General features: G+C 41.5%; 8 protein-coding genes and 1 pseudogene across 13 annotated transcripts in view; 5 read left to right on the top strand and 4 right to left on the bottom strand.

Moving 5' to 3' along the window:
• The first annotated feature begins 4000 nt into the window (after positions 1 to 4000).
• On the top strand, positions 4001 to 7509 carry LOC104450666 (nucleolar GTP-binding protein 1). The gene is made up of 3 exons (XM_010065330.3): positions 4001 to 4187; positions 4685 to 6710; positions 7135 to 7509. Exon 2 carries the CDS (start codon positions 4697 to 4699, stop codon positions 6701 to 6703), a length of 2007 nt encoding a protein of 668 aa, XP_010063632.2. The 5' UTR covers positions 4001 to 4187; positions 4685 to 4696; the 3' UTR covers positions 6704 to 6710; positions 7135 to 7509.
• A 2480-nt stretch (positions 7510 to 9989) lies between these two features.
• Positions 9990 to 14552, top strand: LOC104450665 (DNA-dependent metalloprotease WSS1). 3 transcript variants are annotated; one of them, XM_010065328.3, is made up of 5 exons: positions 9990 to 10147; positions 11474 to 11674; positions 11786 to 11981; positions 12934 to 13404; positions 13994 to 14552. In XM_010065328.3, exons 2-5 carry the CDS (start codon positions 11520 to 11522, stop codon positions 14180 to 14182), a joined length of 1011 nt encoding a protein of 336 aa, XP_010063630.1. In that variant the 5' UTR covers positions 9990 to 10147; positions 11474 to 11519; the 3' UTR covers positions 14183 to 14552. The 3 variants fall into 3 exon arrangements, with proteins under 3 accessions (XP_010063630.1, XP_010063629.2, XP_018732249.1); XM_010065327.3 differs by having other exon boundaries at positions 9999 to 10147; positions 11507 to 11674; XM_018876704.2 differs by having other exon boundaries at positions 10000 to 10147; positions 11503 to 11674.
• A 709-nt stretch (positions 14553 to 15261) lies between these two features.
• LOC104452262 lies at positions 15262 to 16135 on the top strand (annotated as a pseudogene).
• A 10135-nt stretch (positions 16136 to 26270) lies between these two features.
• On the top strand, positions 26271 to 29006 carry LOC104450664 (mitogen-activated protein kinase kinase 5-like). Its single transcript, XM_010065326.3, is given in 3 exon segments — positions 26271 to 26673; positions 26676 to 26748; positions 26751 to 29006. Coding segments are annotated over 3 exon segments (1137 nt in total). The 5' UTR covers positions 26271 to 26640; the 3' UTR covers positions 27782 to 29006.
• Positions 29007 to 42660: 13654 nt separating this feature from the next.
• On the top strand, positions 42661 to 45126 carry LOC120294643. The gene is made up of 2 exons (XM_039314969.1): positions 42661 to 43233; positions 44601 to 45126. The coding sequence occupies exons 1-2, from the start codon at positions 43152 to 43154 to the stop codon at positions 44801 to 44803; spliced, it is 285 nt and encodes a 94-aa protein (XP_039170903.1). The 5' UTR covers positions 42661 to 43151; the 3' UTR covers positions 44804 to 45126.
• Positions 45127 to 47532: 2406 nt separating this feature from the next.
• On the bottom strand, positions 47533 to 48656 carry LOC104450661. The gene is made up of 2 exons (XM_039314675.1): positions 48423 to 48656; positions 47533 to 48372 (listed from the first exon to the last, which is right to left on the bottom strand). The coding sequence occupies exons 1-2, from the start codon at positions 48654 to 48656 to the stop codon at positions 47533 to 47535; spliced, it is 1074 nt and encodes a 357-aa protein (XP_039170609.1).
• Positions 48657 to 50842: 2186 nt separating this feature from the next.
• Positions 50843 to 58031, bottom strand: LOC104450660 (putative glucose-6-phosphate 1-epimerase). 2 transcript variants are annotated; one of them, XR_001988580.2, is made up of 10 exons: positions 57737 to 58031; positions 57187 to 57261; positions 54972 to 55028; positions 54729 to 54889; positions 54336 to 54476; positions 53377 to 53479; positions 53174 to 53273; positions 51521 to 51768; positions 51355 to 51397; positions 50843 to 51253 (listed from the first exon to the last, which is right to left on the bottom strand). XR_001988580.2 is itself a non-coding variant. In XM_010065323.3 (9 exons), exons 1-8 carry the CDS (start codon positions 57836 to 57838, stop codon positions 51554 to 51556), a joined length of 954 nt encoding a protein of 317 aa, XP_010063625.1. In that variant the 5' UTR covers positions 57839 to 58029; the 3' UTR covers positions 50843 to 51253; positions 51521 to 51553. The 2 variants fall into 2 exon arrangements, 1 of the variants encoding a protein (XP_010063625.1); XM_010065323.3 differs by lacking the exon at positions 51355 to 51397 and having other exon boundaries at positions 57737 to 58029.
• Positions 58032 to 59151: 1120 nt separating this feature from the next.
• LOC104450659 (serine/threonine-protein kinase BLUS1) lies at positions 59152 to 67226 on the bottom strand. 3 transcript variants are annotated; one of them, XM_039315598.1, is made up of 21 exons: positions 66773 to 67226; positions 65700 to 65954; positions 64482 to 64606; positions 64240 to 64284; positions 64061 to 64142; positions 63894 to 63962; positions 63645 to 63815; positions 63460 to 63525; positions 62883 to 62951; positions 62651 to 62788; positions 62503 to 62567; positions 62179 to 62418; positions 61937 to 62043; positions 61726 to 61823; positions 61603 to 61644; positions 60693 to 60824; positions 60564 to 60612; positions 60425 to 60486; positions 59754 to 59815; positions 59614 to 59674; positions 59152 to 59539 (listed from the first exon to the last, which is right to left on the bottom strand). In XM_039315598.1, exons 1-21 carry the CDS (start codon positions 66935 to 66937, stop codon positions 59534 to 59536), a joined length of 2109 nt encoding a protein of 702 aa, XP_039171532.1. In that variant the 5' UTR covers positions 66938 to 67226; the 3' UTR covers positions 59152 to 59533. The 3 variants fall into 3 exon arrangements, with proteins under 3 accessions (XP_039171532.1, XP_039171533.1, XP_039171534.1); XM_039315599.1 differs by having other exon boundaries at positions 61726 to 61820; XM_039315600.1 differs by lacking the exons at positions 65700 to 65954; positions 66773 to 67226 and adding an exon at positions 65034 to 65226.
• Positions 67227 to 69037: 1811 nt separating this feature from the next.
• Positions 69038 to 69312, bottom strand: part of LOC104450658 (probable serine incorporator) — a 4211-nt gene continuing 3936 nt past the window's right edge. The window contains exon 7 of the mRNA XM_010065321.3: positions 69038 to 69312. This exon is cut by the window's right edge and continues 306 nt beyond it. The gene's annotated coding sequence lies outside the window, so the exon portion shown is untranslated.

The following is a 69312-nucleotide window of genomic DNA, read 5'->3' as shown; positions in this document are numbered from 1 at the left end:
TATCAACCGGGTGACTAAATCGAAACTATTGTATAGAGAGGACATAAGATCTCATAAGGTTAAGATGAGATCTATCTAGATCCCACATGTTCATGCTATTTTTGTAATTAACAGACTATATAGGGTCAATTCAATTGCAATATGATCAACTCTACTTTTGGATGCTTTTACAAAAGTATCACTGAGATCTCTATCAATATTCATATCTATGGTTGGTGTCCCTACCTACAATTTGTCATTCTGTTTAAAGCTTCTATAGCACGCATTAACCTAGAAACACAAGCAAAATTTATCTTAGTGTGGGATCAAATTCAATTCACATCCGTAGTCAAAAAGGTCGGCTAGTGATTTGTTTGTTGGGATAATTACATTTAACTTTAAACTTGTCAGTTTTGTGTTTTTAAATTCTAAATTTTTCATTTTTTGCATTAAAGTTATAATTTTTTTAAACTTTTTATCTAATTGAATACATGCTCATTGCTCACAGTGCATCGAGATTGTAATTTTTAGGATTTAAATCAATGAAATTAAGGTTTGAGCACTTAATGTACGAACTAGGAAGTTGACAGATTTTAGGACTCACCTTATAATTATCCCATTATTTCTCTAAGTGTGGTAGAATTGACGTCGCCTTTCTTTTCTTACGGATGATTTAAAAAACCTTTGACAAGGTGCTTTGTGTCCATCAAGATTGATGTTTAAAATTCGTGGAGTTAACCTCTCTCTCTCTCTCTCTCTTTTTAACCCAAGAGGACGAATTACACAAATTCAATATCGGGTTTTAGGTTCGGGGCGACGAGAAGGCAAAAGCCAAGTCACTTTTCTCTTAACTAGCACTTTTCCAATAAAGTGAAAGCATCCATTAGGGTGATCGAACCCCTAAAGCATGATTCAGAAAGATCGAAACGGGGAACGGAGCTTCTTGGTTCTACTCGAGAACTGGGGCTTTTTAAAGCAACTACAACAATAAAGAATGAAATCAAACAAGGATTCCTGCTTTTTGAAAGACACTATAGGCATTGGGAGCGAGTCAAACACTTTAGACCCAATTGTCACAAGGAGTCGACAAGTTTTTCTCGTCTTCTTCGACCTTCAGCCACCCTCACCTCCTCTTTTTTGTTGATTTTATTTGTATTTTATCGTTCTTTTCTTCTTCTTTTTCGGCTCATAATCAGATATGAGAACTATCATTTCTCAATGTAGATTTTAGAATTTAACAAATATGCTTTTGAGGATTTAATACAAATCATCTACCGTGACATCTTGCTAAATCACAAAGATTTGCTTTTCTAGATATTTAACTTGTTGATAGACTTAGTATGGGAACGGTGTAGAAAAAGCTAAATATGAGCACGTGTAACTAACTAGCAATGCTTTAGTTATTGGAAAACGAATTTATAAAGTGTGCTCAATGCTCATCAATAAGGAAGATTTGAACTCTGGTGGTCGTTTTTTTGCTTAACAAATCCCGGAAAAAAGTGTGTATTTAACTCTATTGGTGCTTAGTTGTTCCTCTTTATTTTTTGGATTTAGCTTTATATCGCAGTATTATGAAATTTACTCTATTTTGATTTGTTTTGTAGTGAAACTTATGCACTTTTTTTTTTTCTTGCAATAAATTCATGTACTTATCACATATTCTTTTGAGTAATTGACACAATTCTCTCTTATTTTTAAAAAAAAGAAAAAAAAAAGAAAAGACACTGGAAAGCAAAAGCTATGTCGCTTTAAGAATCACATTCTTGAGAAACTTCTCCGAAATGGAGGGAGGCCAATGAGTCCTCCTGATTTATTATTATTATTATTATTAAATGCGTGCATTATTTTCTTTTTTAAATCCATCATGCGGGGCGCTTCATGATCACGACGCACTACTCCAGATAAAAGTAAAATACAAAAGAAACAAAAAAAATCTTGCGATCTTTATTGCACCGTGGCCCCATTAAAAGAAAGTGGTACCTTTGATTGTCCATTTTTTAAGTAAATTCCACGTGGAATTGAGTCAATTGACAGGTGACTGGACCCCTTTCCATTTTCTTTCGGTGGTCCATTGACATTTCGAACCGCGAAAGAGACATTTCGGACTTCCTAGGATATTTCTTCTGCGTATTTATTATATACATATATACATATATATATATATATATATTAACTTTAGTCACTCGCACACTTATCATGATGAGAATTAAATTATTTGATTATTCATAGATAAGGTGTCTACCAGGTTTGATGTGGATTAGCTTTTGTTGTGGTTAATAAATAATATCCTCCTTCTACTAATTTAAGTAAAGCCATAATTTCTTTAAGTAAAACATGATTTGGGGTACGAGGATTGAATCAACGTCACTTGGCGAGCTCAAAATCTTTTTTTTCTTAGGGTGACCTTCAGCGTTTAGGGTCGATTCATTGGATAATGCCCATGAAAACATGACTCGATAGACTCGTCAATTTGTTGGGACTTGTTCTATATCAAGATTTTTTCTATGAATAGATGTGATTTTATTTTCTACTCTTCATCTAATTTCTTAGCCCGCCATTATAGGCAACGTTCCGATTCAGATGGCTGAAGAAAGGTATTGAATGCCCTTCGTTTCTGCGGATGCAATAACTGGGAGGGTTGCCATTACTTTCTTCCCTTCGTGGATGTAAGAATACGAGGTTCTGCCATTAAATCCCATTATACTCCCCAACTCCTTTTTAATTATGTTTGATTGGTGTTATTCCAAACATACACTTTTTGCAAATATTAGAAAAAGAGCACCCTGTTTTACACTCCTATATGACTCTAATTTTCATCAAAAAGATAGAATTGCCTTTCATAATTCACATTCAATTGAAAGAAGTGGCCTCAAACTTATTTACTTTCCTTCTTTAATTAGTTATTCTGTTTCTACGAAGGATTTTGTTGCCGTAATTAATAATATCACTCGCTTTGTTATTATTTATAAGTGAAATCCAATGTATTAAGGGCACTGCGGTTTCTTTTTATTATTTGATTTTATGTCTTTGAAAATTAGTTTGTTGAAAAGAGAAATTCCAACGAAACATGATTCTTTTTTATGTCGTTGAACAAATCCACGAATTAATTGTCAAACAAAAGCTAGAAAAAATTAGCATAGACACTTGTTCAACACAATTACTTATTTATAAACTTTCAATTGTGCTATGCGTATCACCATCAGACCATATATTTTTTTTTATCAATTGTCTTTGTATACATAAATATTTAATAGGACAATCGAATGAAATAAATAAAAAAATCCTCTTTAAAGGTTTTCCAAATTAAAATCGCAAGTTACATTCTCACTTTAAAAGATGATATTTAATTAAAACAAAAAAAAAACATAAAATAAGAATTTTTTAATGCCAATGAAATGTCATTAATTTGGATCAACAAAAATTAACATCATTCGTAAAGCTTTTATAAAAAAATTTAAGATAAGAAAGGGTCTAATGATGATTTGAATGACGAAAGTAAAAGTTAACGAAGATGTGAATGTATTAAAAACAATTAAATTTATGTTAAAAGATTTCCAAGATTTTACCTTAAAATAAATCCATATATTTTAGGTTTATCGGAAATTTCTTTTTCCAATCAAAATTATCTCAACGGAAGTGAAAATAATAAAGAAAAACATCACGCTTCTAATATACAAGGGATACCCAGAAAAAAACAAAACAAAACTTGCGAAATACTTAATTACGATGATTAGATCCAAAAAAAAGAAAAAAAAGAAATTAAATAGATTTGGAATCACCACTTTAAATTGCAATGGAGTGATCAAGGACAATATTATAAATAAAAATTAGGTAGATTTAGTCATTTATATAATACAATATATTTTTCTGAGGAAATAGGGCCGACCTTGAAGAAAGAATGTGGGAAATCCTTCTTAATGAGCCGGGTTAGACAGAGAGGCCCAACTTCGAATCAGCCCACAAACTCTCTCCAGCCTTAAACCAGATGAATCTCCAAACCCTAACAAAACCCCCCCTTGGGTCGCCACTTCTCTACCACCGACTTCATTTCTCTGCCCTCGCGCCGTACCTGCTGCGAAGCGGCACAACGCATCCACCGCGGTGGCCGACCACGAAGCAACAACCTCCTCCTCCTCGCGCCCGGAGGGCGGCGTTGCGACCCGAAGTGCGATCCGGCGGGGTTCGGCGGCGGCGAAATTCCCGTCCAGGTGAGCTGAACTCGGTCCGCGTCGCTCCTTTGTCTCGCGGTCTGTTAGGATTACTGCGAACTCGTTTAGCTGAAGGGTTCGTGGGCCGCCGGACTTTGTATCGACAGCGTCGTTTACTTCGGTTTCGTACGCATGTCGTGTGGCATCACCGGGGGTTGTGTTTGAGAGGTTTCGCATGCACGAGAATTCGTTTGCTCTTCGTACTATGCGGCGATTGCCGACGTAGGTGTTGTATTTGATGTTGGCTGAGTTCCATGGCTCCGCATCAATCCTTATTCGTTAGGTAGTCTATATAGTAGAAGATATTCAGCAGGTAAAAACTAGAATTTGATCGGTTTTGGGATGCCGTATAGTAGTTCGAGCTGTTTTTTTTTTTTTTTTTTTTTGGGATTTTAGAGGATCCAAGTTGGGTTGGTCAGTGGGAGTCGGCTTAAATTTTCTCGTCTGTGAAGTGCGCGCGCGACATATCTGATGCCAGCGTATATGCTTTTCTGCAGAGGTTATAAAAGATGGTTCAATACAATTTCAAGAAGATCACGGTGGTGCCTAGTGCGACTGATTTCATCAATATCATCCTTTCTCGCACCCAGCGGCAGACGCCTACTGTTGTCCACAAGGGGTATGCTATATCGCGGCTCCGTCAGTTTTACATGCGTAAGGTGAAGTACACTCAACAGAATTTTCACGACAAGCTCTCGACCATCATTGAGGAGTTCCCTCGGCTGGATGACATCCATCCTTTCTATGGTGATCTTCTTCACGTGCTTTACAACAAGGATCATTACAAGCTCGCTCTGGGGGCAATCAATACTGCAAGGAATCAAATTGGAAAGGTTGCTAAAGACTATGTGAAGCTACTGAAGTATGGAGACTCGCTCTATCGCTGCAAGTCTCTGAAGGTTGCTGCTCTTGGACGAATGTGCACCCTGGTTAAGAAGCTTAGTGGCAGTTTGGCTTACTTGGAACAGATTAGGCAACACATGGCCAGGCTACCTTCAATTGACCCGAATACTCGCACGCTCTTGATTTGTGGGTACCCTAATGTTGGCAAGAGCTCTTTCATGAACAAAATTACAAGGGCTGATGTTGATGTGCAGCCATATGCTTTCACAACAAAATCACTCTTTGTTGGTCATACTGACTATAAATATCTCAGATATCAAGTCATTGACACTCCTGGGATTCTGGACCGTCCCTTTGAAGACCGTAACATAATTGAGATGTGCAGCATAACTGCTTTGGCCCATCTACGTTCCGCTGTCTTGTTTTTCTTGGATATATCGGGGTCTTGTGGTTACAGCATTGTGCAGCAAGCAGCTCTTTTTCATAGCATCAAATCTCTGTTTATGAACAAGCCCTTGATGATAGTCTGCAACAAGACTGATCTGCAACCACTGGAGGGTCTCTCAGAAGGGGACATGAAATTGGTTATGGAGATGAAAGCTGAAGCTATGAAAACGGTAATAGGTCAAGGAGGTGAAGCCACAGATGACGAGGGAGTGTTGCTGACTATGAGTACTTTGACAGAGGACGGAGTAATGGCTGTAAAGAATGCAGCTTGCGGGAGGTTGTTGAATCAGAGAGTGGAAATAAAGATGAAATCAAAGAAGATAAATGATTGTTTGAACAGATTTCATGTTGCAATACCAAAGCCACGTGACCAAAAAGAACGACCGGCATGCATACCTCAGGCAGTATTGGAGGCTAGAGCTCAGCAAGCAGCAGAAAAGGAGAAGAGGAAAACTGAAAGGGATTTGGAGGATGAGAATGGTGGTGCAGGTGTATACTCTGCTAGTTTGAAGAAGAACTACATCTTAGCTAATGAAGAGTGGAAAGAAGACATATTGCCAGAAATTCTTGATGGGCATAATGTGGCTGACTTTATAGATCCTGATATTCTAATGAGGCTTGAAGAGCTGGAAAGAGAGGAAGGAATGCGCCAGGTTGAGGATGATGAAGATTTTGAGATGGATGGGAAAGACTTGACACCAGAAGAGCAAGAAGCATTGGCTGCGATCAGAAAGAAGAAAAGCATGCTCATACAGCAGCACAGGGTGAAGAAAAGCACAGCAGAGAGTAGGCCAACTGTCCCAAGAAAGTTTGACAAGAGCCGTGAATTCACAACCAAAAGGATGGGCAGGCAGCTATCATCTTTGGGACTGGACCCCAGCTTGGCAATTGAGCGGGCCCGCAGCAGATCAAGGGGCCGGAAAAGGGAGAGGTCACCTGAGAGGGGTGATGCTATGGATGTGGATACAGATGAGTCCAATAAGAAGTTGCGAACAAGGTCTAGATCCCGGTCTAGGTCAATGTCCAGACCACCTACTGAATTTGTTCCTGGAGCAGGTTTCAAGGACTCCGAACAAAAGGTCAAAGCTATAAAACTTGCAAAGAAATCTGTCAAAAAGAGAAACAAGAATGCTCGTCGGGGAGAGGCAGACAGGGTTATTCCTACCCTCAAACCGAAGCACTTATTCTCTGGCAAGCGCTCAATTGGAAAAACCGACAGGCGATAAATCTCAGGTACATTATCTTAATTTGCATTTTTTCAGAGTTTGGGTCTCAGGTAGAATTAAGCTTTCAGAATGCATTTTGGAGGATTATTAATCTATTTCTATATGTCATGACCCTTGCTTTCATGTAATTATCAAATGGATAGTTGATTTTTATAGAGATGGTAAATGTACCAAGTCTTGTTTAATAAGTGACACTGCAATCTTGGATCTGATGAATAAATAAGCAAATTGAATTGTTACTGCAGCCACTTGTTTAAGCATTCAATGTAATTTTTCAAAGTCATTCAGTAAATGAAAATAGTACGAAGACTCAGTATGCCTAGCTTTCATCTTTTTAGGTTGGTGGCTAACGTTCCTTGGCAGTTTACTTTGTTCCCTCAAATTTTGAATGTGGATTTGGATGCTGACCAATATGCAATTTTGTCTTTCAGGGAGGTTCTCATTTTCATCTCCTGCAAAGTTTTGATCAGCATCTGTTGTCAGTTGCTTTCTTGTTCCTGCCGGTGTGAGGTTTGTGCCCTATGAGTTGCAGATCGACATCTTAGACGTGGTTCCAAAGGGTCCTTAGCAGGAACGGATGTTTATGCCGTTGCTTCTATTGTAGGTTATCTTGATTCCAAATTTGTTTTCTATGTTTGTCCAAGAGTTCTGAACCTTGTTATACATTATTATGTTCCCTTGCTTTGCTTTATGAGGAAACCTGAGGAAAATTTGAGCACTCTGCGCGTGATCTTTTCTACAAAGTGCAATTGGCACCATTTTGCTTTATCGGAAAAATGCAGGGTCATCTCTAACCCTTGCTGTCACTGTTATTGTGTCAACTCTCTATGTTGAGCAGAAGCGCGATCTCTCATCGTCCATGAAGTGTCAATTTGATGATGTTGGCAGGGATTATTTGAGAAAGTGTAATGCTCTTCATTGATTTCAAAAGACCCATCAAGCTTCCGACTTCTTGTGGGCTGGAAAATAACGAGCGTCATGGAATTTGGATGGAGGGACATAGACACCATGTCTAGATTGTAGCCCTCAAGAATCACGAGGACTTCACTTTCCATATTTTACATTCTGCTTTGCGATCTACCAATTATTTCTATTTACCTCCTCAAACTTTAACTTGGAGCAAATTGCGCTATGTAATATTGTGAAATTCAACATGGGACTTTTTAAATTTTAACGCTCGACCCCCGCGAACTCTGAATTTCGACGATCGTCCCTTTGGAAGTTCCGGTTGTGAAAACCTGGAGGCACAACGCTAATAGGATGTCAAGATAAACCAGAGGTTAATTATAGATTGAACTGCCTTCATCGCCCTTCTTCCGCATGCCTTCATCGTAACTTTCTCGTCCCTTTTTTTCCATAAGAGTTTAGTCTTCTTTTCCCTTGTTTTTTTATTTTTCATCATCCCAGCAAGTTTCAGTGCTCCTCATTCTTCATTACCAAATCCATCATCAACCCACCACAGGCTTTTAACCACCCATCTTAAGTTCTGGTCTTTCAGGTGCTTTTCTCTTCCTCCACTTTGCGTTACATAAATGCTATGACTTCACTCATTGTGCTTTTTAGGATCAGATTCATGGCCGCCCTTATGAGTATTTCTTCAAAGGAAGCAATCAGAAGGATAGCCAGCAATCTAGGGGCGGTTTCTGATCTGAAGGTGGAATTCTAAGAGCTCTTCAGCTGTCAAAATTGGTAGAGCAAAATTGTTGGCATCTCTTAAGCCAGAACCATTCTAAGTAACGAAGGGAAGAAACTATGGGTGGATTGCAAATGTGAAAGGTTCCCTCGCTTTTATTACTCGTGGAAACATTGAGCATCATGCCGAATCCTGCGAGGAAGTCCCTTATGGAAGAGAATAGACTGTCCGTTGATAGTGAGAGATCCTTTGGGCAATGGCCCCTTTTCTGGAAGGTCTTTTTTGTGAAAAGCAGAGCGAGAAGTAATGCTGAGAATGGAATATTAGAAACTCCTATCAATACGAAACAAATTAGGTCGGTTGATCCTGCAAAAACTCACTGCTGTCAAAAGCAAGCTGAAGTTTAAAGAGATGGAAAAGAAAGTTCCTGACAAAGGAAAACGCCCGATCCATCGACCCTCCTTTTCTGACTATGATGGACCCAGGACGCATTAGATTCTAGTCAGGAGCTCGGAAGAAAAGCAGAAAAGGAATAAACCCCTAGTCAACGATAAAAGGAATAGACGCCCGAATAACTTTTGTTATTAGTCGTGCCAATTCAAATATTAGAGAATTCACTGGTGTAGGTTTTGATGGCTAGTCCTACCAATTCATAAACTTTTTTTTTTTTTTTGGTTTGTGATAATCCATCAGGGTACCACCGAAGATTTTGCATTGAAATTGTATTGAGCATGTATTAGGAGTGATTAGTTATAGGGTGGATCGGTTCATATTTATGAACCAGAAATGGTATATGATAAGATTTCTTCTCAATCTGTGAAAGCAATGGTATCTTTTTTTCTTTTAATGTTTTTACAATAGAAAAATAAAAGAATGAACTTGACTCACAAGAAATCGGGAATTGGACCAATTCCCATAAAAACCATCTAGAATAGGCTTGTTCGATCTTATTTCTAGATTGGATAGAGACTAATGTGCATTCCTACAATCCATGCAAAATGAGCCTCGGTGACTCAAGAGAGGTCCATTATGCCTTTTTTTCATGGAGACAAAAAGTAAAGATCCAATGGTGCCAAGATTGAAGCATGGGTTAAATTTTAAAAAATGCTTTGTTATTTATCCTACAGGCTTCATCTTTTTTTTTTTTTTTAATATTTTTACGGGGATTTGATAGTATTGTAAAATGAACGGGTATCAATTACAGTTTTTAGATGAAAACAACTGAGAATGTAATATCACACTGAGACGCAGATTATCAAATTATTGAATTCAGATCACTAATTATCGATATTATACGCCTTGCATGATTAATAAAAAGATTGTTTTAAGACCACATGCAAGTATCGGCCTATAGAAATGTCAAAAACTTACGTTCTTCTTAATGTTAGGATCACCAAGAGGTTGTTTGGTGTGCATTAAAATTATGTGCTGGATAACATATAGGAGTTGATAACGGAATGGAAATCAAATCCTCTCATACGACGATGAAGAACTGAAGAGACATAACGAAAATAAGATAACCAGGATAATCAATGGGTTATTATTATTATTATTATTATTATTATTATTATTATTATTATTACTCTTTTTTTCTGCGTGTGAAAAATGCTGCCGTCCAATCAGAAAGAATTGGAAGACGTCAGTAAACCAGACCAGAGTTCAGCGGTCACCAGAGACGCATCCGAAAAATGGGATTTCTTCCCGAAGAAGAAAAGAAAAAGAACCACATAATCAAAACAGAGGGACGAACCATGATCGCTGTCCGATTGGCTTCGTTTCCCTCTCTCCAAGCCTATCAGCACTCGGTGGAGGTACCTCTTTCTCTCTCTCCCTCTCTCTGCATGCGAATAGCGGAAATTCTTGTCGATGCTTGACGGTGCTAGTCAACGTGCAACTGCTGGTTCCGTTTCAGAAGGCGTTAATGCGTTCAAAAGATTCATGGGATTCGTCGAATTTTGGGTTTTTGGTTCGTCATTTGCGATTTGGAGGATACCCACCTTGGAAAGCCCTCTCCTTTAGCATGGTGTTGGGTAATCGACACTGCTTGCTAATTTTTTTGGGATAATTTTCCGTGAAACGGCACGTAGAAACTCCGGTAGCGGAGGTGTGTTAGTATCAAGACGATCGGGAGGAGTCGGACGACTCTCGGAGTAGCGACATCAAAGCTCCGGTGGAGGTGTTGCATATGGTAATTCGTTTGTTATGTGGTCGTGGTGTCGTAATGCCCACTACACCGAGAAAAAGCTCGGTGCTTTATATAATGGGAACTTAATTAGAGCTGGGAAAGCTTTCGAGTTTGCTGATAACGGTGATGAGAGAAAGATGCTGTGAACATACGTAAGAGTCTGAGGAAAAATTTCGAGTTGGTGTCCTGTGAGGGGTATGTTTGTGCATGCGCCAATGCAAATGTGCTCGTATAAGGCCATTAGTAATTTGATAATTGACATGTTTTTGTTGATAATATGAGCTATAGGCACAGTTGTTCCATGGCACTGTGCACCATTTCTCTGGTGGCACCGACTTAAAATGTGGTAAACATGTTCTTTGTGTTGATAGTAAGTCATCACTTTTCACATTAATTCACCAACACGAAGAATGTATTTACCACTTTTGATGGGCGTATATTGCTTCCTCATGCTGCGCATAAAGGCATTATTGATGTGCCCAGTATCGGTGATTGGCTGTCAGTCTATTCGCACATTTATGATGGCATGGTGAAAAGAACTCTTGAAGCCCATGTGTGTGGAACTTTTGGTTTTCATAGATTTTAGCCCTCGTTACATGGGATCGGATATATATAAATATATACAACTGATATCATAAATCTTAATAATTTGTTTTGAATGAAGTGGGCTGAGAGTTTTGCAATGCTTATTCTCGCTCCTTTCCTTTTTCTGCTTTAATTATTTTGCTTACGTGTTAATGTTATTGAAGTACCCGGCTCACGGAAAAGAAAGATGGACTTACTAAATCTAGTGGCAGCAGAGTTTAAGAACTTTCTGGCTATATTAATTCTGTAATCTGCTTGAATTTGCATATTGTATTCCATTTGGAAACTGTTATTTTCTTCTTGTATGGTCAGTCTCCGGCTTATGGTAGGAATAAATTTTAAAACTCTTCTCTGTCAATTTTTGCAGTGCATGATCTTTCCATTTACTTTGTGAAGATAGATTTTGCTCCATCATGGATCTTAACGATCTTAACAAGGTTTGGGAAATCAAGCCTCTGAAGAAGATTGGAGAAGAAGATGCTAGAGAAGTTCTTGAGAAAGTTGCAAAACAAGTTCAGCCAATAATGCGAAAACGTAAATGGAAAGTGGAGATTCTTTCAGAATTTTGGTGTGCTGGTTTTTCATTGTGTCCTTGTACTCTATTTCTCTAATATATTTATGTAAGATTGCTTTCTGGTTAAATTACTCTTGATCCTCTTGGTAAACTTTGAATTTTCAGTCCTCCCAATCCATCTCTTCTGGGGCTGAACATAGGTGGAGGAGCAGAGATTAAACTCCGGCTGAGAAGACCAAACAATGAGTGGGATTTCTTCCCTTATGAGCAGATTCTTGATACAATGCTGCATGAGCTATGTCATATCGAATATGGTCCACATAATGCTGACTTCTACAATCTTTTGGACAAAATCAGAAAGGTAACCGTTACATGCCCCAAAAATTGTATGGGATGAATGGTGGTAGTGTGTTACTACCAAGCAATGGCCACTCATATATTGTACAATGGGGAGTTAGCATGGTATTTGCTGCATTTTCTTTGAGTTTGATGGATCTGCATGTGTATGATTTACAATTGGCATAACTCCACTCTCGTTTCTCTTTTGTTAGCAAATGTAACTGCATTCAACCATCCAAAACATAGTTTTTCTTTGAGCTGGTTGAATGCCTGCATTTAAAATCAAAGAGTGAGCATTACCAGACCTCAGAAGGCATATTGGCAACTAAAAAGGGGTCCACAAATATGGTGAGTCTAGAAGGCCAAGCTGTCATGGAATGAGCTGCCCCATTTACTTCCCTAGGCATCCACTTGTTTTAGCATTCAGGAATTTAGGAATTTGGTGAAGCATCCCTGATTCATGTGCATGTGCAAAAATGTGCCAATCCTTGTTTTTCTCACATGATATAGGATCCACCAGTGCTTGCAGTTACCCTTTGTTATATCACCCTAGGACAAGCATTGGCCAATCCTAGTGCAAGCGGTAACTTTTGGCCTCTGCCTGGATGGGTATTAAGCTTTTGGCCTTCTTGATAGAGGCATGGATTAGGTGGTGCTGGTTGTTTCTTGCCAGGACAACTAGCTTTCCTTTATGAGAATTACCATCAATACAAGAATAGCATAAACTGAGAGGAGAAAAAATTGACACCAAGGCTTTGTCGGGTGTTCATTTGTCATTCCACCTCTCTTAATCTTTCCACCTTTGAGATGCTTCATGTAGTCCTAACATACGATTTTGTGATTATCTTTAGGAGAGATAGATTTGATAGATGTACTGAGATAGATTTGATAGATGTGCTGTCACTTTATTGTTAGAATACTTTAACAACATATGTTTGTCCTGTCATTCCCTGACTACTGATTTTCCTTTGCAGGAGTGTGAGGAGCTGATGGCTAAAGGAATTACAGGAACTGGTCAAGGTTTTGATCTTCCAGGGAGACGTTTAGGTGGGTTCTCCCGTCAGCCTCCACCATCATCATTACATCAAACTGTTCTAGCCGCTGCAGAAAACAGAGCGAGACGTGGAGCTCTACTGCCATCAGGGCCTAGGCGTATAGGGGGTGATAGTGATATTAGGAATGCTCTTAGCCCCATACAAGCTGCTGCAATGGCAGCAGAAAGGAGATTGCATGATGATCTGTGGTGTGGATCCAAATCTGCAGAGGTACAGGATGGATTCCAAGGAAGAGTTGGACCTTCCTTGGAACTTCCTGAGAAGTCAAAAGCATCCACATCATTTGCTGGCATCTCTGCAACAACTTCACCTGTCAATTTCACTTCCTCTTTGGAAGCAGTGGATGATGGAGCGAAGTGGCAGTGCAATACTTGCACTTTATTAAATCAGGTAAAGTGTTCTCCCTTACAGTATTTGCAATTGTACATCACAATACCATGCAGGCTTAGAAAGTCTGAAGTGCCATCATTTCCAAGTTAGTCCCTTGACTCCTGTCTCAGGCACCTAAGATTGATTAGGTGCCTTGTCACTCATGAAAACCATGAATAATTTTGGTTGACGAAAATTGTCTTTGCATATATATAAGTCACTTCACTTCCTTCAGATTGTTATTTCTGGCTTGGCTTAGGAGGTGCTATGTTGAATTCTTATTATACTTAAATGATTGATTTATCAGGATGCTCACTCTAGAAAATGGTTGTTTGTTCTCACTGTAACGGAAAATGGAGGGGAGTCTAGCTCAGCCCCCCTCACTATTTCTTCATTATTTTTATTTTGATTCCTGTAATTGCATTTGTGGATCCTGGATGAGTTGTCTGATATGGCATCAACACATTATTTGCTCATCTTTAGGTGGGCTGCCGTATGTGGGATAGCGATGCAACTATTTTCATGCTTGGATTGGCGCATTGCAAATCTTTCAGCCGTCGTGCTACATTTATACTTTTCTCTATCCTTATGATAACCCTTTCTTTTGCAGCCTCTGGCATTATCATGCGAAGCTTGTGGATCCCAAAGACACATCGCGATTGCAACATCAAACAGATGGTCATGTAAATTTTGTACACTTGATAACAGCGTTAAGCAAGATAGATGCCTAGCTTGTGGAGAGTGGAGATATTCATATGGTCCACCTGCCTCTAGCCGCGGACCTTATGTTGGCACCTGAGAAAGAGAAGTCACTTATCTGCAATGCAATCAGTGCCAGATTGTGAAGAAGATTCTGTGACTTGCACTGCAACTGTTCAGTCTGATGATAACAGTGTCATATAATTACATGAAACTTATGATATGCCGACTTATGATACTTGCTTATCGGTCGCTACTTTTGGTTGTTTCCGTAATGTGCTTGACGGATTATCAAAGATAGAACAGAAATAGAAAGTTAGATTCTCTCAAAGAAGGTCATGTGCTTGAGTAGCTTGTAGACGTGGAGAGAACTTTTAAGGTTTTCGTATGGTGATGCAGTGCTGTGTTTTCAGCCAAGTGAGACCTAATTTGGCAGTATAGAAAGATTGGCTTTATGTATTGTATTCTAAGAGAAGGTCAAAAGATAAGACCCGGCATGCAATGTTGAGCATGGGAAGCACTAGACTTTTCCAAAGGGCGATGTTTTTCTTGCACAGTAACCAAGATCATGTAAGTTTTGACCAGAAATGATCAACTTTCAGCCATTAGCTTATCTAGAAAGATGGTTAGAAAACCGAGACATTCAATTTTAAGCATACGTATTTCACTGAGTCAGCAGTAAACCACAAGGTTTGGTCAAGAAGTTGGAAGAAACCGCACTGCGTGACCTGGAAAAAAAAAACGCGTTTTGATAACTTGTTCTTGGAAAGTATACTTATCAATGTCAAATGACGAATCAAGAGTGTGCTAAAAAAAACATGTGATGAGATGAGGATTGGAGCTGCCTTGGTTGATCGGTGTGTTGTTTTCTCGCTCTCGAGTCTCAGGGCATGAAGAAGGTTGCCCGGAAATTTTGTGACTGAGACACACCGCCAAGAGCTTGGTGGACTCGGAATAACCCAAGAAGCATTCAACTGCAATGGTTAAAAGACTTCAAAACCCCAAAAAAAAACAGTACTTGGTGAGCCTAGTAAACCAAAGAAGCATTCAAGAACTTGGTCCCTCAGCGCGACCCTGCCCTCCCGCCCTCCAACTTGGCGCCGTCCATGAGCTGCCGCCACGGCAGCAACAACAGCACCGGCTACTGCGTCGGCAATGTCTTCCCTCCGGAGACAGCAGTGCAGTAGCAGCACCACCACCACCACCAGATGCACTTCTCTGAGCTGGAGCGGGTGGGTCGAATCGGGAGTGGGAGCGGCGGGACGGTGTACAAGGTAATCCACTGGCCAACGGGGCGGGTCTACGCACTTAAGGTCATATACGGCAACCACAATGAGGTGGCGCACCGCCAGACGTGCCGGGAGATCAAGATCCTCCGGGACATGGACAACCCGACCGTGGTGAAGTGCCACGAGATAGGCGACCACGACGGGGAGATCCAGGTGCTGCCGGAGTTCATGGATGGCGGGTCGCTGGAGGGCATCCACATCGGCAATGAAAGCCACCTCAGCCACCTGAGCCACCGGATCCTAAGCGGCGTCGCTTACCTTCGCCGCCGCAAAATCATCCACCACGACATCAAGCCCTCGAACCTCCTCGTGAACTCGAGCAAAGAGGTCGAGATCGCAGACTTCGGCGTGAGCCGCTTCTCCTATATTATGGACCCCAACTCCTTGGTCAGCACCATCGCCTCCATGAGCCCCTAGCGCATCACCGCCGACCTCAACCACGGCAACTACAACGGCTATGCCGGCGACATCTGGAGCTTCAGCGTCAGCATCCTCCAGTTCTACCACGGTCACTTACCCTTCACAGTCAGCCACCAGGGCGACTTGGCCAGCCTCATGAGCGCCATTGCATGTCGGACCCCCCCGAGGCCCCCGCCTCCGCTTCCCAGGAGTTCTGCGACTTTGTCGTTTGCTGCCTGTAGAGTGAGCCGGCCCGGCGGTGGGCCGCCAACTGGCTTCTCAGGCACCGTTTAATTTTGACCTACAGTCAAGGGCCGCATCACCAAGTTCCACCTCCATTTTCATTGTCCAGGTTTGATTGGTAACTATTCTGTTTGTGGAGTAATTTCTATACATAAATGATTCTTTTTTATTTTGTTTATTAGATGACTTTCTAAATATTTGAAGGCATTTGGTAATTTGTCTAAAATTTATATTTCCAAATAGAAATGCATTTGGTAAGTCTTTAAATTCATTTATGAATTAGAATTTTTTATTTTTAAAATAATTTTATTATATTTTTCTCTTTTCTTTTTTCTTTTTATTTCTCCTTCTTCCTCTTTGGCCGGTTGCCACCAGACGAGGGTTGGTGACCTCGTCGGGGTGAAGCGAGCCCTCGGCAAGGCGGAGCCTCCCCAGTGGTTGGACAAGGCTCGGCTGAGCCTTTTTGGGAATGCTCAGTCGGAAGGGACATCTTTTTCGGTTTTAAGAAAAGAAAAATCTTATCTACCGAATCATTGTAGATTTCAATTGGAATTAGGAATTCCGTGTACAAATACAAGCGGTCCTTAACTACTTACATATATATTATATCGGATCATATATGTATTAACATTAGGCATTACAATAAATAATACAATAAATAAAAAGAATAAAGAAGGAGGATTTAAAATGCGAGATCTAAAAACATATCTTTCCGTGGCACCGGTACTAAGTACTCTATGGTTTTGGGTGAGCTTAGCCTTGTCCAGTTGCCTACAGCTGGCCAAAAAGTAAGAAGGGGAAAAAATAAAAGAAAAAAAGAAAAAAAGGAAAGTGGACTTGATTTTGGAGTTATCCCCGAGAATAAAAAAAAAAGAAATCCGTTTGATAATGTTAATTAGGCCATGTTTGGTGGCCAAATTATGATTCTTTGTCCTTAGAATTAGTTTGGGCCTAGAATCGCGTATGGTAAAATTTTTATTCTCGGAAACAGATTGGGAATAGAATTAAGAACACAAAAAAAGTTGATTCTTGTTTTGAGAACAAATTTGAGAATCAAAACTAACAACTCTTCTTCTTCCCTTCGGCCATCTCGCGACCGCCGTCTACCACCACCCGCCACCGTCCACCGCTGGTTTGGTGAGCTCGCCGGAGGCAAGGCCAGCCACCGGCGAGGCCGAAACTTGCTGGGGCTAGGCAAGCCTCGCGACGCCCAGCCCTGCCGGTGGCCAAGCAAGCCTTGCCCAGCCCCGATGAGGCTCACCTGGCCACTGACGAGGCTCGCCCAGCCCCACCGGTGGCAGGCGAGCCTCGCCCGGCCCGACGAGGCGGGCGGCCATCGTGAGGCTTGGCCGATGAGGGTCGGCCTTGCTGAGGGTCGGCGACGCTTCGATGAGGTATCCAGGCCCCAAGAAGAAGAAGAAGAATAGGAGAAAAAGGAAAAAAAAAAAAAAAAAAAGGAAAAAAGTAAAAAAGTAAAAAAAATTATTTAAAAATTAAAAGAAATTGATTTGGAATAGAATTAATGAGCACGGTACCAAATGCAATTCTATTCCAGAATCAGAAATTTTGGACGGTTACCAAACGGCTTAAAATGCTTAGAATCAATTCCCGGGAACAGAATTAAAAAGAATAATTTCTGATCAGAATCTACTCCCGAAAACAGAATTGTTACCAAACGCGCCCTTAATTTTTCTATTCCTCGGAATAAAAAAGTAGCTAGGAATGGAATTAGAACAAAAATAAGAAATAGAAAAGGTAACTTCTTGTTTCCATAAACAATTTCTAGAAATAAGTCATTTTTTATTTTCTCTTTTTCTTTTCTTCTTCCTTGCTGCTCCTTGTGGGCTACTGTCCATTGGTTGCCATCATGGGTTGCTCACAGCTATTGTCGATCGCCAATCGCCGTCAATTGTAACCGCCCGCCACTACCATCAATTGTTGCTGTCGCTGTTGATCGCCCGCCATTGATGTCCCCCCTGCCAAAGACGAGGGCCAGTGGGGCGACGGTGGGTGGTCGACGATAGTGAGCAATCGACGACGATAGCAACGGTCAATAGTGGTAGGTGATTGGCGGCGATGGGCAGTCAATAGTTGACAGCGGTCAAACGCGTTCCTATTCTTTTTGTGAATCATACTAAATGTATTTCTATTATTTTTCTATTCCAATAATATAAATTTTATATAATTACTAGGCATGTCATTTTACTCGAAATTATTCCATGGAGTAAAAATAAAAAATAAGTATTTATAAAAAGAAATTATTTTTGGGAACAAAAATGTTACTATTCTCACCCCTTACCAAAAAGGTCGCTGGTTCTTTCCATCTTTTCTTGGTTGTATTCTCTATCTCTCTTGCCTTAGTCGCTTATTAATGGTTCTTGGGTTCTTTTCACTACGTAGACTGGGTTGAGAGTCGTTGGAGAGAGAGAAAAAAGGTTGGGCCTGGGCGTAGATGGCGATGGCCGGGCTCCTCCGAAAGTGGGTCCATTTTAGACAAGTGTCAATCAACTAGAAGACAAAAAGACGGCCTACGTGGCAGTCCAGGATCGCGAAGATCTTCGGAAACTTACGCTATCAATGTCTCTTCTTGATCTTGACGTCCTCCTTTCATGATAAATGCGCGCAGCAATGCTTACCACCAAAGGAGAATCCGTTGTACCTATCTTTATTCTTTTCCTGTCGTCGCCAACAGCCAAGCGCCAAGCCTCGACCGTGCTTAGTGCGAAGGGGAAAAAAATAGCAAAAATGTTGGGCTTTTTACCATGCAATGATTTGTGCTTCTTAGATGTTAGTTAAGTTGGAAGGCATGGGGCTTCTTTATTCTAGGTGGGGGGTTACAGGTGTTTCTTTGGCTATTCTTGGTTACATTCTGTGGTGAGATGTGTTTCTGAAGGTGGGCTTTACATCTTGTCCGCTATTTCAGCTAGTGGACATTTTCAAGAGTGGGTAAAGATTAGATATGGCTTTGGACACTATTATCTTTTTCGGTTCTTTCTTTCCTCTGAGGCTGTGTGCCCCATCATCATCATGAACGCATCACATAACGCTTAAATGGGAAAAAAGGGAGAAGTTATCAGAGATTCTCTTCAATCCATAAATGGGTTTTATTCTTCCTGGTGGGTAGTGCAATGAGGGTCTTCTCCATCTTTACTTTTTTCTTATTCTTTTACTTCGATGCTCTCTGTGGCACCATAAGTACACAGGAGGCCAAAGTTTTGGTGCTCTGCGTCTAAACCAAAGATATGTTGCTTGCTCTAGCAGCTTGAGCCTTGATACGAATACCTTGTAGAAGATGTGGCACGGGAACGATGGCAATGAGCTAAGTACTTGAACTTGGGTGAAATCATGGGGAAACCATCAGAGGTTTTTGAGGGATGTTTTTGAGTTGTATCATGTGGAAGGATGGATGCTGCCCTGAACTGTTGTAAATATTTTTTTGAAATAGCTTTTTAGGCTCATAAAGATTGCTCAAGTGAATCCTCTTGGAAATGATTCTCTCTGGCAGCAAATAATTCGCCTTACTGGGCGACTCTATTCAACTATATGCTTTAGGCAGAATAATGCAATTCTGATCTCAAGCAAGAACATCTGGGTTTTAATATCTGTCACTGTTTGAAGAAAGGGTGCACACGAAGACAAATGAAAAGCAGGTGACAATTCAACAGGCAATGCTATCCTATGAAATGCCATTTCAAGTGAAATAGTGGAGCCTGGCTCTTATTATTTAGAGACATGGAGACTGCTTGTGACTGAACGACTGTATGTCCATTTGTTCTACTCAAAACTCATATTTTTTGTAAATTAGTTGAGGAAACAAGATCAAATGATGGATCAGTGTACCAGCATTCGGTTATTATGCCCAGGAACATGCGTGATCCTTTTCACATGAGGTACCCCCAAGCTGGAAAAAAAAAAAATATGCCGGTTCATCTTTAATGACAATCTTTGTGATGAGCAACAAGGCTAGAAAATGTCCCCGTTGCCTTTATTATCACCCTGCTGCTGCAACTGAAATGCAGAATGACAGTGCAGAACTTCACCAACAAGGTTGGGGTTTCTCTTAAAGTGCCTGACATTTCGAACTTTTCTGGGAAGGCAAATTAAAGAGGCAAACCAATAGCGTTAGGCCAATAAGTCCGTATCTCTCACTGATTCCGTTCTGTAGCGACCATAACCTGAAAGAATGTTTCAGGATAGAATAACTGAGCCAATTTAGTTTACTTTCCAGATTTACATTATCGCAGCCAGGTTGTTTTTTTCTTGAGTCTGGTGCGCTTGAATGAAGTAGCTGACATTTTTGCTAGAAGGATTGCTGAGCTGCTTTTCCTTCTTCTCAAATTGCCATCTACCATCTCTTGAGTACTTAAACCGGTCAATGCCAAATGAGCAAGTATTCACTGAATATGCGCTACAAACTGCTTGCTTCGATTCTAGTTTCAGTTTGGGGTAATGTATGATATGTCTGTGTAAAGCCCTTATCTTCCAAGCATCTTTTGTCATGATTTTCTTACTACAGTTTGTGCATGATATAATCGGTACGTGTTTCACATTGGGTATGTATTTTGGTGAAATGGGCCACTATGGTATCCAAGCATCGATTATAACCACAGGGAGTGGGATGTGCACTGGACTTCTCATGCTAAGCCCACATGGATACAGTAGCTATTTTGTCGGTGCATACAGGCGATACGTTTTCTTATGCTTATCACACAAAAGAAAGGGGGAGAAAAAAAGGGTTTCTTCAAGTCTTTCAGCCTGTCTAGCCACCTTTCTACTTGTGTCTATCCTTATGATACCATTTCTCTTGCAGCCTCTTTCATTATCATGTGAAGCTTGTGGATCCAGAACGCACAACGCAATTGCAACATCGAGCGTTCAGTCATCTGAATTTTGTACACTTGACAACAGTTTTATGCAAGACAGATGCCTAGCTTGTGGAGAAAGGAGATATTCAAATGGTCCGCCTACCTCTAGCCACGGATCTTACGTTAGCACGTGAGAAAGAGAAGTCACTTCTCTGCAATAGAATCAGTGCTACTTTGTGAAGAAAGATGCACAACTTGTACTACAACTGCGCTGTATCATGATGATAGTGGCTTGTAATTACATGAAACTTCTGATGCGCTAATGTAAGATCCTTGCTTGTTAGTCAGTACTTTTGCTTGTTTACGTAATGCGCTTGACAAAATCTCAGAGATAGATTGTGACATGGGAAAATTTTCGCTTGGTTTAATGACCGCCGTGTCTCAGATAGATTCTCACAAAGAAATAGAAAGTGACATTCTCTGATGAAGGGATTATACTAAAGCAAAAGTCAATTGCTTGAGCAGCTTCTAGATGCTGAGAGAACTTTGAAGGTGTCAAGTGGGGATGCCAAAAGTGATGTGATCAATTTCCAGCGAAGACCGACCTAATTAGCAGTACAAATCAATTGGCCTAAGGTATTGTATTCTGAGAGAATGCCAAAACACAAGACCCCGCGTACAGTATTGAGCATAGGGAAAGCCTGGACTTGTCTAAAATCCGGTGTTTTACTCATACAGTAACCAAGAACAAGCAAGTTTTGACCAGAAATAATCAACTTTCAGCCATAGCTTATCCAGGAATGATGATTAGAGAACCGAGTTCATTCAATTCCAAGCTCTCTCGGTTTACTGGATCAACACTGAACCACAAGGTTTGGCCAAGAAGATGGAAGAATTGGACTGCGTGGACTTGGGAAAAACACTGAAACACGTTTTGATTAACTTGTTCTTGGAGAGAATAATCATCCATTTTGAATGACAAATATATATAAATATATATATATGTAAGAACATGTGATGAAATGAGGGTTGGAGCTGCTTTGCTTGACGGGTGTCTTGTTCTCGCTCTCTCTAGTCTCAGGGCACGAAGGTGCCAGGAAATAGGATAACGCAGTGGACACACCACCAAAAAGGGTGTGAGAAGCTACCAGGAACTCGGTGTAGACTCAGTAAACCCAAGAAGCATTCAAATTCAACGGTTAAAGACTGCGAAACACTTGAAAAAAGAAAAACAGAGGCAGCGACAGTAATCTTTGGACTCGGTAGTAGTCCACCGCCATTGTGCATGCAAATTATCTTATGTTATAAACTGACCATCGTAACGTATCAAATCAAAACAGATCAACTAAAGTAAAAGAAAAGAGGAAGAGAGAGACAGAGACAGAGACAGTGGACGTGTCGATTTGACAAGTGTCAGAAGCCTGTGCCGTGATGCACTCCCTTTTTGACAGGGCAAGTTGGAGTGGGACACTTCCGTTAAGTGGCATGGGGATTGATTGACAATGGAGTTTTTCCATGAGATGGACCGTGGTGGGACTCCTCTCTTTTCTTTTCTTTTTTTCAATTGGATTTTCTGGGTTCAATGTTCATGCACCTCCCTGTCATCTGCAAAGCAAGTCTTCTGATCCAATTCAAGCCCAGCTCACTAGAGGAGAATCAGTGTGTTGCAGCTTGGGACAGCTAGGGTTTCTTTTCTTTGGAGACAAGGTCAAATTTTAAATTTTTCCATCGAATATGTTCAGTTATAGTACATGTCTAAGGGGAACCTCATCTTGTAACCTTATCCCATCATTCCTCAACCCCTCATCATTTTAGGATGTAGCAGCTCGAATTTATAAATAAAGACTAAGATAGGAAGAAGGTCTCATCACCAGGTGTACCACGGTGACATCACATCGCGTATCTAATCAAGTAATTTTCTTCGTAAAGTACGTTAGAAAATCATAGCAAATGAGATGATTTAATTCCTTGACTTATGATGTACCCCATTAGCATGTCTCATTATATCATCACGCAAAATTTGTTTTTCTTTTCTAAAAAAAAGTCGTGACTAGAGAATGTTAAGAGTTTTGTTAACGAGTAATTTCAAAACACTAGTCAAATTAATTAAAAGTAAAAATAACACTTTTTAGCACACTTTGAAAATGGAAGAATTCCTAGTCTTATTGAAATCACTTGAATTTCAAATGGTAACTTTTAAATTCTCGAAACCCATTTAATAATACTTAACAAGTAATCAAAGACAACATTTTATACTTGCCCCGAAATAGTTCGACGAGACTTATGTAAGGGATTAATATGGGGTCTCAAACGAATGCTTCCCAATAATGAACTACATATAAGTTCATTAAGAGTGTATTTGATAACCATTCTTTTCCTATAAATAATTTTTACTCAGATTTTTTTTTTTAATTATATTCCTTAGATAAGTTTCTAAACTTTCGAATACCTTTGATAATTACACAAAATTTATATTCTTGGATAGAAAGAGAACATGAATGTGTTTAGTGCGGTCCTTAATTTTTTTTTAATAACATAGAATTTCTTTTAATCTTTCAATAATTATTTTGAGATTTTTTTTCTCTATTTTTCTTCCTTCTCTAGCTGACCATCGGGCCTCAACGATACAACTAACCAAAGATAAGAGTCAGACTAGCCTTGGGGAGCCTTGCCCAACAATGTTGAGACTCCATTGAGGTCACCGACTCTTGTCTCTAGCTAGTCGCTGGTTATCGGTCATCGCTGACCTAGCGACTAGCTAGAAGAGAAAGAAGAAGAAGAAAAGATAGAAAGGAAATGATTTGGTTTCAAAAATTATTTTCGAGAACAAATAAGTAATTTTTTTTTCTATCTTTTTGCTTCTCTTATAAATCTATTCCCTGATTGTTGGTCCGAGAAATGAAAAATTTCTTAATATTACCGAATGAATTTCTATTTTTCATTTATTTAGAAAAATGAATGAACAGAAATAGTCAAGAATTGATAGTCACTAAACAGGACCCAAGAAGATCCAACCAAAAGCTCAAATGGGCAGTAAAATCCTCTGCTGAAAAGCCGAATCGTCATCGCAAGCATCGGGAGTCTGCCCCATCACAGCCGTTACCACTCACTTGCCATCATCAGGCAAAAGAGGACCGAGTAAAACTGAAGACTGGGTTCGCTCAATAAAATAACATTCGATGCAAAGTTAATGCGATTCCCTCGCAGGGGGGAAATCTCCACCACCAGAAGACTCCTTGCGAAAAAGAAATGAAAACATGTTGAACCAGAATTTGACTGTGTAACTGAAGTGGTCTGCAAAATCCTCCCCCAGTTGCAATTTGGAATCAGACTTAAAGTAGAGCTCCCAAATAGATTCGATCTTCACCATTTATTTGCTTATAATTCAACTGTAAGCTGTCAAATAATGGAGAAGACTTCCTACATGAAGTCACTGAAGATTGAAGCTGTTCAAAGCAACGTAAAGGAGAAATTATCTCTTCACTCTTCTTTTAAGTGAGAGATGATGATAGAGATCTTACTACTTATTAAACGCAACAGGGATTAGGGCAAGTTTGTTTCACGGAAAAGATATGGTGTTGCAAAACATCTTTAAAGGATCTTATTTTTAGGAAAAAGAGTTTATTTATATTTTATTTTGTTTTTATTTTGCCAGTAATATAAAGATCAATTCTCGACATATGGTACTATAATATTATGAAACACATTCGAGAAAAAGCCTCGAGCACAATTCCAAGTCCAGAAATAGGTCCCACATTTGTAGGCCTAGCCTTATTGGACCCGGGCATGTCTGCCACCCCCAAGTAGGGTCGCTGGGGTCATGGCATAGGCATCGAGGACCCAAGTAGGGCCTCAGTGGAGCTGGGCAAGGGAGTTTGAGCCAACTACTGAGAACCTAGGACTGGCATTAGGACACATGACTTGGGTGTGGGGAACTTAGGCCAACCTCAAGGGACCTAGGCGGGGTGTGGGGCCCAATTAGTAGGGTTTCAAGCTTAAGCATCAAGGTGGTGCTACCTTTGGGGACCTAAGCTCGAGGAATAAGGTCTTCAATCTGATTGCTAGGGTCCAATTGTATTTGGCAGAGCTACTTTGAATTTAGGGATCGATTATGTTTATTCATGTCATTAAACAATTTGGCAAGATATAAAAATGGATTATTAAATCATGTTAATTCGCTTTTATTCATTGGTATGATAATAAAAATTGGATGATTAAAATGATTTTCCATTCAATCAACTCAATGACATCTATAGATCTCTGTCACTTTCTCAATCCAAGTATATGGCAAAATCAGGAAAATCTGGAAAATATATTCTCAAACCTTAAAAATGCATCATGTTTCTAGAACAATGTAGTCATAATATAGGGTGTTGCTACCAATATTGATAAGCAATTGTGCCACCATCGATAATAAGTTTCATTTATTATAATTATGAATGTCCATCTCTAGAATGAGCATTAAGAAATTGTATCGTGTCTCCATATTCGCTTTACTCACCCATCGCGATCCATCCATTCTTACCTTTTATAAATTGATGTTTGCAAAATCCATTCAAAGCATTCGTAATCGGTCACAAAGCCATAAGCGAAAACATCATGGGTCGACTATTTTTCTGCATTGACATTTGGGATTAGATGGAGACAAGGGCAAAATTATGTAGCATGAGCTGACTTTCCACCCAAAACTTGAAGGAGGTTGGACATGAAAAGGATTGCCAATTTTTTTTCTTTTTCCCTCTGGGGGGTCTGAGTCCAAGAAACTTGCAGATCCAAAATAGAGAAGCAGCAGTTCTATTTTCCAAAAAGAAAAAAAATAGTAATAAAAGTAACTAATTCCTTTTAATGTACCAGAAAATAAAAATAAAAAACAAAAATAAAATGGACATAAAACAAAGGCTCGTGAAATACGAGGATGCAATTGCGAGGTTCTTTTAAAAAATTCCGGCTAATTCCCCGAGTCATTAAAATCCGGAACCGAACCCTAAGCAAAATTGTCTTCGAACACGCCCAGGCGACGCGCCCCCCTACCGAAGATCTCCCAAGTCAGAGCGCGCTTGGCGGCCACGCGCGACCGCCAGAGAGACGACAACATTCGACGTTTCCCATTCGCTGCGGCGGGCCCCACCCACATGAGGAGCCCCCGTCGCTGGCCCACGCGCTCCCCCGCCCGCCCCTCGGAAGCGCGTGATCCCCTTCGCCCCCTCTCTCTCTCTTCCTTTTCCTATTTCTTTTTATTTTTTTCCAGAAAAATCGAAAAAAATCTCAGATTCCCCCCCACCCTCGTCTTATGATTGAACGGCTACCTCTACTATATCTCGAACTCAATCTAACCCACTTCCATTTCATCCCTAATTTTATTATTATTCACTTAATTTATTAATTTGACGTATAAATCACGAATAATTGATATTTAAATAAATAAAAACGCATTTCCAACCCCCCCGCCCCTCTCTCTCCCCAAAATAAAAAAAGCCCCCTTTTTTTTTTTCAAGAATCGGAGATATTAGGATTTCGTCTCTCTAATCTCTTCCTCCTTCCTTCTTCCTTCTGCATCTTCTCCGTCGTTCTTGATCCCATCCATGGACGACTCCGCTCGAAACCCCACGCCCCCTTCGCTCGTGACCTCCGCCGCATACCCAACGAGAGAGGAGGAGGAAGAAGAGCGGCTCGCCGCTTGTTCTTAAGGAGCCTTGCCTCTCTCGTGCGCTATTTCGGACGACGGTCGGAAGACCCAAGAACAAGAATCGCTCGCCGATTCCGGGAAGAGAGAGAGAGAGAAGAGAAGAGAGAAGAGAGAGATTGAGATTTGGAGGTGAGCCATGAGGCCGATTCAGCCGCCACCGCCCGGCGCCACCCCAATTCGTCCTCGTCCTCGTCCTCGTCCTCCAGGGGCAACCGGCCCCGCCGGCGTCCGGACCTCACGCTGCCGCTCCCCAGCGCGACCCGGCCCTCGCCGTCCCCCTCCCCCTCCCGCCCTCCAGCTCGGCGCCGTCCACCAGCAACCTCCACAACGGGAGCACCGGCGCCGGCAACTCCGTCGGCAACCACCTCAACAGCGTCTTCCCTCAGCCGCCGGCGGCGGCGGCGGCGGCGGCGCAGCAGCAGCAGGTTCACTTCTCGGAGCTGGAGCGGGTGAATCGGATCGGGAGCGGGAGCGGCGGGACGGTCTACAAGGTGGTCCACCGGACGACGGGGCGGCCGTACGCGCTGAAGGTGATCTACGGCAACCACGAGGAGGCGGTGCGGCGCCAGATCTGCCGGGAGATCGAGATCCTGCGGGACGTGGACAACCCGAACGTGGTGAAGTGCCACGACATGTACGACCACGGCGGCGAGATCCAGGTGCTGCTGGAGTTCATGGACGGCGGGTCGCTGGAGGGCATCCACGTCGGCAACGAGAACCACCTCAGCCACCTGACGTGCCAGATCCTGAGCGGCCTCGCCTACCTCCACCGCCGGAAAATCGTCCACCGCGACATCAAGCCCTCGAACCTCCTCGTGAACTCGCGGAAGCAGGTCAAGATCGCCGACTTCGGCGTCAGCCGCATCCTCGCCCAGACCATGGACCCCTGCAACTCCTCCGTCGGCACCATCGCCTACATGAGCCCCGAGCGCATCAACACCGACCTCAACCACGGCAAGTACGACGGTTACGCCGGCGACATCTGGAGCTTCGGCGTCAGCATCCTCGAGTTCTACCTGGGGCGCTTCCCCTTCGCCGTCGGCCGCCAGGGCGACTGGGCCAGCCTCATGTGCGCCATCTGCATGTCCGATCCCCCCGAGGCCCCCGCCTCCGCTTCCTCGGAGTTCCGGGACTTCATCTCGTGCTGCCTGCAGCGCGAGCCCATCCGGCGGTGGACCGCCAGCCAGCTGTTGAGGCACCCTTTCATTGTGACCCACAATAAGGGGCTGCATCACCAGCTTCTTCCTCCACCTCCACCTCTATTCTCAGCCTCTTAGTTGCTGGTTCCTTTTCCTTCTTTTTTCTTCCTTCTCTTTTCTATCGCCTTAGTTGCTAATTATTGGTTCCTTGGGTCTTTTCCTTTTTTGTAGTTTTTGATTTTGAAATGATCATTGGGGTTTGGTGTTTCTAAGGGGGAGAGAAGAAAAAAGTTGGGCTTAGATGGTGGGTGTGGTGTCGAGAGAAGCTTCAGAAATTCACAGTATCAATGTCTCTTCTTGATCTTGACGTCCTCCTTTCATAATGGAATGCAATGCAGCAATGCTTACCAGTAAAGTAAATTCCGTTTGCTATGTTTGGTCTTTTCCTGTCGCTGCCAAGTGCCAAGCCTCAATTCTGCTTAGTGCGAAGGGGAAAAAACAGCGAGCAAAGTTGGCCTTTTTCCATGCAATGCTATGTGACTATATGTTGATTCGGTTACAAGGCATGGGATTTCTTTCTTCTAGGTGGGGGTCACTGGTATTTTTTTGCTATTCTTGGTTAAGTTCTGTGGTGGGATTTGTTTCTGCAAGAATTGGACTTTGAATAATTGCGGCTATGTCAACTTATGGGACATTTTAAGGAGAGGGAAAAGATTAGATGGCCTTTTGACACTATTAATGCACGTTTTTTGGTTCTTTCTTTCCTGTGAGAGGCTGTGCGCCCTATCATCATCATCGTGGACACATCACATAAGGCTTAAATGGGAAAAAAGGGGGAAGCATATGAGATTCTCTTCAATCCATTAATTGGTTCTGTTCTGTGCCTGCGTGGGTACTGCAGTGAGTGTCTTCTCCATCCTCACGTTTTCTTGTTCTTCTGCTTTGGTGTTCTCCGTGGCACCATATGTACACCAGGAGGCCGAAGTTTTGATAGAATGTTGGAGTGGATAGTCTTGGCCCTCTGCATCTAAACAAGAGATATCTCGCTTGCTCTTGCAGCTTCATTCGATTGCCTTGTGGAAGACGTGGCTTGGGAACAATGACAGTGAGCTGAGTACTTTTTACTTGTATCATATGAGGACGGATGATGCATTGGATTAACTGAACAACAAGTTCAATAGCTAGATGATGCTTTTGACCGACTCTTCTTTCTTTTCTTTTCTTTTTTTGGGGGGGAGATTAGCATTGATTCCCCTGGCTTGTTGTAAATAAGTTCAGAACTAGCTTTTTCAGGCTCATAAAGATTGCTCATGTCAATCCTTCATGGAAATGGTTTTCTTTCGCAGCTAGTTATTAGCCTTAACCAGGTGACTTGATTCGACTATTTGTTTTAGGCAGAAAAACGTGATAATGTGATTCTGATCTTTAGCAGGACACCTGGGTTTTTATATCTGTCGCCTTTCAAAGAAGAAGGCAGGATTTAACCAGGAAAACAAATGAAATGCAGGTACATACAATGCTATGCTATGAAATGCCGTTTTAAGTGAAATAGTGGAGTTTATGGCTTTTCTTGTGTATAGACATGGAAACTGCTCGTGTATGAACAAATCCATGTCAATTGTGTTCTACTCGAATTTTATGTTATGTTTCCGAAACTTAGTTGAGGAAACTAGATCAATGATGGACCGCTATACCAGGATCTACTCAGTATGCTGAGGAACGTGTGTGATCCTTGTCATATGATTTAGGCCCCGAGCTGAAGAAAGATGCAAAGTTCATCTTTCATGACAATTCTTGTGGTGAGCAACAAGGCTATAATATGTCCCCGTGGCCTTGTCCATAACCGCTGCTGATGCAACTGATGCAAAAGGACAGTGTCAAACTCACCAACTACCTTGGAATTTCTCTTAAGCTGCTCGTCCTCTGAAGCTCTCCTGGGAAACCAGTAGTGTAAAGCGTTAGGCCAATGAGTTCATCTCTCTTTCGTGCAGATTCCGCTCCGTAGTGACCATGACCTAAAGATAATGTTTCAGAACAGAAGAACTGAGCCAAATTAGTTTGCTTTCGGGACTTACATTATTGGGGCCAGATTGGTTTCATTCACCATGTCTCTGGCGTCGCTCGAGTGAAGTAGCCCAGACATTTTTGCGATAAGGGTTGCTGAACTAGCTTTTCCTTTTTCTCAATTTGCCATCTACCTTCTCTTGAGCACTTAAAACTGGATGAAGCCAAACGACCAAGTATTCGCTGAATATGCACTATTAGCTTAGCTGCTCGCTTCGATTCTGACTAGTTTGGTGTGATGTAATCGATGCCTGAGCAAAGTCCTCATATTCCCAGCATCTTGCGTCGTGATTTTCTTGCTACAGATTAGTTTTATAATATTAACGGTACTTGTTTCCTATTGGGTCTGTATATTGGCGAAATGGGCTACTACGGTATTCAGGCCTCAATCTTCAACCAGAGGGGGAAGCGAGATGTGCACTGGACTTCTTCCACTAAGCCCACGCAAAGCAACCGCTATTTCGTCAGTGCACGAGCGGAACATGTTCTCTTATGCTTGTCACACAAAAGAACAAGGGAGAAGAAAGGTTTCTTCAGGTCACGTCGAGAGATTGTCTCGTTATTGCAGTCTCATTTTCTTCAAGTCATGCAAATGACTGAGGGCAATCGACAAAATAGCAAAGGTTCTTCTGTGGAAATGGGGATTTTTCTTGTCGTGCGTGGAAATGCAGAAGCTTGATATATGGCAATCCATTAGTTTTGTGACTTTTGCAGTGATCATTTTGGCTCTGAACTGACAAAAGATCAGAGCCAAAATTTCCCTTCGTCATCAATGATGCATGTCTCCTCTCCTGGAGTCCAAAATTTCCCTTCGTCATCAAATGTTTTGTAGTTGAAAAAATAGGGGGAACAAAGACAACCGTCGCTCTTTTTCAATCCTTGGACTACTAACAAGGAGTGTTTCACGACCAGAACTGGTGGCTTGGGTTGTAATTGTGAAAGGAGGACACAAAAGAGGAATTTGCAAGTAATTCGAAATGAGCAAGACAAGCACTAGCGGTGGTTCTTATCTTGTTCAATTGGTGGTGGATTAAAGGGTGGAAGTGGATCTTGACAAGGAAAGGTGATGCTTGTGAAAGGGAAAACTTTCTTCCTTTTCTCCAAATTCTGGTTAGTTTCAGGGTATCCGAGCAAGTAGAAATACAGTTAGGTTTCGGATGGTGGTCCCCCACTTGCTGCTTTTTCTGGTGTCTGGCAGTGTTTCGGTTAATGAATTAATCACTCCATGTCTTTGAATTACTTGAAAAGCAAACGGATAAAGAAAACTCAAAACTATCGATATAAATTGTTTTTCATAATACATAATTGATATTTGGAAAATAGAGGAGGCACTCATGAACACCTGTACATCAATTAGTGATCTCTTAAAGTTAAGAGCATTAATTGCGGATAGGGTTACTAGACAACGTCCTTAAATTCGATTAGCAGCATTTAATAAGATGCCAATGATGACTACAAGGGAAAATTTGAACGGCGATCCCACTTAATAAATAGTCTAAACACCATTTATCCGAGTCCGATAAAAAGAATTCGTAATTCTAACTTCAACAATTTAAGCCATCAGACTTGGATTAAAAGTGTTAACTTTGGTTTATGCATTTGCAAATCAGCCGAATTTTCCGGCGCCCCCAAAACAAAATTAAAATTTTGGCAACTTTGTTAGGACTCGTGTTGAAAATTAATGAAATATTTCGAGTTCTGTAATATAATGAAAAAACCAGTAACCGGGTTTTGTACGTCAATATTTGTATATTTGGAAAAAATTTAGTTGTTTAACATAAATAAAAAATGCTGAATGCTACTAGATTTGAAGGAAAGCCACAAAGCATAGGTTATATCGATCTTGTAGGGCAAGAAAATGATGGAAGGTATGACGCAATCGGTGACGTCGGGAATGTCGCAATGGGGAAGTTGCCCTTTGTGAATGTTCTTTATGTGGGGGAAATTATTACAAGGTTGATCCCATTATAATAATATAAATAAAAACACGGACAATTTCCTAATCATTGCAAACAAGAAGAGACAATGGAATAGCACTATGCATACATATATATATGTATGTACATATAAATAAATTGTCACAATGCTCTAGAGAAAATATTAATTGGCCAAGAAGGCCAAAAAAAAGAACAAGAGGAAAGTAAAGAAAGATTGATGCAGCACTATAAGGAAGACTCGTCAGCTGATTGGGCAGGTCGTGGGCCCCCCCCACTGTTTTTGAACTTCTCAAGAAGAGACGATTTCATATTCAAACCAACCACAGGTGGCGGTGCCCACTTTTGGATCTTGAAAGGTGCTAAAAAATAGGTTTGAATTCACAAACTTCGATTTGTTTCGATGTGCGGAGGAGGACATAAATGCCATTCGTCTGCAACGACGTCTCGATTACTGAATTTCGATATTCGATAGAGCCTTTCATTATCGTATCGCATTTGATATTTTAGAAATCGAATACTATTCCTATCGAGTGTGTCCGACAAAAAGATCGGAAAATATCAATCCATGCGATCCGTTTTGCAATACCCAAATTTATATCAAATGGAACAGTTCACGATATCTATATAAAAAAGAATAAAAGTAGGGCCTCTAATTTTGTGGGGATCAACATTGTTTGGCGTGCAGGAAGCCTCCTGGATTTGAAAAGGGGTACTTTATCTTTGGTGGGTGTTGGGCGAGTCCAATCCGCCATGTTTGTTTAGTTGAAATTCCACGAGACGCACACTCGAAAAAAGTCTCATCAACCTTGCAACTCCTATCGTGCTCATTCTCACTTTTAGTTCTCGATTAATCAAATCCCGTTGCCCATCCATGCTCGTTCCTTTTGATGGATCGGTGCATTTCATGGGAATTTGCCAAACCTTCCCTCGATTTTGTTTGATTTGATTTATTTTATGATCAAAAAGGATAGGGATACCCAAACTGACCTAGCTACCTCCTCTCTAGACGTCATGGAAAAATTCAAATTCGAGCCATAGCCGCTCTGCACCACTCGAGATCCTAAAGTTCGAGATATGCGAGCCAAGCACTATAACCGAAATGTTGATATCTAGAAAATCTTCTCATTCAAAGCACGCCGCAATTTGGCAACGTGACACGAGCCGTTGGAAAAGATCGGTCACGCCGTCAATCGAATTCGATGATATCAAGAGACTTAAGCACGGCCTTTTTACCGCAGCCGGGTCCATTATCTTTTATCAGCTAGTCTCATTTAATTTCACTAGTCAGCCGGCAGCCGGGAATTCTCTCATTTAATTCCCACTTTTCAAGCTCTTCTTTTTCAATTGAAGGAGGTGTGAAACACATGCTGTCGCTCGTTCAGGAGCGACCCCACCCTTGTCCTACAATCCCCACAGGGTCTCTCCCAATCATTTCCACAAGAAACCCTCCACAGCAAAGCGCTCGATTCCGGACGCCTGCCGTGTTAAAATGCGAGGTCGAGAAGAGGGGTAGAAAAGGAGAGAGAGAGAGAGAGGAGGAGCATCCGATGGCAATGATTGACCGACATGTCGAGAAGCAGCAACTGGCCTCAGATCTCCCCTCAGACCCAAAAGAAAAAGAGAGGAAAGGAAGGCCAAGACAGGAGGAGGGGGGTCGGCCGATCCGACGTTCGGATGGGGTCGTTGCTAGAGACCCACGTGGATGGAGGACCCTTGCCGACACCTCGCCCCTTTAAGAAGGGTCCATTATTGATAAACGTTAGGGGCAAAAAGGAGGCGACTTTTCCCTCCCTCCCTCCTTCCCTAAGCTTTAATTCGAAAGGCGATGCGAATTTGAACTCCGAAAGACAGAGAGAGGGACGTTTGGGAGAAAGGGTCAAAGTTTTGGGAAGGGTCAAACCGCCCTCTCGCCTACCGGAAAACAGGGGCGGCCCAGATGGAGGAGTAGTAGTAAAAGGAGGGACACGGATTTCGGGCGAATTTACCGAGAGTGGAGTGGAGTCGAGCCCGACACGTATTGACCCGCAACGGTATTTGTACGTACGCAAATGAAGGGATTTTAATGGGGGGGAGGAAGGGACGAGTCAGTCGTCGTGCGTGGATTGAGAATCAGCACCACCTCCCCAATACGAAAGACAGACAGAGGGAGATGAGATAGCTAGACGCAGTACCTAGAGGGGGTGAATAGGTATACACAAAAATTTCTCGATGTTTGCACGATACTTAAACAATTAGAGACTTTGCAAACAGTTGAAAATTCAATCGCAAGACCGAGTAAGGGAAAGAAGAGAATTGAACACTCGGTTTATAGTGGTTCGGCTTGATTCAAGCCTACGTCCACTCTTCGCACCGATACCGATTAAGTTGTTTGGATTCCACTATGATCAAAGAGTTGTTACGAGTGTTGATCTTCCTTGATTTCTAGGTGTAGATGATCTACTACACTTTCTCAAGGCGTCACCAAGTATAAACACTCTCGTATACAATATCGCTCGGTCTCAACTAACAATCAAAGGATCTTCGCACTGGAATTTTTCTATCAATCACACACTTAAAACAACTAGAACGTCTTCCTTTTATACTCCTTCATGCCATCATAGCCGTTGGCACTTACCAAAGGAATTCCTCCAATCTACCCGTTGGACGGAATCAATCAAGAAGATCATCCGAGCTATATAAGGAATCGATGATAGCCCATCAACTCGTTCGCCCATACAATCGGGATCTCGGTTTCCAAGAATAGAATAATCCAAGATTATTTCGTCGACCATCGGATCTTCAATCGTTCTTAGATAAGATATAAAGAATCCGAAATGATTATCCAACCAAAGAATCTATCCTGAGGATAGGATCAAATCCTCAATCATAAACCTCGACTTTGGATTTCCTTCAACACCGGATTAGAAAGAGGCATGAGAATAACTTTGAGTCTTGAGTCTTGAGTCTTGAGTCTTGAGTCTTGAGATAACGAGTCTTGAGACTATAAAATCTTGAGACTTTAACTATCGATATCCGTCAGGACTTAGATCGGATAGAAATGTTTTGTCACTTCAAAATATTCTGGAAAGATTTCTCCAACAATCTCCCCTTTTTGATGGTGACAAAACTTTCTTGAAGATTTGAACAACTTTGACCCGCAAAAACATTTCTCAAGCAATATGGCTAACTCATAAAGATTAATAAACAACCAGACTCTGCATCCACAAACAAATTGGTTAGTCTTTCATGAGTAATACCATGTAACAATACTTGATATAAATGCAACCAGTCAAGCATCAAAATCCACAACCAATTCAGTCTAACACTCAAGTTCAAGTTCTCAAGTCATACTCAAAAATAAACATAACCACAAAAATCAAATAAAGTTTTAAAATAATGTTTGTTCAAATTGGTTCTCCCCCTTTTTGTCATCATTAAAAAGAGGGTGAGAAAGGAGTCATGTCTCGTTGGGAATGCGCACGATCCGGAAATCCCCAATGGACTGGACTACTCCTTCGAGCTTCTTCGGATCTTCTCGCAGATGAGCTACCTCTTCTCTCTTGGCATTGGCTTGAAGTTGTAGAGCGAGGTCTTTGTATTTTTTTCTTCCAGAGAGATCGAAGATGCTTGTCCAAAGATGCTTCAAGACTTGGATTTCACAATCCAGAATATATATCTCGGTTACGCATTTCGAAGAATATTCATGATACTACGAAGATCTACGTAATCATCCGTCGTACCGGCATTGGCTTTCTCGGATGATGGTGTGTGTGCGACGATGGCGCTTCCGAACGGTCTTGCAGATTTGGAATCGTCGTATCATCTTCTTCGAGCAATTGAGAGACCCGAGCTTCTTCCTGGGTCTTCGGAGATTTTCTTTGATCTTGGCGGCATGAGGTGGAGACCTCTCTTGCTCGCTAACTCCCCTGTCTCTAGGACATCGAAAGGGGAAGAGTGATGATCAATCTCTTGATTTCCCTTCTCTCCCATTTATCGCCAGACCGATCTTTTACTTCTTCTTTTTCTTCCTCAACTTCTTTCTCCTTCTCTCTCGTTCTTCTTCTTCTCTCGCTCTCCGCCGAAGTTACGTCGAATAAGACACGTAACGTCTTGTTCTTGTCGGTCTTTGGAATAGTGGGATCTTCATCATCTTCATCTTCATCCTCATCCTCCAGGATAAGAGTTCTTTTCCTCTTTTCGAAGAAGCACTAAATGCCTTCTTTCCTTTTCCTTTTGAAGCAGATCGACTGGAGATTTCACTTTGAATTTCTCCATTGCCTTAGAAAGTTCTTGCAGACGCATCTTCATTAACATTTTCAACCCTACCACCATCTTATCACACGGCCTAACACAAAAAGTATGTGGCAGTTCAATATTCGGATGTCGAAGATCTTGGTCACTGCACCAGATAAGGCAATTGTCCTTTGTCTTTTGACACAGTTCCGTACATATGGAAAAGAATAGTGTGCGGGAGAGAGAACTTCCGTCCCGAGTTGATCGCATACATCAACTTTGCTTCGTAGAAAGAGACACGAAGTCTTTGAAGTAGACTTAGGTCTTAGACAATTGATCACAATCTTGTGAAGCACAATGTTGATAGCGTTCATTCTTGAATAGATAATTTTCTTATCTACATCCCTATCTTTGACAAGATCCAGAGTAGTTCGAGCGGTGAGACTTTAATTGGGAGATAGCGTCCCCGTTCAACTCCAACTATGTCGCCAACATATTCACATCTACCACATAGACTTTGTCTCGAACATGAATGAAATTCTATTCGCATCCAAAAAGCTAAGATTTGAATAGAAATAAGCAGTCAGGATGATCATACCCGTCTCAGAGTCGGAGCGGAAAGTCTCAAGTTGAAGCAAATTCAACTTCTCTCTTAGGTTCAAGTTGATGGAATCCAGGGAAGTCAAAATCGACACTTCTAGGGTTGATTACCCCTCTTTTCAACAGACCGTAATACACTTTTTCTTGATCCTTGGATTTAAACAAATCCATCCGATTTCCTTTCGCCTTGCCGCCACACCCATTCTAGGTTCAAATTCAAGGAACATTTTGTCATCATCATTCGCGTCAATCGATTTTGTCCGGCATACGAGGATCTCTTGGAATGTTCGCAAGAGCTTCCTCTGCTTTTCCTTTGGGGCAATTCCCCATTCCTCCATTTTCTTCGAAAAAGATACTCATTCCCATAATTTTTGTCCTTAAGGAAGTCATCTATGTAGTTCAATGGAGTACACTGTGCTTTTCAATGCACAATAAAGTTTATACAAAAAGGAAGGCTTTTGAACTCTTACTGGGTCGGCATCCTCGATTATCTCTTCTTCCAGATTATGACTTTCACTTTGTGGGGCGGGAGATGCTGAATGACGTGGAGGAGAGCGAATCGGACTTTGTCGCCGACCGATAAGTCTTCTTCCTCGGTGAGATCGAAATGAGTCGGTCCCTTCTTCATTCTTTGTGGTCCCCGTTCGCGATTCTTGATGATTTCCTTGAAGACGACATCTTTCTTTGTCTATTGGAGGATTCCTTCACTTGCTTTCCCAAGAAAATGACCACTTCTCGACGATGAACAAAGAGTAGAAACAAAAGAGTATAGAGAGAAGAGTGCTTTTTAGGGTTTTGAAGATTTGGGAAAAATCGTATATATAACTTAGTTTTTGAAAAGGGAAGTTCAATCGGTGCAATGGAAAGTGAACGATTACTTCTTTTCAAAATCTATAACTGCCAAAATTATTAAACAAAAGATCGTACCTTTTCGACTAAATGACAATTAGTACTTTTTAGAAGAAATACAACTTACGTCTTTATCCACGAATGTCCGAGTCTCGGGACTTAGAGTCTAAGAGATCGAGTCTTTAGAGTTGGTGAGTCTCTAGACTTTAACTTCTTCAAGCTTCAAAATGTTGAGTCTTGAGCGGATAAAGTCAAAGCGATTCTTCTCCAAAGGCTTTGTGAATATGTCTCGCTAGTTGACTTTTTGAATCAACAAATTGGATCGAGATTTCTCCATTTTGAATATGATCTCTAATAAAGTGATGTCGAATCTCAATATGCTTTGCTCTTGAATGAAGGATTGGATTTTGGTGAGATTTATAGCACCGGTGTTGTCACATCGATTTCGTGCATGAGTCTTCAATGCCAAAGTCTTGTAGCGTTGTTTTATCCATAGAATTTGCGAACAGCTGACTTCCAAGAGCTACATACTGCTTCGTTGTTGAAAGAGCTACGGTGCTTTGTTTCCTCGAGAACCAAGACACCGTTCTGTTTCCAAGTAGTTGACAAGTTCCGTAAGTGCTCTTTCTATCGATTCTCGCAACCGGCCAGATCTGCATCCGAGTATCCTAGAAGATTAAAGTCTCCCTTCTTTGGATACCAAAGACCGATGCTTGAAGATGAAGCAACGTATTTGATAATTCGTTTCACAAGACCGAGATGTGATTCTCTAGGATCCGATTGAAACCTAGCACGAGATACAAACACTAAACAAAATATCAGGTCTAGAAGCGGTAAGATAAAGAAGTGAACCGATCATGCTTCGTACATGGCTTTTGATCTATTTTCTTCCCTTCTTCATCCTTGTCTATCTTCGAGAACATGACATTGGTATGTCGATCTTTTGCATTTTTCCAATCCAAACCTTTTGACAAGATCATTCGCATATTTTTCTTGATGGATGAAAGTTCCTTCCTTCATTTGTTTCACTTGGAGTCCAAGAAAGAATGTTAATTCTCCCATCATACTCATTTCAAATTCATCCCGCATAGACTTAGAAAATTTCTTGCAAAGACTTTCATTAGAAGATCCAAAAATAATGTCATCAACATATATTTGAACAAGTAAAAGTTTTTGTTTTCCTTTTTGATAAACAAAGTAGTATCTACTTTACCTTTGACAAAACCATTTTGTAATAAAAACTTACTTAATCTGGTCGTACCAAGCTCGAGGTGCTTGCTTTAGACCATACAGAGCCTTTTTCGGCCCGAAGGCGAGTCCGCTTCTTTGGGTCTTCAAATCCAGGCGGTTGTTCCACATAAACTTCCTCATGGATAAATCCATTTAGGAAAGCACTTTTGACGTCCATTTGGAATAACCTGAAATTTTTGTAACAAGCAAACGCAAGTAATAGACGAATAGCTTCTAACCTTGCAACGGGTGCGTAAGTCTCGTCATAGTCTATTCCTTCTTCTTGCGTATACCCTTTGGCCACGAGCCTTGCTTTGTTTCGTACGACTTTTCCTTTTTCGTTCATTTTGTTCCCGAATACCCATTTGGTTCCAATAATGATTTACCTTTTGGTTTAGATGTCAATTCCCGGACATCATTGATGTTGAACTGTCTAAGCTCTTCTTGCATAGCTTCGATCCAGCTTTCATCGATAAAGCTTCTTCTAAGCTTTTTGGTTCAATTTCGGAGATGAGAGCCACAAAGACTAGATTCTTCATGCCTTTTTGATCGGTGCGGATTCCTTCATTAAGTTCGCCAATAATAAGATCTTTGGGATGACCGGATTTGTGTTTCCAGTTGCCGGGTTGATGATCTCTTTCTTTATTTGATTCTCCATGAGCGTCTTGATGATGGACTTCGAATCCGAGATGCTTCTTGAGATGTAGACATTTGAAGATCTAGAGCGGATTCGGATCTCATCATACCGAGTCCTGGGCCTGGATTCATCTTGCACCGAGTCTTGGAATTTGACATTCATTGATTCTTCCACAGACCTGGCTTTTTTTTTTTTATTGTAGACTCGTAGGCTTTGCTTGATGTAGAATATCCAAGGAAGATGCCTTCATCGATCTTTCTTCAAACTTACCAACTCGATCATTTGCATTTTTCAAAATAAAGCATTTGCAACCGAACACATGAAAGTATGAAACAATAGGCTTCTTACCTTTGAACAATTCATAGGGGTTTTATCAAGAATAGGTCTTAAAAAGACTCTATTTATAATATAGCAAGTAGTTGAAAAACTTGCCCAAAATCGTGAAGAAATTTTACTTTCAATTAAAAGTGTTCTAGCCATTTCTTGAAGAGATCTATTCTTTCTTTCCACAACTCCATTTTGCTCGGAGTATACGGAGAGGAGAACATGTGATTAACACCAGATTTATCACGGAATCTCGTAAAATCTTGATTTTCAAATTCACTTCCATGATCTGTTCTTATACTAGAAATAGCACATCCTTTTTCATTTTGAACCTTTTTAGCAAACTTTTCAAAGTACGAAAAGGTTTTGATTTGTTTGCTAGAAAATATACCCGGGTAAAACGAGAGTAATCATCTACAATTACTAGACAATATTTCTTACCTCCAATGCTCGGGTTCTTGTTGGTCCGAAGAGATCCATATGAAGCAATCGTATTACATGATTAGTAGATACATGATTTATTTGTTTAAATGAATTTCTTACCGCTTTCCCAGAATGCATGGAGTACATAAGTCGACTTTTGGTATGGCGGTTTAGGTAGACCTCTAACAAGCCGCTTTGAAGAGATTTTGGCTAATTGCTTCTTGTTGATATGGCCAAGCTTTCTATGCCATAGAATTGCTTCATCTTGAATTGAAATTAAGCATTGTTCTTCATTTGGCTTTACATCAAGGAGGTAGATGTTTCCATGCCTTCGACCCATGAAAGACCGAGTCGAATCTTTGCTAATTCCAGAACAAATGCCTTCTTGAAAGAAGATCTTGTAACTTGAGTATCACACAATTGGCTAATCTTGAGTAGATTGTAGTTGAGTCCTTCCACTAGAGAGACATTGCTTATTGTGAGATTTCCAATTTTCGCAATTCCGAATCCCACAATACTTCCTTTGCTATTTCCTCCGAATGAAACTTTTCCACCATTCACTTTAATAAGCTTTATGAAACACTCGAGTCTCTGTCATGTGTCTTGAACATCCGTCAAGATACCACTTTACCTTCTTTTTGACAGAGACCTCAAATTCATTGTCCGAGTCCGATCCGAGTCCGAGTCCGATTGCGCCATTAGACACAAGGTTGGCATATTCCTCATCACTCTCTTCACACTCTGTATCGCTCCGTGTTTCGGCTTTAAGAGCTTTTCGAAATTTCTCGGCTTTTCCTCTTTTCTTTTTCGGAAGAGGACGGTTGGGTCCGATGTGTCCCTTCTTTTTACATTCGAAGCAAACTACTTCTTTGTTTGGTTCTCATCATCAACGTACTTGGTCTGCTTTGTCTCGAGAACTTTGTTTCTTTGGGATAAACCTTCGCCTTTTCTATTCGGTTTCGAATCTTCTTATCATGAGGGCGAGCTCCTCATCATTCATATCATCTTCGAATCCGCATCATCGAATCATCATTTGATTTGGTGCAATAGATTTCTTACCTCTTGGATCTTCGTCTTCATTAATTCGTTCCACTTCGTAAGATCGAAGAGTTCCAATCGGTTCGTCGAGATAATGGCATGATTCTTTGCGTCTCTCTTATTGAAGTCTTTATATGATTCCAATCCTTGGAGAGTCCACGTAGAAGCTTGTTCACCTTCATGGGATTAGAAATTTTTGTCCTTGGTTCTCAAGACCATTGACAATATCTCAAAACGACTAAACATGTCGGTTATAGATTCTCCTGGTTTCATTTTGAAGGATTCATATTGACCAAGAAGAATGTTAATTCGGTCTCCTTCACTCGATCTGTTCCTTCATAAGTGATATGTAACCCGTCCCTGCACTTCTTTTGCTGTGACACAAGAAGATATTCAGTATATTCGGTTGGTGACAAAGCACAATATAAAGAATAAATTGCTTTAGCATCAAGTGCTTGTCTCTTGTTTATTTCTTCTTGAGACATTCCGCCGGTTTCAACGGTTTCTTTTCCTCTTTCAGTGTTTGATGCAGCAGCAATAGTGATTCCTTTTTCCACTACGTCCCATTCCAGAGGATCCTTTGATCGTAGGAAAGCTTTCATCTTGTTCTTCCGGATGTTGTAATCCTTTCCATCGAAGTAGGGAGGTGCCCAGGTATTGCTTTGCCCCTCCATCGGCCAGGTGCTAGCATACTAGCCATGGATCTTTTACTCAAGTAAAACACTTCAAACAAAGTAAGAACACAGGCTCGATACCAATTGAGATAGCTAGTACGAGTACCTAGAGGGGGTGAATAGGTATACACAAAAATTCTCGATGTTTGCACGATACTTAAACAATTAGAGACTTTTTGAGTTGAAAATTCAATCGCAAGGCGAGTAAGGGAAAGAGAGAATTGAACACTCGGTTTATAGTGGTTCGGCTTGATTCAAGCCTACGTCCACTCTTCTTCCGCACCCGACCCGATTGGGATTTGGATTCCACTATGATCAAAGAGTTGTTACAGTGTTGATCTTCCTTGATTTCTAGGTGTAGATGATCTACTACACTTTCTCAAGGCGTCACCAAGTATAAACACTCTCAGTATACAATATCGCTCAGTCTCAACTAACAATCAAAGGATCTTGACTACGGAATTTTTCTATCAATCACACACTTAAAACAACTAACGTCTTCCTTTTATACTCCTTCATGCCATCATAGCCGTTGGCACTTACCAAAGGAATTCCTCCAATCTACCCGTTGGACGGAATCAATCAAAAGAAGATCATCCGAGCTATATAAGGAATCGATGATAGCCTTCATCAACTGTTTCGCCCATACAATCGGATCTCGGTTTCAAGAATAGAATAATCAAGATTATTTCGTCGACCATCGGATCTTCAATCGTTCTTAGATAAGATATAAAGAATCCGAAATGATTATCCAACAAAGTTAATCTAGGAGGATAGGATCAAATCCTCAATCATAAACCTCCATTTTGGATTTCCTTCAACACCTGGATTAGAAAGATCGTCGGTGAGAATAACTTTCAGCTTGAGTCTTCAGTCTTGAGTGCTTGAGTCTTGAGATAGCAGTGCGGGACTATAAAATCTGAGACTTTAACTATCGATATCCAGAACTTGGGGACCGATAGAAATGTTTTGTCAGCTTCAAAATATTCTGGAAAGATTTCTCCAACAGGAGAGAGAGAGAGAGAGGACCGAACGAGGGAAAAAGGAAGAGATGACAAGTGACGTGTCGGTGCAGAAAATGATGTTGCAACAGTAACAGAGAGAGAAGGAGGGAGCAGCTTGCTCTTATAAGGTTGTGCGACCTCGAACTCTTAAAAGCCGGTCCCAACAAGACACCCACACATTTTTACTCTCTCTCTTCCCCTCTCTCCCCCTCGCTCCTAGAGCTATCCTGTGTATATACGTAAGGTTCAGAAGGGGAAAGAGGAGTTTTTTGTGGGTTCTTTTCAAATCTTTCCGATCTTGGGAAGTTGGATAGGGGGGAGGGAGAGAGAAAGAGTGAGAGAGAGAGAGAGAGAGAGAGAGGAGGAGGTCTGGCCGGGTTAAAGACGATAGCGGTGAGAATCGCCGGCGGTGGTCGTGGTGGTGGTGGCGGCGGCGGCGGAGGAGGAGGAGGGAGGAGGAGGAAGAAGATCAGGAGATCGGCGAAGAAGAAGGTGAGGAAGGTGGGTGACAAGTTGATGGAGTGGTGGCGCAAGATGATCTTCCCCGTCCGACGAGTCTGGTTCTCCGTCTCCGCCCGCCTCAAGGCTCGCAACCACGGTATTTCCCATTTCCCTCCCTCCGTCTCCCTCTCTCTCTCTCTCTCTCTCTCTCTCCTGCGCATCTCTGCGAATGCTGTTAGTATTTTCACTGTGTGTTTGTGTGTTTGAGAGAGAGAGAGAGAAAGAGAGAGAGAGGCTTGCAGAAAAAAGAAAGAGATGAAAAGAAAACGACCCCCGAGAATTATCCACGCCTTAGGAAACTTACACCTACTTCTTCAAATTCGTCTCTTTCTTCAATGTCTGCTCATTTACGGCATAGTTTAACCATCAGATTGCCTGCCTACACGGTTAGCTCACGATGGAAATCAGCAGAGTCTGATGTTCTTGATCCTCCTTTGCTGAGGGGGATGCTGATTTCCATTCCTGGCTTTCAAGCACATCTACTTACATCAGTACATGCGTACGTGCGTGCATCTGACACGGAACAGCCCACAATTTCCAGCCAGAGCGTTCGGAAAATCCTTGGTTCGAGGATGAGGATGAGATGGAGAATCTTTTTGGTTAGAATTTCAGTTTCTTGAGGAAAGGGAAAGGGGGACCCATCATCTTGAGTTTTCTAATTATCTGCTTGGATTGGAATTTCGGTTGTTTATCATCAGACAACCGTAATTTTCACCGACCGACCGACCGACGCACATTTCCTTTTTCGATCCGGAATATGCCGACGCCACCCCCATCACCATATTCCCTCTTATCTCCTCCCCTTTCGTGCTCTGTCTTCTTTCTTTCGTTCTCTACTCAAACACCATCTTTCCCAAAGATCTCCCTTTTTCTTTTCTTTTGGTTCACAGTTGCTCGAATCTTGTGCTTTCTGGACGCCCTGAGAAACTATAGTCAAGTGCAAAATAAGAAGCAAAGAACCCACACGCCTTCGCTTCAAGTGAGGATCAAGTCATGAATCGTTCTCTGTTTCGCTTTGGCGATTCTTGCACACCCCTCCTCCGGATAGATTCCAGTTCTCGCCACTTGAGAACTCTCGGGATTTTTTCCATGTTGGTGGGGGCAATACCCGACCACCAATCGCGCCTCTTCCCGTACCGAGAGAGCAGTGATTGATTAGGATCGGCGGGGTGGCATCATTTTTTGCCGCACCTTTTAGCACTCTGCATCAACTTTACGTGCATCTCCCATGACCAAGATCAAAGCACCATACATTCACCGAACTTTACAGATATGAAAACTTCAAAACACGGGTCATCCTCGTCCTCAGCCTTTACTTTTTCGTGTTGGGACCACCGTTCGTTTTACTTGCGGTTGCAATTTGGTTTTGATGAGCTTCCCGCTTTCAGTCAAATCTATAGGATTTTAACGGTTCGAGGCTTTAGGATCACAGGAGAAGAATCTAACTCTTTTTGGCTGATTCAGGTGCTGGACATATGAAGCTAGAGGACGATGTGCAGACCTGCGAATACCAGGACGTGCAGGTGATGTGGGAGATGCTGAAGAGGTCGGAAACGGAGCTGGTGGCCAACCATCCCAAGCGCAAGGCGCACCGGCCTTTCTGGAGGGTTCTCGTGTGGTCGAACCACAGCGCGCCTGCATCCCTAGCCGCCGCTGACCATGCTTGATAAGAGAGACTTCAAATGGGCGTGCCTCGCTGGGATTCCGTGACTCATTAGTAATACTATGCTACAACTATAAAAAAAGAAGAAAAGAAAAAAAAAAATTCGCCCCATAAAATCGGGTGACCATTGCAGTGGCATGGTATAGAGAGCTATTGCAAGTGTGTCGAGGAAAAATGAGAGAGAACTACAGACGATGTAATCGAATACAGGTCTTTTACTGTTGCGTAAAAATAGCGACGCCAAACGACCGAGTCATGTACATACGTTTTTGCTTTTGTCACATACCCGTTGTAGAACATGCGACTTCCCACCTTAAAGTTTTTGCACGTCTTGCCTTATAATGGCTATCTGCTGCAAAAACCTCTCATACCGCACGAGAAGCAACTGATTGTTAGATAGGCTACACTTCGGAGCACAGGCAGAGAAGCAAAAATAGTGTGACTGCTCTTAAAAGGGTATAGAGAAAGCAAAGTCAATTTTTGAAACGAGACGGTCGACGCTTATACATAAGAAATGTATCCATCGTACATGGGCCCAGTCATCGTAAGTCCTGGTCTATTGGCTGAAGAAGCGGACTCCAAATCTCGTATAAGCCCAAATAGAAACGATGGTACAGTCCTTGCTAGCTTGGGAGAATTCATTGCCAAGTCTTGTTGTTCTCAGTATGATAGCCAGAGCAACGAGTCTTTTTAGCAGAACGGTATATATACTTTCTACGACTCGACACGACTATACTACACAGCTAACAGGGGATAGACTCTAGATGGTCTTTCGGACATAGGAAATCCATGTCCTGCTAGGCTATCAACTTTAACTCCGTTGAGGATTACGTGCTGGTCAATGCATAGTAGAAGGAGAGAGTAATTTGTAGTTCAACATTATTGCATGTAGTGTAGCGACAAATACAAGAACAAAGAGACCGGTTAAGTTGCTTGAGTGTTAACTGAAGTGACTACCTAGCAAGAACATCAAAAGCTCCATGAATGACAAGGCTAATGAGCAACCTGAGAGTGCGTTGTAGATGTATGAAGCACCGTTAACGGTTGAATAATTTGATAAATTATATGAATATTCTAGAGAGAGAATCAATCCTGACCATCACACGCGGTAAATTCCGCCTAGAAACATGCATGACCAGATGGTGGCACTTCAAGCACTCTATTAAGCCTTCTTAGCAGATAAAGAGTGGACAGCCAAAAGAAAAGAATGCACGGTTCATCTGTATAGGGAAAAAAACGATGAGAGAAGTGACGCCATAATTTCTTACCATGGAATGAATCTGCCATAATCATAGTTCTGAACTTCTGATCACCATTTTGCCATTTCATCTCCAGAGACAAGCATATGCTATATACAAGTTAAACACTGGAATATTAATCCTTATTCTGGTAAATGCAAGTTGAAGATTATAAAGCTACTTGTTAGAAACTGGATCTTAAATCCCATCCTGGTAACAACAACCATGTAAGTCTCAATCACATCGTAACATTACCCTGGTCTAATCATCTGGGCACCCTTTTCACTGTCATTGATGTTCATATATCAGCAGACCCAGAGACCACCAAGGGATATTACGGGTAAATGAAGCTTGTGGTCAACACTACATTTTTCATTCCAGTTTCTTGTCCAGAAAAAGAGACACGTGAGCAAAGATTCAATTACAAGAACAACATGATAGTATTGGACCAGAAACACAATCAAAACCGCAATAGTCTAATAACTATCATTAGCTTAATTAGCTCCAAAAGCTGCTTGTCTCTTGTCTTCTCAGACAATGTGCCTTGAGACAAATGCAACCTGAGTACATAAAAACACAAGGCATGTTTCCTTGTCGAGTGCAGAGAATAATGCTCCTTGATCATGATGGAAATTCACTGTCACACGTGAACCAAAGGACAGCCAAAGAGGACCATGTGCAACATTGAGTGAGGTAGCAGCTCATGATACATACGGCAACGAATGCAAAAGAGAAGTCCAACATAATAGAAGGCCTCTTAAATCCAGAGAATTTCCTTGCATTGAAGTGATCTTCAGGAACAGAGTTCATAAAATGCTTTGAATTGCTCTTTCATGGAAGTGCTGATCTTTGGTTTTCATAGCAGTACAAGTGCTGATTTTGCTTGGGGTTTTGTTTGGAGAGGGAAAGAAAGTTAGTTACCAAAAAATGAGTACTGCAAGCTGAGTTAGCCCAAAATGAGCTCAACTCTCTCTTAAAAAAAATGAATGCCTAACAGATAATTACTTTGATGATCCACAACTGGTGTATGAGCATAACAAAATTAACCTCTGTTACAATTAGAAGAAATTCAGAGTTGTAAATACACAAGTAAATATGAACTTCTACATCACTGGATTTTATCTTCCTATAAAACTGAACAAGTTACTAGTACAAAACTGCTGGAAAACTTCCTCTAAGCTGTAAGTTACAAATCAAACCTGCAAATTAATCTAACAATACAAGAGGGCAACCAGAGATAAGTACTCCTATTTCTTACCCATCTTCCATACAGTTGGTTGGCTCTTGGTAGCAAATATAAATAGAAGGAAATCTCTCAATCTCAAACCCATATCCTCTTTGAGAAGTCAACGCAGATATTTATCCTGAGGGCAAGAGACTACGCAAAGTAATTCACGGTGAGTATATTATTTGAGCTGGTTGTCAAATATGCTCAGTCTTTCTGCCACTTTTGAAAAGCCAAAAAGGGGTGATGTTTGAGTTAAATTCAGATACTTTAGCCCTCTAATGCACGTGCAGATATTTTCTCTAGCAGCACTGGCCAATCTTCCCCGGGCTGCTGAGGCTTTAGCTCCATGCAAACCTTGAAGTCCAACATCGATATGACAAATGGGGGTTTCACTTCCTCCTTAAATTCTAAAGGCCTACCACCATTTTGTAGCCAAAATCGATCACTTGGCAAGACAACTTTATCTTTCGGAAAGCTGTTCATGTGGAGACTGCTTTTTCTCAACCTATCCCCACATCTCGTTTTCATCACCTCAATGCAAGACCTGATAAGCCCCTTTAAGTAAGCATCCAATCCGTTATTCAGTAGACTCGCACAGTCCATTGACACCCCTTCAATATCCTGAGCTGAAGCGACCTGCTCCATGCGATCTCTCAATGTCTTGGTATCTAGCAGTCCACCTTCATTATGAAAGCTTGAACATCTAATATTGCTCGCGAGCGCTAAGGCTCTCTGGGCACCTCCTGCCCTAGCAGGGGAGAGTGAGATTCCCAGAGGAGCTTGAACTTGATGTCTGTTGCATACTTCTTGTGCAAATTTAGAAACTGTTGGCTTACTGTGGTCCTTGGTTCTTGCACAGACTAAACCACTCCTTGGTATATTCGTAATTGGCAGTCTAATGTAATTCTCTGCTTCTTGATGATGCTGCACTGGCTTCAGTAAAGCCAGACAAATAGGATCCTGATCTTCCATATTGACTTTACAATTCTCAGTCGTTGGAAGACGAGGGGTGAAATTTACTATCCCGCTCAGGCCCTCAGAGTTACCGTTTGGCGATCTTCGCGGTAGAGAAGGAATAAAATCCCCATTCTGCAGGGGGATGGCCCCCTTATTGGTACCCAAGAGATCTCTATCATTATTTAGCAATGGCGGAGGACCTTTCCATGAGCATTTTTCAAAACTGCATGTATAAGCTGATTATGGAGCCTAACATTGTCTTTCCCAAGCAGCTTCCAACAAAGCTTATCAAACTCAGCCTTGCTCAGCTTCAAACTCAACAATCTGCTCAAATAGCGAAAATACTGCTCCGACCTCTCGGGCCCAATTCTCTTGACTATCTGTGCTTTCAACTCAGTCAGGTTTATACGCGAGGTCCGACTTGGTGGTTGCATTTTCAGTAAACAAAACCAGGCATCACAAGCGCTCAAGCAACCCAACTTTACTCCCCCCAGCATACACAAAAGCCCAAACAAAGCTAGGGTTTCGACTCAGCATGCGCAAAATCACATTTTGCAAGCGCCGGAGAGCAAACCAATCTGCCAACTACGACGAAGATAAAAAAAAACCCAACCGCCACGCATCTCCAAGGGAGAAGAATTCGATCCCGCCACACAGAATCTCCCTCCAGAATTTTCAGTTCCATCAAATTCGAACTCCACCTAAGCTGGGCATCTCATCACCAACTACACTCACCGACCAGCAGCCCTTTTTTTTTTGCTCGCTCAATTTTAGCAAACTCAACCAACTAAACACCCGACGCGACTCTCGCAAGAGCTCAGTACCTTCGAATTAACGATCGCCACGGTCTCCCCCCCTCGACACAAGAGAATCCAGAAGCACCGCTCGCTCCGGGGAAAACAGCTCCACTCAGTCACCGCGTCGAGACATCGCAGCGGCTCGCCGGGGGCGGCGGGGCGGGGCGGGGAGGAAAACTCGGGCTTCTCCTTCAGGCGCCACGCGCGGGAGGAGGAGGAGGAGGCGAAGGAATCGGACGCCTGGACCCGCCGGGAGCTGGCGCGACGGAGGGGGAGGAATCCGCGGAGACACGGAGAGAATCCCTCGCGGCTGCGGCTGCGGCTGCCGCTCCTCCTGTATTCACCGGCATGGAGGAGCCTTCCTTCCCCCTTCTTCCGTCAAGGCGCATTGGCTTCGCTTGCGTGGGCGCTGCTCCTCTGCGAATTCGCCAGCTTTGACCTTCGAATCATTGCTCCCCGCACACCACCACCGCCCCCACCCTCCTCTCTCTCTCTCTCTCTCTCTCTCTCTCTCCGGACAGAGAAAATAGTGGGGGCCTGGCTTCTTCTTTTTCTTTTTTTTTTTGGAGTTGTGGGTTCTTGGAAACTTCTAATTCCTTAGGGAGAAGGCGAGCGCCCCTCACGCGCTCGCGCCCACGTGCGGAAATGGAAGGGGGGCTTCGATGCGGGCGGGAGTTGCGCCGCACGTGGGGTGGACAGCGCGTGGCCCCGTTTCGTCTCTGCCGAGTGCGTACGCTCGAGGAATTTGGCCATCTTCTTTTTTTTTTTGGGCCAAAAGCGTTCCCACGTCTGGAAAATATTTTATCCCATCTTTTTGGGCAATTTAAAAAAGGACGTTTTTTTTTTCTTTTTTTGGGTGGAAAGCATCCGGAAATGGCTGCCGCCGTTCAAACTGGGAGGAAACTCTTCACACCGGGATTAAAAAAGAGGAAGAGATTCTCCTAAAAATAGCCACCATGGTCGGAGTCTAACATGGCAGCACGTGCCGTCATGCTAATCTGAAGCAGCCAACTGATGGGGATATCTCTTGAACGGTCGCCGGGACAATCGATGGACAGTCCTTGTATAATAAGCTCGAAGAGATCCTTTTCCTTCCCACTGCTGCCGTATCAGCAGAGGTAAAACTTCATTCGATCAGAAAGGATCCCATTGAAGAGCAACGACGGTCTCAAAGGTACACTGCACTGCAGCTATAACTCCACCGAAGCCGTCTATCATCAACCTTAATTATCGAATTAAAGGTAGCCTATAGCTGTATTTAAAAACCCGTTGTTCAGGCTATTCCCCTGCTTTGGTACCCCCCAGTGTTGGTCCACTTGAGCATAGAGCGGCCAAATCGGGTCTAGAGAAGGATGCCGGTCGGTACACGATATGATCGACCAGCAAAGAAGGCGATCTAATCGAATCAGTAAACTTGAGTTAGCCAATTTTCCCATGCTCGACCTTTGTATCATAAGTCGCACATAAGGCTGCAAGGAGCTACCGAGGCGATGAGGACCTTTAGCTATCTCAAAGATACAAACCCACCCGCCGAAGCCAAAAAGATTCAACATCGAATGATAGCCTTATTCAAGGCTATTCACCAGGATAACCCCAAAGAAAGGCAGCCACAAGAGTCATCGCCTCTCGCCCCTTTTTTCTATAACAAAAGAGAATTCATCAGGGCATGATCATCTCAAATGCCATTGATACCGAACTGGATGCACGCGCAGATCCGCTCTGAATCATAGGACAATCATCCATGTCATGGTTGAAGACTTAATGACAATTTCAAAGTGCTTCGTCAAGCCACAAATGTTATAGTAACATTAACACGCGAAAAATTGTTCATGAAAGAGGCTATAACATATAATAATATCAGGCAAAGGAACGATAAAGCTGCTAGGGTGTGCCTGCAGAATGTCAAAGAACAGAGGAGTTTTTTGTGAATGGAGACAAGATTTGTGAAAGGAAGATTACAATCAGCTTTGGGAAGAAAAATAGAAAAATGGAAGCAAAAAAAAAAAAGTAGCAGCCAGGACTTTCTCATATTGTTTTTCCCCTCCGGAAAGATCTAAAAATTTACATAATAAAACCAAAATAAAACCAAGCCCAGTAATGCTGCGTCTTCCATTCTTTAGGAATCAAAGCAAAGGGTGCTTCAATGAAATATGAACAGTTTGAACGATGACTTGCCCTCAGAAAAACACTGGCATTAGTTCGCCAAAAGCACCAATTCAGAATGTAGAGAGTGCCTGCAACAATCCATTTAGAACTGTCAAACTAGAAAAAAGCATGATATCATGAAGTGACTCCACATGTGCACATGTTTGCAGTTAATTTATAGTGAACTCACATGCCACTAATAATTTGTAAATGACCGAATGCCACCACATTTGCTGGGATAGAAAAGCCACATAAGCCTTTTTTAGCATATTGTCTCTAAAATGTAGATTAGTTCAGCACAAAATTCAAGCAACAACACAGTATATCTGATTTCTGTTGGTCTTTCCAAGAGATACCTGTACAAGAGACATGATACAATGATCAACCTTTTAACCAGATTGCAGTGCTCTTCGTGGGTCAAGTTGGCCGCTACAGTAACTGGATGGAACAGCGGAAAGTTCCTGTCTTCCTTTCCACTCCTCACCAGGTTTCAACGTGATGGGCTTCTCAATACAGGCAGCCTCAACGCACAACATACGCTTAAATTCATCATCCCCAAAATCCGGCATGGCTTTTGCTTTCTTATCCCAGGGGTTCCATACCACTGGAAAGAAAATCATGGATGAAAATACTGGATTGAAATGCATCGTACAATACATGAGGTAAAAGCCAAATACCATAGAACTTAAACAATTAATTTCCAAACATTTGCAGCCTAGACATTTCTGATAGTAAACAGTTACTATTCTGCATCTGCTCCTATCAACTTGCCTTATCACAGAAACACTAGTTTGACATTGGCTTAAAAATTCCAAATATTTGCAACCAAACCAGACATATTCCCGAGCACATCCAATTCTAATTCCCATCAAGCCATGGAAAAACCCTGAGTGTGACAGATTACCTCCACAGAATGCTATAATGAGCTTCAATAAGAACAGTCACATTAAAGCTCTCCAACCAAGGAAAAAATAAGTATGACAACCTGAGGTCTCAACAAGATATACACTAAAGGCAAACCTCCCAAGAGATGAAACTTTCCAGAATTTTCAAATGTAAAAGCTATACGCCTTATTGAGAAAAAATTGCAAAACTAACCTGTCACAGATTGAAAACACACACTGGTGATCAAAGAACAATAATAAAAGTTCGTTCACTTAGTGTACTAATATAGGTAGATGCACTTTTCACTGCAGGCAGCAGCTATGTTCTTTTGCGTCTTTTCTATTCTAGGCAAATTATATGGCTGAGATTCACCAATTGAAGGGAATGAGGTGAAGTTTGAAAAGCATTTCTTGCCTTAAAGATTTTCCAGAAACACATATAACGATTAGGGCATCAACGCAGAAAACCTCCCCCACCCAGCCCCCCCAAAAAAAAAAAAAAAAAAAAAAACTGTAAATTAATCTCAAATGTTGCACTCAATCTGGGGTAGAAGTTACTTGTGCTCCGTACATAATTACCCTAACTGCAACTCAAATCAGATGATGTTGATCCTCCTTGTACATCGACCACAATTGGCGTAAATCACCAACCAAATTACTTGGCCATATGGCCACCAAAACCATTCGTGTCCTCTAGTACTTGAAACTTAAAGGCTAATGCCAATGCTGGCAAGGAATTGAAATAAGCAGTAACACCAGCTCAAAACTGGCCACCCTACGTTGACAATCAGAACTGCAGACAATCCTAAACGACAACTATGCATTCTAACAATCTTGCAGGCGATTATACACAAAAAACAGCAAGAACTGTTATTTAAGTAGAAATGGAGTAGTTTGTAACTTAGTCATGCTCAAAATCTAGTGATTAGTAAGAGAAACTGATTTGCACACGCATCTATGCTGTAAAACGTCTGCAGGAATGCTCAGATGTAGATAGGAAATTCAGAAGGCGATAGCTCATCCATGCAGCAACATGGTATTTTGAACCTTGCATATTTAGATTGCGCAGCAACAAAAATTAGGAAAGCTAGAATCCCATTTACATGTCATAGTGGCTAGACTTACCGGCATCTGGAAGTCCATCTTTGCGCAAGACAAATGTTCTCTTTCGTTCATGGTCCAAAATAGCGATCTTTGTTGGTGTGCTGAGATACACCCTGTCAATCTATAAGAGTCGAATAAGGCAACAAGAGAATACCTGTATTATGTATAGAATAAGAAATGGCTACTCCATCTTCAACAACATATACAGGAGAACAAATACTAACTTCTGATTCAAATGTTATTGCATCCCCTTGTTCTGTGAACCGCTCCCTGTTCTTCAGGTTATCCAGATAGTCCAGCGTCTCTAGTCCCTCAACACGCACTTCACTAATCCATAGAGATTAGTCCATTAAGATGTATACAACAGAATAGAAGTAGGAAGCAATCATTACTCAAATTACGCAAAGGAAACATCCTGGAATAAAGTAGCCAAAACAACATGACATATGAAGATAGTGAGAGGTAATACAGGCAACATGATCGTCCGCCCATGGCAACATTGGAAAAATTATAAACAACATATAAACTCTCCAATTACTTCAGATCTTGCTGGATGACCAAACAGTTAGGCCAGTAATTATAAATGACTAGGATAAGAGTTAATTCACAACGATAAGCAGGCTAAGTATTTTTGGGATCATAAAGCAATCTGGAGACTCTTCGACCAATACAGCTGTAGCAGTTAAATAGTCCATTGACAAGGCCAGTCAATTATTTGAGCATAAACAAAGATAAAAGAATGATGGACAACTTACTTCATGACAAAGGTTTTGCAATATACTTCACAACTCCCAACCACTAATAAGGCTTTCTCGTGAAAAATGTTGGTTTTGTCTAAACACTTTTATGAAATTAAACTTCTAGAAGTGACTAGTCAAATCATGATCTTTGCAGATGCTGACAAACGTTAAATCACAGAAAAAACATTAAAAATTCTTCTTCTTTTTCTTCTTCTTCTTTTAATCTAAATCCAAATTTGAATCCACGAAAGAGCAAAACAGGAACTCAGAGGTCACATGTCCCAAGAACAGATATGATTAGAGAAACCTTGCATCAATAACCACAATGACAACAATTCTTTTTGTACAAAGCACAGTCAATGTCATGAAACATTGTCGTAACGTTCCTCATTTCAACAGGTAGTTCAAACTAGAGGAAACATAAAATGTACTCGTTGCAAAACCTGATATCGGTAACAGCAAAATAGGTGTGGTATGCAAATGTGAACGAGAATGGCTTTCCATCGGTGTTCATATTTCGAATGCGAGAAGTTAACATCAGATCTCCTCCAGGTCCCAAAGTTATCCTCAAACGATACTCGTACCTACAACCAATATAGAGATAATCAATGCACGAATCCGTTAGAGGACAGCCTTTATCCAAGCAACCAACTCATTTTTTATGGGTAGCTGTATACCAAAGTTGTTGTTTTACTACAATCAATTCAATAAACTTTCACATAGGAATGATGAAGTCGTGAGTCAAGATAACATGTGGTGACCTCCATAATTGTCTCTCTTTTTCCAATGCAATGCTGCATTTAAATGACTAGAAATGCTTCATGAGATTTATGCACCTGTGGGGCCAGATCTTGACATCTTCTTCTGAGTGCTTTAGGATAAGATCAATGAACGCCCTGTTGGAGCTATTTGTAGGAAAAGGTGGGGGATCATTATCAATGCTCCAAAACCTATTCCTTGCAAATCCGTGTGATTCAAGAGGGCCAAGATTTGAGAACTGAATATTTAGGGCCATCTCTTAGAGATTATGCAGTTTGGAGGAGTCAAGAAAAAGTTGCTCAAAGAGGAAGAGTACATACTTGAGGAAAACAGATAGGAATACCACCGCGGATTGCTTTTGGGGGATTAAAATTAGCCTGTGCAAAGGACATACAGCCAAGGCCACTGTTAATGGTCTATTCAAACTGCAAAACATAAATATTTAAAGAAGTACATTTTGCCAATTCCTGCTTTCCATCTCAAAAGATAATTCAGGAGTTAGACACAAGTGGCGAATAACTATGAGATGCATGCATATTTTTGCTAAGTTAGGCAAAAAAGAATCATAAAAAAGAAAAAAAAAAAAAAAAAAAAAATTACACAAAATTTTCCAGATATTGCACATTCGTCCATGAACTTTTGACCATTACACGACACCCCACCCCCTTGCCCCCGCCCCTTCAATTTTGTTACAGCCATCAGCCTTCCTTCATATTTTCCAATTGTACATGCCTAACACATGGTTTTTCAAGGGTAAAATTGTAATTCTCCTTCATTTTCTAGTCAAATCACTCTTTTTCTCCCAATTGTTTAAAAAAATTCAAACAAAACAAATAAAAATGAGAGAAAAAAAAAAAGTGATGATCTTAACAAAAACATTAGCACAAAAATCACTAATAACAATAACAATTTTGCTTTCATTTTATTTTATCTACAATTATTAATATTTATTTTTACAGTATAAATCTTGTTTAAGAAACCGCCACCACCCCAGACAAAGTCAGTGTTTCTCGCATTAGTCACCACAGTGGTCCTATTCATCTTCGTCGTGTACATTATTTCTCTCTAATTGAGAGGGGATTCGATTTGATAGTACTTTACACATTTCTTTAGTTAGTTTTTCATTTCCATAATCTACGTTTATCATGCAGAAACTTACAGGGGTACATAACTATGCAATGCCTACAGTCACGGTCCTTTTCACAGGCTAATTAATGAAGGAAAGTACCAAATTGACACATTTCAATGATAGTATTAATTGTTCGAGACAACTTTAAAAACTTTTTGATAAAAAGTTAAGCCATATTATTTTTTATCATTAGTATTAGTATTGTTGTTGTTGTTGTTTCCATCTTCATCAGTCCTCTAGCCATTAAGTCCTAATATCTTTTAATAGTCATTACATTCTTTTCTGGTTTTTTGTATATGATGTATTAATTTAAATTTGTTAAGCACTTGAAGTCAAAAGGGTGATTTGACTAAGAAAATCAACAAGGCTTACAATTTTGTGCTTGAAAAATCACATGCTACGCATGTGCAAAGAGAACAATAGACGGAGGTTGACAGTTGTAACAAAATGAAAGTTGAGGGGGATTTTATGCAGCGGTCAAAAGTTCAGGGTGAGTGCACAATATCCTGAAAGTTCAGGAGGGTTTTGTATAATTTCTCCTAAAAGAATACAACAAGATGTGTACGATTTAGAGATGCAAAAAAAAAGAGGCAAAGAAGGGAGTAGAACATAATTCGGGGAACATCATTGACAACAAAACAATAGTTCCTCCTGCCTGTCAATTCAACATAAGTTCAGTGGGATGATCATACAAGTAATAAGCCCACCATACATACAATTCAGTAAGCAATAGAAATCTCATAAACCAGCAGTAGAAAGGCATGGCAGCTTCTGCAAAGGAAAGGTTAGACTCAAATGAACTTGCAGATAAGTGCAACCTCTTTTTGTAAGAAAATTGCCTTAATGACAGATTGATTGTTCTGGCACTACTAAAGCATATCTAAAGCAAAGGGGTTACTTCCGGCAGAATGCTAGTCTTACATAACAGACTAGAGCAGAGCTTGAATACCACTGTAAGACTGAGAAAAGAATCGGGAAACGCAAGGAAAAGGTCGAGTATAGTTCAGTCTTTTAGTTGAAAAAATTCAAAAAATAAGAGCACTAAGTGAAAGGATTTCCAGCGACATGAAAGAATGCACAAACATCCTTATGCATGGGAAGCAATATAAAAGATCTCGATGAGCAGATCACATGACAAGATTTGTAGAAAAAGCATGACAGATATTGGAACCCTAGTCTACTATTCCCTTCTCTCCGTGCCCCTCTTTTTCAATATCCGCCAAATTAAATGATGCAACTGAGATGTGTGATCCTCAGTGAGACCCACAAGAACAACCAACCACGGAGCACCTCCGACAGCAAAGCGCCAATGGATTCCAAGGACGTAATTGACTATTACAGAGAACATGTAGAAGGATAAACAAGGTTCAACACTCCAGAGAAAAAGATGCAACGAAGCAGGGCACCTTGTTACTGAGAAAAAGCAATTCTTCCCCGTGTTCATTCTTCCAAGATGTTACATGGCCACCATAAAGGTACACCTGTTTCAAACACCGATGTTCCAAGCAATATCAGTTCCCCAAGTACACCTCAAGGCGAAAACTGATAAAAGCTGGATTGCCACACAAGGGGAGGAATCGCCCCGCCTCAGACGCATGGGAAATCGATCGCATAACACAAACGACAGAGGATGATCACCAAAAAACAAACGAAGAACAAGCAGAATTACGACGCGGAACACACGCAATCTGGAGAACGGAGACAACAAACGGCGCGAATCGGCACGGCGACCTCTCGAAATCCCCATCTCAGCCACCGAATCCAACGCTCATTGCACTCGATCTAACCACCTGCCGAGCTCCCACCACGCCCCCCGCGACTCGAAACGCGAACAATCCCCCGACGGAAACGAGTGGAAAGCGAGCACGACCAGAAACGAAAACCGACCGACGGGCGCAGAAACAATGGGGGCCGGAGATGCGGGCGACGGAAAAGGGGGAGAAATCGATCCGATACCTCGGCGGAACAGCCTCGGACCTCTCTGAGGACGACCTTGTCGAGGCCATTGGCGCCCTTGCAGTGATCGACGTACACGAGCTCCCTGTCGGCCCTGGACATCTCTCGTCGGCAAGATTCCGAATCTCCGGGATCGCCTGCGAGAGCAACCGCGTGCCGACACAGACAGAGAGAGAGAGAGAGAGAGAGAGAGAGGGAGTTCTTCGGAGAGAGCGTGAATATGTGGGGAGATTCAGGGTTTTTTTTTTGGTTTTTCTAATGCAAAAAGCTTTCGCCTTTCTCCTTCTCCTCCTCCTCCTCCCCTTCCTCCTCCCCTTTTTTATACCTGGCAGTAAACCTCCTTTTCGCTTCTTTTGGGGGACGTGCTTGTTTTTTGTTTTTTTTCTCAAGGTTTCTTTCGCTTGTTCCCTCCCTCTCGTCTCTCTCTTTCCTTTCCTGGTGTTTTCCGTCGAGGGTATGAATACCTTATCCAAAATAAATTATTGATTTTGATCGTCGGTGTTATATTAAAAGTTCTCTTATCCACATATCCTTATCGCGTAAAAGGCCTTCCATCCGGCTCTAACCCAAGTCACGACCTCTTATGAGAGCCTTGACTTCGTCACTGGGGCATTTAATTCGAGCCCCGCTAGCATCACTTGAGAAAATTCGATGTCCCCCGTTCGGCAGGGCCCCCCCTCACTTTTATTTTTATTTTGGTCGGTCAGGGCCCCCCTCATTGTATTGCCCATCGATGCGTCGACCGGCCGCCACTCTCGTGGCCAGATTTTATTATACATCAAGGCCTGGGTTTGCTGATTTTGTCAACCAAGATGCCCAGAATTGCTCCCAAGTTTTAGGAACGAATGAGAGATTTCGTGATCTTGTAATGGTTCCGACAGATTTTCTAAGGTCAACGCAGCCGGTTTTGGTGGGCGGACATTCACCTGGTTTCTTGAAGCTGACTCTTCCAAAGCGCAGATTGGAGAGCCAGCAAGTTAAGATCCCTTTTCGTCGCTTCTTTGATCATTGGATTCATATCCCCTAAGAATTAGGCAGAATGAAGCTCTCGAAAGTGCTGCCGACGGCAATTCTAGAGAGGCCCCATACGTTCATAAGGGACTTTCTTTTCCTCGACAGGGCAGAGACCCAGAGAATTTGCACGTCTCCATGCAGCAGGGCAAGCAAAAGGCTGATAGGGAATTGAATTGAGGCACTCGGCCCATACACCTCACCAGCATGTCCGAAAATGATAAAAAAAACTCATGTACGTTCTGTTCGGAAAACAATATCCAATAAGATAAACGCAATCTCGTATTCGAGGCAACGGGGTTCACAGATAACAAAAGCAGAGATAAGCAGCAATGCTGATCCCGGCAAGCGGCAAATGGACTAAATCCAACCAATTTGTTACAGAAAGGAGCTTTGTTGACGTATTTTATAAACCACTTCTTAGATTTGGTACAGGTCGGTGCAACTCTAGCCGAATTGAGGATAAGGGAGGCTCGAGTTTTTTTGACAACCTACCCAGTGTTTCTCATGTACAAGAGACATTAAAGTGCCTCAAAAGCCCTTATTCATAATGTTAATTACTTGGGCCAAGGGCCGAAAGCTCTTACATGTTCCACCACTCAATGAGGAGATAGAAAAGGCTTATTTACAAAGAGAAGCACTTATAGTTAGTAATCCAATAAATTTACTGATCAGCGTAAACCTATTTTCCGGAATAAATTATCTTACAGGTCAGCCGCAAGCATCGATTAGTCATACTTCTACATCCCTACGTACATACATCCCATTGTCTTCTGCAAACTGGAGTCATTGCTGAGGAAAAAATGAAAGAGAGTCAGATCCACCAGTGCGTGGGGCAGAATATGCACTTAACTAATAAAAAGCACCTGAGGATTTTGAGTATTTTCTGTCTTAATTTTGTGAAGTTCATCTTGAGTGCACACAAGCCTATATAATGAGACAAGGATTAATATAATACGGCATTAGCAAGCACCATCAATTTATTCCTTAAATATTTTGCATATACCTCCATCGCAACTCCATCACTTCGTGAACTAAATCCTTCTCTCTGTCATTAGCTGCTTCGAGCTGAAACGAAATGTGGAATGTTCACATTCCACAGTAAAGAAAGACACGAAGAGAAAGCCACAACATGGTTCGTCTTGGCAACTTGAATTCAATCAATTAGACCAAAGTTAAAATCGCGATGCTTACAAGGAGAAACAACACTTGTGACACAAAGGACCCTACATTGTCCACATTCACTCAAGTGTATCGACCAGCATAAAGAGGCAAAAAGATTTAGCCTCTAAAGTTTGAGGATGCAGCAGAAGTTTCAATCATTTAGCTGAATTACAGCAAGAAGCAAGTATATACACAGAAGATAGTTTGACATTGAGGTTGCTAGCTTTCTTAAGAGAAAGCACATGCAGATATTAGAAACTTCAAACCTAAACCGTCACATGGAATGCGGAGTTATGGCCTCAGAAGGCATAACATCTCCTTGAGAAGCACTTTACTGATCTTGGGTTGATGCCAAAAGGGCTGTCAGCCCATAAAGGAGGGATCTAAATGCCCAAAAGAATGGTGCTTTATCGGTAATGCATAATATAACTGCTTTATCAAATTTACAATAGCTGACCACTTAAGAGCCACCATGAAGAATTAAGACTGCCCCAACAAAATTATGTGACGTACCAAAGATTTCTCGGTCGCAGTAGTAAGAGCCTGCATGCCCTCTGAATCAATGGCACCATGCACTGTGATGATGAAAAGTAAACACATTAATTTTTATCAACGACCACCATTCAAGATGCACAAATCCCAATGCTTGCACCTGTGGATTCTGCGGAATTAATTTGCTTCATTAAACTTAATATGCAATCCTGAAGACATTGATAAAAACAATCAGAAATTTCATAGTTAATTGGAAAAAGAACAAACATATCACATGGCTATTCCATACCCTCTGAGCGATATTTGCCTGCAAAACTGAGTGCAATGCTAGAAAAAGAGAATGGCCAGAGAGGCTTGATAATGTAGCATCAGATGTTGATGGCAGAGCTGAGGCAGGCGTTGCAGGTTGTTGGGGGAAGACCTACATGCCCAGTGAATGATTGAGTTAAAAAAAGAAGCAGGAAAGGATTTCTTTCTCCCAACAAAGTCAATCACAGCTCATTGGCTGTAGAATCAATAAGACTTCCCGAGAATTAAAGTAGAATGTTTGAAATCCCAAGAGCTAGACCGTGTGGGGAAGGGATGAAGAGCTCCCATCATATTTTGGAATATAATAGCAAGAATATCGATAGGACTAACATGATCATTAAAAACAAAATGTAAAAGATACTAATACCATTCACATTCACTGTCAGCGATCATGTGCAACAGGCAACATGAGGGGAAACATGGGCAAAACTATGAAGTCGAATGCAGATCTTCTAACAAACAATCTCCCCATTTGGGTGGATCAGAATAAATCAGAAAAACTGCAACCACCACAAGGATTTTCCATTTTAAAGAAATAGCATAGCATAGTTGTCCATGAACATGGACCATGAAAAATGAGATTATGAGTTCCACGTGCCTTAAATTTTCACTTTTGGCAGACTAACTAAACAAAATTTAGCTAATTCTAATGAAGAACAGTTTGTGCAGCATTAGCTTGTAAGAAGTACACTGAATCCTTAATGCAGAACAGTTTGTGCAGCATTAGCTTGTAAGAAGTACACTGAATCCTTAATGCATTAGCAGTAGACAGCAACACAACGATAAAATTCCCACTACAGTTTAATAATATTCCCCAATATTTGAGTACTTAACATAAAAGCACAAGAGAATGACCAATAGATCCATAAACACAAATGAGAACTACCAACCTGCATACTATGACTCTTATGCAGTACCGTAGATGGAGCAACCTGAGTAAAAATCCAAATTAAGCATGAAAAGTTTTCTTATTCTGATAATGAAGAAGCATCAAAAGTAGAATCGCCGTCCACCTTTTCTGATTCAACATTTTCGGATGTAACTTTAAAACGCCCCCTTTGCTGTACAACTGGCACTTTTGCTTTTTCATCAGGATCATCAACATTTGCTGCTGCAACAATACAAAACCTAGTCAGAAGATGAAGGGCTTCATACATCATCTCTTATCCAGGGGAAATAATTGGTGTATGAGGGAAGCTGAGACCAAAATATCTAAGCAGACACCTGAAGATCTGCTGGCTTTAGGAGGGAGGTCGGAAAGCACATCATCTGACATGGAAGCAGTCATGCCATTGCCATTTGATACTATCGGTTGATATTGGAATTTCCCACTGTAAATTTGACAAGAACCTCTAATGAAAATAAATAAAATTGGATGTTCAATCAACAGTGATCGACACCTAATCTCATAATCATGAGAAAAACGTTCTATTAAGCCAAAGATAATCATCTAAACGTTTCCAGACCTTTCCACTCTGCCAAAAGGAATACTTTTTTCTGATAAATTGTTGATACCGAAAGAGCCTCCCCTTCTGTGTTGTAGGCTAGAAGGGGTACCCTCCATACCCTTTCCAGCAATCCCCATATCAACCTTTTCATTGAGTTGGGTTCTCTCCTCATGACGAGGGGAAGAACTCTTGTCGAAAACATGTTCATGATTTGAACTAGTGGTGCTTAAGTCATCATCAGATCTTTCACATCTAACTCTGCCGAGAAAAATATGTTACAGTCAGATGAAATGCAGATATATCAGTATTAAACATAGTAGAGTTGAATATTCCAGGATATACATGATAGAACCCGAGGTTGGCTGTACAAAGAAAGTAGGAGCAGATTGATTCGGCAGCAAATCCTCCTGCAAAGTATAGTAAACTTAGAACAGGATGAGCATTTTCTAAGGGGAAAAGAACACTAGCCTTGTATAAACTAGTTAAATACCATCTCAGCAACTTCTGGAAGCTGCGCCATGGGAAAATCTTGTGGTTGAGATAATTTATAAGGTCCTTCTAACATTGATAAAGAAGTAGTACTTCCTTCCTGGTTATTATCTGATGTAGACTCGTCAACATCCTGGATCTGATAACAATAAAGAATTTCTATGCCTTTCAAATCCTATTGTATAAGATACCACATCATATTAAAGAGGGGAACAGATAAGCTTTTGCCATACCAAAGATGCCTGAGCCTTCACATCATCAAGATTAAAGTTCCAACCGCTGATTCCTCTTTTATATTCATTCTGCATTTAATTCCCAGAAGATTTACCCGTTAGAATTTGTTTAGACTCCAGTCACCATGTAAATTGAGAGGCACGTGAACCCACCAAAATGATAGATTTTTTATCGATGATACTCTAGAATACCAAATGTAGGGACATCCTCATTTACGAAAATGACTCTAAACTCCTTACCAGAACAGGCAAAGAAATAACCAAGATACTAATTACCCTGATGTGTTAGTAGGGGGTGGGGGTGGGGGTACTAATCAGCATACACATATTTTCTTGCAGCTTTAATATTTCCCAAACAATTATATTCCCCTTTGACAGATGGAAAGGTGCCAAGTTCCTTTTAGCAAAGTATTACGTTCTTCATTTTCCAAAAACAAACTGGTCAGTTCCTTCCCTCACCCCATAATCATGGGATTCTAATATAAAAAAATCAGAAAGCCATAAACTGTTTAATCCAAACAGCATGTACTAGAGGAACTGTGAAGATAAACTCTTGACCTATTTAAAGTAGCCAAACCTGTGATATTTCCTCCTTCTGCCCATCTGGCATTTTCTTTTGAGCTAGCATATCTTCTTCCTTTCTCTGTAGTGGATAAGATCCCAGTAACAAGTTTGTTTGATCTTTGAACTAAGTAATAAACGCCAAAGAAAAGGAACAAGGAGACCAAGTTGAAATTGTCTTTCTACAGATGATATGCTGACCTTCAATGCCTGCATACGATCACCAAGGGCGGGTAGACCATCCAAAAGAGTCCGTGCTATATAATCATTAGATCTTGCTTGCTTGAAAAAAGAATGCTTCAGGAGTTTCTTAGCAGAAGGCCTTTTGGAGGGATCCTTAACCAAGCAACTTGCAATCATTTGCTTGAAAGACTGCAAAAGAGTTGCCAAAACATAAGGTAAAAAAGTATTGAACTGGAGTTTTTTCATACTTGTCCTCTCGAAAGATACCTTTGAAAACTTTCTGTCTCTTTCATAATCAAGGCCAGGAGGTGCGCTCTGCAAAGTCATGAGCAGTACCTGGCCAGAGAACTCCAGTTAAGATTTGATCAGAGTTTAGGGCATATGCATCTGACGCCATAGAAAGGAACAAAACTCGTCAAGACAGACATGTGCACCTTCATCGGAGGATACTTTGAGAATGGAGCATGGCCATGGGCTAGCTCCAAAGCAGTTATACCAAAAGACCAGATATCCGCTCTGCATGAAAATTGTCAAAGGCACATCAATGGGATGCTGTCATCTAAGTAGCGATTTAAGACTCTTACAGGTACCAAGAGGGCAAAAAATAGCCTACTTGAAATCATAGCCATGTAATTGTTCCATAACTTCAGGTGCCATCCTACAGCAAAAACAGACAGAGAGAACGATTCGTTTGTATTCCACACAGATGATATTATGGTATAATAATTTTTGCTATTCTCAAACTGCATAATGTAGTTATTGCAATAAAAATCCCAATGATGTGCTTAAATTCTATCACTCGTCGAAAAAGAAAAATGCCGGAAAAAATTATTTCTACATGGTAAAAGGATGTACCAACAAGGTGTTCCCACAAATGTATTCCTCACACGTTGCCTATCGCCAGAGTCAAAAAGACAGGCAGAAACACCAAAATCTCCTAGCTTTATGGCTCCACGTGCCCCAATAAGAATATTTCCAGCCTATAAAATGGTATGACATAAATGTTAATGCATGGTGGACATAAAAGTTTATACAACTGCAACACAGCTGAGATGATTGAAAATTTATCTGAATAAACAGTGTTAGTAGGTACTTTCGATCTGATGAAAGATTATGTTGACTTAAGAATGTTAAATTTTCGCACCTTAACACTCGCAGACATGCAGTAAGATGAGTAATTACTTGCAACTGACTTTCTTAATTCTCGTGTCGTAAATTATACTTTGTTATAGTTACTTCAGAATGTCATGCTCTCTTCTCTTGCTACAAAGTCAACTGTTTCCTTCCACTCAGGGGTCATCATGTTGTCCAAAGTCTACTGAGTAACTAATATGTGAACATCTGATACTGCGCATCTTCTATAATTTCATATTAGTTATATTATTCTTCAGAAACTATATCTTTTACCATATCGAGCTAATTGTTCATCAAGGCTTATTTCCCACAGACCCTGTAGCACCAGCGGAACCCATAGACATAGCTCTGTCTTGTTGCTGAACCAGACGAAGCATCCCAATATCTCATGGAAATTAAGACAATGGTTAGGAAGGTCTACCTTTCTACCCTGCCAATGAATTATCATTATGTTCCAAAGTAGAGAGTAAACCAAATGTAAGTTCTTCAAACTACTGTAGATTTTTGTTCAGGAAAATAAAAGCAACCATTCTCTAAGTGTTTCACATAGCGTATAAGAGATACCATAAGTTGTAGCTCCAACATACTTCCTGGTACTGTAGAAATGGAAACAGGCTGAAAAACATTAAATGATCGAAATAGAAAAACCCCAAAACAAAGTGTTGCATCTGAATTATGATATAGGTTAAAGAAATAGGAATCACGGTTATGTCTACATGTTGCCCCAGCACAATACCTTGTAAGTTGGAAAACATCTAACTCTATGCTAGAGTAACTAAATAGATGGCTCCATGCAAAATATTCCCAAACAAATGGAACTAATTAAAAAGCTCCTCGTATACAAGAACTTCGAATGTGGTATTGAAGACAGGAGTTAACTTACTAGAAGACAACAATACGTGCCATGCCCACAGTACTGTCTTAAAAAGAATTGCTTACTTTGACATCTCGATGTATGTGGCCATGCTGATGAAGGTACTCCAAACCCTTCAATACTTCACGTAGGATGGTGGCTATGGCGACCTCCTCAAATCCATCAGGATGCGCAGCCTTCAATATGTGGAGACAAGACCCACCAGCCATGTAAGGCATGACAACCCACAAATTGTGATCACTAACGAACGAGCAGTGTGATTTGAGCACATTTGGGTGGTCAACCAAGACCATGGTCTGCGCTTCTCGAAAAATGTTGTTCTGTTCAAAGCACATTGAAGTGATTTATTACAACCACCACGATGCTAGGTAGAGGGACAAGAATTAGCAATACCAGCTGCTTAAACCTCGAAAAGATTCACATCCAAGAGAGGCAAAAACCACCAAGACTCTTGCGCATTGCACCAAAAGCAAAGAGGTTACTTCAAACTGATGTGTTAAGAAAGCAGGATTTAACTTTCCGTTCCCTTTTCCCCTTAATTGCATTTTCAGCCAAATTAGAAGCCGGAAAGTTGACACCAATCTATCCGGAGAGAGCATGGCAAAGCCCTGAACAACCACTGGAGAAAGCAAATGGCCCGTAGTCTACGGTGGTGCTCGTTAACGCTTGAGAAAAGCATTGGATACGAGAGGTGTCCTCGTCCAGGGCTCTTAACGCCTCAAATAAATTACCGAAATATAACAAAAGGGAAGAAACAATCAAGCAGTAAAGACCAAGGAGACCAGGCTAAAATCAAATGCTTCCCAATGCTCGGAGCGTCAACATTCCTAGAGTCACCTGAGTCCGACTCGCCAAACCCATATTTTCGTAATTCAAAATACTATCGCGCCATATCTACTATCTAGTCCCGAAAACGTTAGCAAAGTACTCTTCTTTGTTTCCCAGTTCTCACACAAATCTCCGAAATTGCTCCATGAAAACCAAAAGAAAGAAAGAAAGTGAAAAAAAGAAGAAAAGAACCTACCAAACGAATAGAAAAGCGCACGTCCAATACAATACAAAATAAATAAATAAATAACAACAACAACAACAAAACACGGAAATAATCGCGTGATGAGGAGAATTCCAAGGCACGCACCAGATCGCAGTTGTCGCGCTCGAAATCGAGGATCTTGATGGCGACGACCTCGTCGAAGGGGACGCAGAGGGCGCGGTGGACGGAGGCGCTGACGCCCTGGCCGATCTCCTCGTACAGCGCGTAGTGCTCCGGCCCTATCGGGTACTTCCTCTTCTCGTTCTCCATCCTCCACCCCGCTTCCGCGCGCCTGCCTCCCCACGGCCCCGCGGAATCTCGGAACGCGACGCGACGCCGGGAACCTTCAAAGATGCGCGAATCTCCCCATTATAGAAGAAGAAGACGATGGACACGCGCGTGAACGAAGGCTTGAAGTCGGTTTCAGAGAGAGAAAGAGAGAGAAAGAGAAGGGAAGGCCAGAGATGACGGCATTAATGAAGGACAAAGGCTTCTCGTGAAGAGAGAGCTCGCGAGGCTATCGGATCGCCGCTCGAGCAGGAAGCAATTGCATGCAAGAATCCCGCCACTTGTGATTGCTTACTTCATATATATATATATATAATATATAAGTATATATATAAACATATATGCATCCATACGAAGATTTGTCACGTGTGCGGTCGGGTTTCCTTTTGCATGTATATTTAAGTTAAATTTGGACTTTTTTTTTAAGGTATATTCTCTGCTGATTTTTTTGATGGGAATTTTTCAGACACGCTAGAAGAAATCTTCCCTTTCGGGAACGATTAGCCCTTCAAATTCGACGCGACGTTCTGTGGATAGATGGAACGTAGCATGTCCGGCACGGTAGAAGATGAAGAAAAAGTGAGGAAGAGGAAGACTTTTTTCGAGATAAGGAGGAAGTTTTGAAAGGTGGAGACGGCGTTTCCTTAAACGGGGGCGCGACGAAATCACGTCGATTCAAAGCTTTTTGGACGATATCCTTCCCGTTTAGGCGCGCCAAAACCTTCCATTTGCTTGCCCGGCCTCGCCGGGTCCCTTCCCGAAACGACATGACATCTTCCGTCCGTCGGGCGCTGCGGAATTCCCGCGACGCCTAACCCGATTACGAGCAAAAAACGCGTGCTTCCGTGAAGTTTTCTTCGCTGCCGATGAAGCTGGCGCTACGTGCTTTCTGTGTCGTGGGCCAATTTCGTTTCCCCAGGATTTTGGCATCTGTTGCGAATTGCCTCCCCGGCTTTTGAGTTTTTCCCGCAATGTCCCCCGCCCACTCCCGGGAATCTTGAAGTCGGTCGCGATATCCACCCTCGGCGTCGAATCTGATTGTTTTTCAATTTGAACTCCGACTATGCGCTTGTCGCGTCACTAATTTGCTTGATTAACAAGTCCACCAAACAATATTGTTATGACCAATGCGGAAATTATAATGATATTGAAACTGGGACTTTGAGAAGGATAAAGATAACACATGAATTTATGTTGAAAAACATTAAGACTCTTCCCGTCTCTACTTTTCTTTTTAAACATAAAGCTCGAGGAAAATAATATTTATACTACTCCAGAATTGGGCTACACGCTTGGGCCTATTGGCACAAGCCCTCCTCTACCAACGCTAAGCCTCCATTTTTTTTTATTTTTTTTTTAAAGTTGAGTCACCACCAATTTCAATTCGGGTATCAAAACTCAATTAAAATTGAATACACGAATAAGAATTTAAAAGATACTCAATAGATACATATGGCGATTAACATTTTACCCCCAGGATTTGGGACATGTAGTCAGTTTTTCAATGTTCCTCCGGGTTTCAAAGCTATCTTGACAATGATTTTGACCCCTTTTTTTTTTATCTAATCTTAAGAGAGGGTTGTCTTGCTTTGGCCGGGTACATTCATGTGGCTATATGGTGTAGCCTCTACTAGCGACGTAGCCACCATTTGTTAGACACCCTAGATGGAAACTCTCTCTCCCTCTCAATTAAATATTTCTTGTTAGTAACAGGAATTAAAATTTATTATTATTTTGCTCAAACAAGAACGTATAAAAGTATGATATTTTTAACGATTTGGTACTATTAACGATAAAACTTGGCACATCGCATCAGCATCTGACACTACTATTATATTTCTTATAGAGTGACATTAGCTCTAAGATATCGTATCTTTTGTTTACCAAGAAAATAATTAATTTACAGAGTAAACACACTAACCCGTGCTAATAAATAAGATGCGCCTCTTAAGTAGAGCTAGTAAGCCACCGAATGCTCCACGTGGTTCTAATAAAATAAGAAACTAATTGCGAGAAAAAAAAAAAAGGATAGAATGAGGGGGTGATTAATCACTATGGAGGCAGGTCAGACGACAGCAAGTATTCCACAATGAGAAAAAGATCCGTGGGATTGTCAATGCAGACTGCAATATATTAACATGCAGAAGAGCATAAAATATGCAGAATATCACGCATCTTCGGTCCCACGTTACAACCAACACGTGAAGCCACATTCATATGTCATAAACAGCCACCTTTTTATACAGAGCAGGGTAGAAAGGCAAGTCGAGCAAATCTTGGTCATGGCACACAAACTAACAGAGAACTTCATCATCTGCTGTAAAATATAGATATGGTTTATACGCACTTGCAGGCTT

This window comes from Eucalyptus grandis, chromosome 6 (genome assembly GCF_016545825.1).
Source record: "Eucalyptus grandis isolate ANBG69807.140 chromosome 6, ASM1654582v1, whole genome shotgun sequence".
NCBI classification, from domain to species: Eukaryota; Viridiplantae; Streptophyta; class Magnoliopsida; order Myrtales; family Myrtaceae; genus Eucalyptus; species Eucalyptus grandis.
The sequence above is the reverse complement of the archived record's forward strand: the minus strand, read 5'-3'. Positions and strand labels throughout refer to the sequence as shown.

Excerpts from the sequence above, each read along its gene's own strand:
- LOC104450666 (XM_010065330.3), top strand. The coding sequence starts at position 4,697 with ATGGTTCAATACAATTTCAAGAAGATCACGGTGGTGCCTAGTGCGACT.
- LOC104450665 (XM_010065328.3), top strand. The coding sequence starts at position 11,520 with ATGGATCTTAACGATCTTAACAAGGTTTGGGAAATCAAGCCTCTGAAG. Across the intron at positions 11,675-11,785 it reads GAGATTCTTTCAGAATTTTG|TCCTCCCAATCCATCTCTTC; the intron begins GTGTGCTGGTTT and ends TTGAATTTTCAG. Across the intron at positions 11,982-12,933 it reads TTTTGGACAAAATCAGAAAG|GAGTGTGAGGAGCTGATGGC; the intron begins GTAACCGTTACA and ends TTTCCTTTGCAG.
- LOC120294643 (XM_039314969.1), top strand. The coding sequence starts at position 43,152 with ATGGAGTGGTGGCGCAAGATGATCTTCCCCGTCCGACGAGTCTGGTTC. Across the intron at positions 43,234-44,600 it reads CCTCAAGGCTCGCAACCACG|GTGCTGGACATATGAAGCTA; the intron begins GTATTTCCCATT and ends TGGCTGATTCAG.
- LOC104450661 (XM_039314675.1), bottom strand. The coding sequence starts at position 48,656 with ATGCAACCACCAAGTCGGACCTCGCGTATAAACCTGACTGAGTTGAAA. Across the intron at positions 48,373-48,422 it reads TGAAAAATGCTCATGGAAAG|GGGGCCATCCCCCTGCAGAA; the intron begins GTCCTCCGCCAT and ends GGTACCAATAAG.
- LOC104450660 (XM_010065323.3), bottom strand. The coding sequence starts at position 57,838 with ATGTCCAGGGCCGACAGGGAGCTCGTGTACGTCGATCACTGCAAGGGC. Across the intron at positions 54,477-54,728 it reads GTCAAGATCTGGCCCCACAG|GTACGAGTATCGTTTGAGGA; the intron begins GTGCATAAATCT and ends TATTGGTTGTAG. Across the intron at positions 53,274-53,376 it reads CAATAACATTTGAATCAGAA|ATTGACAGGGTGTATCTCAG; the intron begins GTTAGTATTTGT and ends CGACTCTTATAG.
- LOC104450659 (XM_039315598.1), bottom strand. The coding sequence starts at position 66,937 with ATGGAGAACGAGAAGAGGAAGTACCCGATAGGGCCGGAGCACTACGCG. Across the intron at positions 65,955-66,772 it reads AGCGCGACAACTGCGATCTG|AACAACATTTTTCGAGAAGC; the intron begins GTGCGTGCCTTG and ends TGCTTTGAACAG. Across the intron at positions 60,613-60,692 it reads AGGCAAATATCGCTCAGAGG|GATTGCATATTAAGTTTAAT; the intron begins GTATGGAATAGC and ends CAATGTCTTCAG.